We start from the raw sequence: 63,972 nt of genomic DNA, 5'->3' as shown, positions 1-63,972 counted from the left end.
CCATGATGTAATGGGCAGGCCTGTCCCCCGGCCAGTGGTGGCTGGTGCCCATTTGTAGGGTGGAAGGCAGGGAGCCCAACAGTAGGTGGCGCCAGAGGCAAATGATTGAGTCAGAGACAATTCATTCCAATTTTGTCCCTATTCTCCGTCCTGGTCAGGGCTGGAGTCAGGTGCAGATCAGCACGAAGGTAATAAGTCACCGATGCCAGCGAAGTTAACTCTTCATTCAAGTAAACCGAAATACAGCTCAGGCCTAGAAGTCTCAGCAACCCTTTCTGGTTGGTCTTGCGCTGATGACACAGTTGTGAGGACTGAAGGTCCCTGCCTTCCCACCCCTCTCTAAGGCTCCTCCTCTCCAGGGTTTTCCCTATGCAGTCTCAAACTGTGTCTGCGCACAAGTAGTCTCTTCTCTGCTCTTTTCATTTCTCTGTGCGTCCTCAGAGACCAGGGAGGAGGAGTGATGATCGCAGCAGGAGGGGGAGATTCCCTGGACTCTTCAGCCGCCTCTTGATCTCACCCTTCTGCAGCCTCTGCTTTCACTTCAGAGTCTGAACTGCACTCTGCCACAGACTCTTCCTGCTCACTAAACCCTGTTGCCTCTTCAGCTTCTGATGCCTTCCAGTCTTCTCTGCCTTCTCCCTCTGACAACTGATTGTTGTCCCTCCACCACTCCCTAGGCTCTGAGCCTTCTTCTCTTGGGGGTTCCGTTGGGGGTTCCCCAGCTGGCGCCTCCTTCCCCTCCTTTGGATCCAGCCAGTACATGACAGCCCTGCTGGGTTCCTCAAGGGCAACGCTGGGACTAAGGAGGAGGAACGTGGCAGGCAATTCTACACTGCAGGCAGGCAAGGGGGGGCAGGTTGAGTTTGGCAGGGTGTTGTCCCATTTGCTCTAATGGACTGGCCTTGTTCTCCCAGAGGTCCGGCTAGTCAATGGGCGCAGCCGCTGCCAAGGACGCGTGGAGATCTTCTACAACAACACCTGGGGCACGGTGTGTGACGACGACTGGGACATCGTGGATGCCAACGTGGTCTGCCGCCAGCTGGGCTGCGGCCATGCCATTGCCATGCCGGCCACCCTCTCCTTCGGCCAGGGGCGTGGGCCCATCTTCCTAGACAACGTGGACTGCAAAGGCAGAGAGGCAGCCCTCAGCGAGTGCAGCAGCCATGGCTGGGGCATCCACAACTGTTACCACTATGAGGACGTGGCTGTCACCTGTAATGGTACAAAGGTTTGGGTCTGTCTGGTGGCGGTAGCAGGAGGGAGAGGGGTGAAGCAGGCTTATTTACTGCATTTATATCCCACCTTTTCCCCCTCCCCAGAGCTCAAGGTGGGGCACATGGTTCTCCCATCCTCATTTAATCCTCACAACAACCCTGTGAGGTAGGTTAGGCTACAGGAAGTCAGCGACTGGCCAGAGGTCACCCAGTGAGCTTCATGGCCAAGTGTGGGCTTTTAACCCTGGTCTCTTAGGTCTTTGCCTGACACTCTAACCACTGCACCGCACTGTCCTGCAGGGGACACCACTAAGGAACCCTGTGTATCTTAAACAGGGTGGAGGATAGGCTGGATAGAAACATAAAAAGTTATGACGGTAATAAAATTGCATGGGGATTAAATGATATTTCTAAAGAGAAAATGATGATGATGATGATGATGATGATGATGATGATGATTATTAATATACTGCCCTATACTCAGAGGTCTCAGGGTAGGTCACATAAAAAGATCACAGTATATAAAATAAAAATAAAAGCAATAATCCAATAATACCCCCTCCCATAAAGAGCAACATTTTAAAAGGGTATGGGATGTTGATCAGGTCAACCAAAGGCTTGGTTAAAAAGGGACGTTTTTGCCTGGTGCCTAAAGGTGTAGAATGAAGGATCCCACATTTGTTTGACTGCTGTTTTGATTTCTTACCTCCCCCCCACCATGAGGTTGCAGGGTGGGTTACAGTAATTTAAAAATACAATATTAAGATCAGTTACAAAATAGAGTGGTCCTATATATTTGTACAAACACCCCAATCTCTGAATGCTGAAAGACTTCCAGGTTCAGTTTCCTTGGAATGAATGTCAGTGGAGACTGTGGTGTCTTTAGGATATATGGTTTTATTTACAGATATATACCACCTGAGCATAGGATGGAGGGGCTCACACTCCTTCTCTCCAGGGTCTTTCCCATGCAGTCTCAGGCTGGGTCTGCACACAACCACCCTCTGCTCTGCCCATTTACCGTATTTTTCGCTCTATAAGACGCCCCAGACCACAAGACGCACCTAGTTTTTGGAGGAGGAAAACAAGAAAAAAAATACTCTGAATCCCAGAAGCCAGAACAGCAAGAGGTATCGCTGCACAGTGAAAGCAGCAATCCCTCTTGCTGTTCTGGCTTGTGTGATAGCTGCTCAGCCTGCATTCGCTCCATAAGACGCACACACATTTCCCCTTACTTTTTAGAAGGGAAAAAGTGAGTCTTATAGAGCAAAAAATATGGTAATTTCTCTGTGTGTTCTAGGAGGCCAGCAGGAGGGGAGCAGTAGGAGGTTGAGAATCCCTGGCCTCTGCTTCTGCCTTGGAGTCTGAACTGTGCTCTTCCACAGCTCTTCCTGTTCACTAAACCCTGTTGCCTCTTCAGCTTCTGACACCACCTCCTCCCAGTCTCCTTCTCCTTCTCACCATCCCACCTCCAATCTTCTGGCTCTGAGCCTTCCTCCCTTGGGGGTTCCCCAGCTGGTTTCTCCCACCATTCCTCTGCATCCAGCCAGCCCATGACATTTGGACATCATTTAAATGATATGAAAGCCCGCCTCTAAGTTGTTTACATAAAATCTTAATCAGAAAATAGTGATGAAATCAACATACTTTAAAGACAAGCAGACGTTTGTTAAAAGTGAAATATAGATAAAATCAACAGTTTTATAGGGGAAAAAAACAAATGTACCTAATAAAATTACAGGTGTGCCTGAATAAAAACATTTTTAGCTGGTATCAGAAACAATAAAATGAAGGAGCCCATTGTAACCCACCCTGAGACCTGTTAGTGAAAGGCAGGAAATACTAATAAATATTACTACTACTACTACTACTTCTAATAGGCAGTCAAATGTCATCAAGCACAATGGATTTATCTAAGAAATTAATTGAACAAGTTGGCTGGCCCTGCTTAAAAGGTTGGAGGTATACATGTTTGCATGCATAGCAGAGGGCAAGCAGATACTGTTGATGGAGATGATTGACTGATGTTCATCCTTCTGTTGGGTTGTTTGTTTTTGCAGAGCTATTGCCCACCCAAGCATCCAGAGGACCAATCAGCAAAGCAGCCACCGCCTCGTTGCAAAATGGGGAAAGTGAGTGCTTTTTGGATTCACATGAGGAGCTGTCCTCGGCTAGCACGATTCGCAATAGCAACACGATACATGTACATAGTGTTGCTGTTATTCATATCTTAACTTACAATAAAAATGTAAAGGTCTCATCAAGCTGCAGTTCTTATGACTGCCAACAGGTGGCGCTGCAAACGGCAGTGTGATGAGAGGCTGTTGCTGCTACTGGTTGCCTTCCTCATCCCTGGTTACCAGGTGCTGCAACTGCAGGAGAGGCAATGAAGGAGAGAAACTATTTGTCCCCTTTCTCCTGCTGTAGCAGCTGATGCCGCGGCTACCAGTAATGGGGAAACAAAGGAGAGATAGTCCCCATCCCCTTGCTCCCTGCAAGGCCCTTTCCACCTGGCCTAGGGGGCAGGACCCACATGTACCAGCCCTACTGAAGAGGCTCCTTGTGAGGCCAGAGGAACATCACCCGGCTAATGTTTTATTGATTTATTGATTTAATATGCTGTAAACCGCTTTGAGATTTTTATTAAAAGCAGTAAAAGGTAAAGGTAAAGGGACCCTTGACCATTAGGTCCAGTCGTGACCGACTCTGGGGTTGCGGTGCTCATCTCGCTTTATTGGCCGAGGAAGCCAGTGTACGGTTTCCGGGTCATGTGGCCAGCATGACTAAGTCGCTTCTGGCAAACCATAGCAGCACACGGAAACACTGTTTATCTTCCCGCCGGAGTGGTACCTATTTATCTACTTGCACTGATGTGCTTTCGAACTGCTAGGTTGGCAGGAGCAGGGACCGAGCAACAGGCGCTCACCCCGTTGCGGGGATTTGATCGGCAAGTCCTAGGCTCTGTGGTTTAACCCACAGCGCCACCCGCATCCCTATTAAAAGTGGTATAGAAATTAAAATAAAATGAAAAACACCTGCACTGTGCCACTACTAAAATGCAGGTTCCTTTCTTGGGCTCCCCTTAGTGGAGGTGGGCTGGATGACCCCCGGGGTCCCTTCCAAGTCTACAATTTGTACCCTGACTCTCCCTATCCCTCTTCCAGGCGATGGGAGCATCCGGCTGGTGAGTGGTGCCAACTCTTGCCAGGGCCGGGTGGAGATATTCTACAAAGGGAACTGGGGCACGGTGTGTGACGACGACTGGGGGCTGAGCGATGCGGCCGTGGTGTGCAAGCAGGTGGGCTGCGGGCACGCCGTAGACTACAGGACCAATGCCTACTTCGGCTACGGCACGGGGCGCATCCTCCTCGACAACGTGAACTGCGACGGGAGCGAGCCGCACCTCTCAGCCTGCTACAGCCTGGGCTGGGGCATCCATAACTGTGGTCACCACGAGGATGCTGGTGTCATCTGCTCAGGTGAGTGGACCCCTCAGGGCTTGGGGCAGCCGGGCAGGCGAAGTGGGCAGCCGCCCTGTGTGGGAAGTGCTGTAGTCTAGTGGTTAGAACATCTGCTTGTAGGCAGGAGGCCGCAGATCCAGTCCCCAGCAGCATCCCCAGGTAGGGCTGGGGGGGGGGGGAAGGAATCCTGCCTGAAACCGTGGGGAGCTGCCAGTCAGTGTAGACAATACTGAGTTGGATGTATCTATAGTTTAACTCCATGTGAGGCAGCTTCCTGTGAACGCCTAGCAAGGCAATACAATACCAGGGTGGATAAAAATCAATGATGTTTTTTAAAAAATATATAAAAAATTGATTTTTTAAAATTTAAATCAGATTTTTAAAAATTTAAATCAGATTTTTTAAAATTTAAATCGGATTTTTAAAAATTTAAATCAGATTTTTTAAAATTTAAATTGGATTTTTTAAAATTTAAATCGTATTTTTAAAATAAAATGCTTTTGGATGAAAAATCTTTCCAAATATAGTTTTCTACATAACTTACTTTATGGTCCAAAGGCTATTCATCAGGAAATAAGGATTTGTTTTAAGTTTTTCATGTGTGCTAAAACTCAGTCTAAGGTTTTTTATTTTTTAAAAAAAAACCCCGTTTAACCACATCAGTTAACAAACATGGATACATATGCTATAATGTTATTGTTTTAGTTAAATAAATTGTTTAAATTGTTATTAAGGAAATGATTATTTTTCTCCTTCCAATAAAGTACAGCAGAAAAGTTGTCCAAATGTAAACAGTTAACTTATTAAACCTCACAATAATTTTATAATTATCTATGTTTTTCTAATAGTATAACCAAATCAGTAATTTTTGATATAACTGTAAAAACTACTCTGAAAATTTATTATTCCAAAAATGAAACCTTCATCTGGTTGTAAATATTAAGATTATACCAGCAAGAATGAGTCTTTCTGTTAAAAAAAGATTTAAATCAAGTCTTACTGACTAGTGATTTAAATCGTGATTTAAATTGATTTGATTTAAATCAAATCCACCCTGTGCAGAACCTTGGAGAGCGCCAAGATTTGCTCCCATAGAGTTGGAAAGGGCCACAAGTGTCACCTAGTGCCAGCCCCCTACAAGGCAGGAATCTTTTTGCCCAATGTGGGCGTGGCGCTCGAAGACACAACCTGGAGATATAGAGTCTCATGCTCTACTAGCAAGATCTAGGGATGGAACGAGGCCTTTCATTTTCCCAGAGACCAGGAAACTCATCCTAGGACCCACCCCTTTCCCGAGGGGAGGAAGGCCTTAAAAGGGCAATCCTGTCGATCAGAGCCTGACACCCTGGCTCCTGGCTCCTTGTTAAACCACTCTATCAAGCCCTCTTCCCAGGGAACTCTGGGAATTGTCATTCCCTGAGGGGACTATGGGACCTCCTAACAACTCTCAGCACATTTAAGGAACCACAGTGCCGTGGACTGGCTGGATGCAAAGGAGTTGGAGGGGAGGCACCAGCCAGGGAACCCCCAAGGGAACCCCCGGGGGGAGAAGGCTCAGAGCCAGGGAAGTGGTGGTGGAACAACAATGCGTGGAGAGAGGAAGAAGAGGCGAGGAGGATGTGTCGGAAGCTGAAGAAGCAACAGGGTTTAGTGAGCAGCAAGAGGCTAGGGCAGAGAGCTGTACAGAATCTGAGGCAGGAGAGGAGGGAGATCAAGAGACAGAGTGGAGGCAGGCCGCTGAAGAATCCAGGGAGTCTCCCCCTCCTGCTGTGAACAGCTCCTCTTTCCCCTGGTCTCCCAGAACATGCGGAGTGAAAAGGGCAGAGCAATGAGAGACTAGACGAAGGAGCCTAAGATTGCTTGGGAAAGACCTGGCAGAGGAGGAATCTTAGGGAGTGGTGGGAAGGCAGGGGACCTTCAGTGTTTGCAACTGCCTCACTGGGGCAAGACCTACTGGGAAGAGCTGCTGGAAATTCTAGGCCTGCACCATTTGGGTTTCTTGAATAAAACATTAAATTCACTGACTTGCTTTGATTGATGACCTATTGTTGTCTCTTTCTAGGTCTCGGGATGACCACGACCACAGCTGCCACCACCTCAGTGGCTCCCAACTATGAACAGACATTCACTGATACAGTCACAGGTAAGGGAGAAGCTGCTGTTGCTAAACCCACCCACCACAAAACCCCAACGGGGACAGTTTATGTTTCCATGATTTCAAAGATATAGGAGCACACTCGTGTTATCTGCACACCTGGGACAATGCTGGTTGTGATCATAGATTGGTGGTGGAGAACTTTTGGCCTGTGGGGGCCTAGTTAGATCCACCAGGCTTCAGATCCTAACCCCACCCCTGTCATAGATGCACAAGCCAGTTCTGCACTCCAACCCCAATCTGGTGCAATGGGAAGAGAACCATATTTGACCCATTGTTACTGGGGAAGGGTCAAACCTGAAATGAAACTTTCCACTACGCAGAAATATACAGTAGTGTTATAGGTCTGGAGGGTCAGTCTGGATGATACCTGTGGGGCCCTTCTAGGCCTGTGATCCTGTACCTAGTGAAGTTTAGAGTCTATTAGAAAAGGCTGTTGAACCAGTCAGACAAGTTTCTTTGTAAGATAATGGCCTGAGCCTAGCCAGTTGAGTACTGCCATGCACATGTCCAAAGAGGCTGCTCTGTTGCCATAGAGACAAATGGGTGGGCCTTTCCCCACCTCACCTGCCTGAATGCAACCTCCTCCTAGGATGGAGAACAGCAGGCCAAGGGGGACTTTATGTGGGGGTCAGGGAGAAAGTTTTTGACTGCTGCTGGAAGCTGGAGATACAGAGACATGCCTTGATCTGCTGGACCCAAAACTGTGAGTTTGGGGCTTCCCTGGAATTGAATGAGGAAGCAAGATCTGGTGGGGTGTTGATGCTACGAGCCCTTCCATCCTTTGCTCAGACTGTATATATATGTAAATAAAACAATATACCCTAAAGACACCACCATCTCCTCTGACCTTCATTCCCAGGAAACCAAACCCTAGGCAAGTGCAGGCACCCCGGAGTCTCTCACCGCTTGGAAATTGGGGTCCTGAAAGCTGCAGATCAAATCTCTATTAAAGGACCAGCAGGAGAGGTGCAGTTAAAAACATAGTCCCAGAAGCTGAGGCCAAAACACAGTGTTGCCTTCCTGCCTCGTGGCTTGCCCATCTGTGTCCAAAGGCAACTGGTGAGATATAATTGGAGGCTGGATGTTGCTGTGATGACAGGATATGTCTTTTTGCAGTCACAGATGGTCGAGATCAGCCTTCTCCTGAGACTGAGATGATGGTGACCTCAGCCCTTCTCCTGCTAGAAAGAAGAAGTAAGTGTTTGCCCTTTGTCGATGGGAATAAAGCTTCATCAGAGATGTAAAAATCTGCAAAGATAAAGTTATAATAATCTAAGATGTTGGAGAGAAAGTAAGGTGTTTTCTTTTCTTTTTAAGCTGTAATGCTTTGAGATAAGGATTTGCTGTATAAATAATTTGAACTGGATATACAAGAAGGGGAGGTATGAGGTCGGGGAAATATGTTATGAGAAAATAAGTTGTGAAATTTATGTGTTTTTAATGTTTTTATGTTTGCTTTTTTCTTTTTGTTTGTAAAAAATTGGAAACTCTAATAAATATTAAAAAAAAAAACTGCAAAGAAGAGATTGAGAGAGCTGGAGGCTGAGGGGGACGCCTCACTGATGGGAAGGTGTTTATTTCAGACAATGTGAAAACAGACCCAGGAGCAGGAAGGATGAAGCCCTGGTGTTTCCTCTCTCATCCCATAACATCCACTTTGTGTCCATTTAAGCGACCAGGAACCTGAGCTCTCCTGGTGTTGTTGCACTATGATTCCCATCAGCCCCAGCAAGTGTGGCCAGCAGACAAGGATGATGGGAGTTGTAGTTCAGCAATACATTTAGAGCCACAGCCCCACCCCCAATGGCAGGTTTCTATAGTCCAGCTTTCCCTGTTTAGGCAGCCCCTATTTCCCAGTCCTTGGTAAACCACTGCTCCTGTTTCCACCTCCATACACTATGCTGGTGTGAGTTGCTAGCGCTGAACTTCCTCCAAGTCCCAGTCCCTATTCTCTGCATCTCTGAAAGGGTGGGAGGAGGAGGCAGGTGCATGTTGTCTGTAGAAGTTTGTGCATGGGCACTGAGGCCCCTTGCTTAGAATCATAGTCATAGAATTGTAGAGTTGGAAGTGGGGCTTGAGAGTCATCTAGTCCAGCCCCCTGTAATGCAGGAATATGCAGCTCTCCCATACAGGCATCAAACTTGCAACCTTGGCATTATTTGCACCACTCCCTAACCAACTCAGCTACCCAGCAACTATTGATACAGGCCGTTTCTAAAACAACAGAATTCATGAGGGTCAAGGCCTCTTGCCGGTACTCTTGCCACTCTCTGAAAATGTGAAACAGGGGAGAGAGAAAAACCAGGAGCTGGAATGTCCACAAGGTCCCAAATCAAAGGAAAAGTGGACGTGGGGGATGAGTTGCATAGAGTTGTAGAGTTGCAAGGGATCCCGAGGGCCATCTGGTCCAATTCCCTTGCAATGCAGGGATCTCCTCTAATGTCTCCCTGACAGATGGCCACCCAACCTCTGCTTAAAAACCTCCAAGGAAGGAGAGTCCACTACCTTCCAGAAGTCACTCCGGCCTTTTCTCCCCTTCCGCTTTCTGACCAGCAGGTGGTGGCATACGACTAGCAAACGGGAACAGCAGTTGCCAAGGGCGGGTGGAAGTCCTGTACGGGGACTCCTGGGGGACGGTCTGCGATGACGACTGGGACTTCCCCAACGCCCAGGTGGTCTGCCGGCAGGTGGGCTGCGGCTCAGCGGTGGTGGCCACCGTGCTGGGCTACTTTGGCTACGGCACTGGACCCATCCTCCTGGACAACGTGGACTGCGCCGGCACGGAGACTGACCTGTCCGACTGCTTCAACCTGGGGTGGGGGCAGCACAACTGCGGGCACCACGAAGACGCCGGCGTCATATGCAGAGGTGAGAGGGACGGGGGAAAGGAGGGGTTGTGGTTTCATCGTAGGGTTGGAAGCCCCCCATCCAAAGGGTGATCTAGTGCAACCCCCTGCTGTGCAGGAATCACAGCTAATGAATCCCGGACAGGCAACTCTCCAAAACCTCCAGTGGATCAGAGAATTTTGGGAGAGAGAAATAACCTGGTGTTATAAAATGTAAACAGTGCAGGTTCCCCTGGGATGCCCCCAAGCTGACAGTCTTTTGCAGGAGGGAGTTCTGTGTTTATCTTTATTCTGCGTGATTAAAGGGGACCAAAGTTCTTTTGTCACCCCAGCACAACAAATCCACATAAAACACACACACACACAGCAGACTTTTTTGTGGTGTGGAAAATGACTGAGAAATAATGCATTGAAAAGTGTGGGATGAATAAATGATTAACAGCAAGACATGTAAACGGCTCACGAGGGAATCAGGACAAATGCTCCTTGTCACAGGCGCCACTTTGTAAAAATTAAAATAAAAATGCATGGTAGGAAGTTGGACTAGAATAGATGGCCCTTCCAACTTTCCAATTCTCTATGAAGTCAGTGTTTTTGTTTCTAAATAAACTTTCAAGGTTGGGTATTTTATTGTCTTGTTCCACCATTCCTCCCAGGTGCTCGAAGTGGCACGCATACTTCCTGCCCTATTTTATTCTCACAACAACCCTGTGAGGTGGATTAGGCTGAGAGGCTGTGACTGACTCCAAGGTCACTCAGTGAGCTTCCTGGCTAAGTGGGGTCTCCCAGGTCCTAGTACAGGTCCCTGAACCCCAGTCTCCCAGGTCCTAGTGCAACTCTAACCACTGCACTGCACTTCCCAGTGCCTTTCTGTGGGATGTGTGTGGGGTGCGTGTCTCTATGCTGTTAAATGTACCCCTTGCTTTTTCCCTGGTCCCAGGTGCAGAAGAATCTGGAGATCTCTTCCAAGAAGACCCTTTTGCCACCACCACATCAACCACCACACGTCCCAAGGATGGTATGTGGGGCACAGGGCCTCTGGCTCCCCGCTTGCTGACTCTCAGCTGAAATTCCTGGTGTTTGGCAGGAACAGGGCAAGAGGCTGCTCTGGGTGGCTGCCTAGGGCAAGATTTCTCAGGGGGCAGCACTATGGTAACAGAAGAGGGGTTGTCTTTTCTGAGCACTGCCTTCCATGTGGCAGCCCTTCAGGTATTTGAAGATGGGTATCATATCTCCCTCTCAGTCTTCTCTTCCTCAGACTAAACATACCCAACTCCCTCAAACATTCCTCACAAGGCTTGGTTACCAGACCCTTCATCATCTTGGTCTCCCTCTCTGCCTGCCTTCTAGCTTGTCTATGTCTTTGCGTGACGAGTTCCCGCCCCCCACCAGGATAAATAAAGACACGAGACACCATGGTTTAAGGTTAAATGGGCGAATTAGGCCACAACTTTATTGAATTCAGGAATGAGAGGCATTGGCTTAGGCATTGGTCCTAACGACTATCCGGCTCCAGCCCATTTGCTGGAGACACAGGGAAGGGTTAACACTATATTGGGGGAGTCTCCCGCCGAGGCACGTCAACTAGGAGCTCCCCCAGGTCACCGCTCGGGGGCGAGGCTTCGGACAGGGCCACGCCCCCCAGAGTCCTTTATCGGACCACCCTTCATTCTCTGGGGGGAGGTGATGGCGTTCCCCCACCCACCCTCTTAACCCCTTCTTACCAATGCCTACCGCCACACGAGCAATCGCTCGCTGCCAATACTCTCATGCCTGAAACCAATCCCTTACCCCCTTTGTTATATCAGTAAGCCAAATATCATTTCCCGCATCCGAAAGATGCATGCCATCAAACCAGTAGAGACCCTTCATCATCTTGGTCTCCCTCTCTGCCTGCCTTCTAGCTTGTCTATGTCTTTCTTGAACTGTGGTGCCCAGAACTGGTCCCAGGACTCCAGGTGGGATCTGACCAAGGCAGAATAGAGCAGGATTATGACATCCCATGATCTAGACATTATATGTCAGCTGATGCAGCCTGGAATCACATTAGATGCTTTTGCTGCTGTATCGCACTGTTAACTCATGTTCAGCCTGGGGTCTGCTATGACCCCTGGACCCTTTTTGCATGTATTACTGGTAAGCCAGGTGCCCCCCCCCCCAATCTTATATTTGTGCATCTCATTATTCCTGCCAAAGTGCAGAACCTTACATTTGTCCCCGATGAAATTCATTTTGTTAGTTTTGGCACAGTTCTCCAATCAGCTAAGGACATCCTGATTCCTGATTCTGTGTTGTGCAGTATTAGCTTAAAAAACCCCCACAGTATTGTGATGGATGAGGTGCCTTTGCTTGATCAAACAGAACAGTGGCCCACAAAAGTTGAACCCCCCAGGCCTGAAAAGGACACAGGTATTCCCTTGCTTAGCTTTACACATACATAGATATTAAGTCACATTCTCAGAGGGAAAGTGTGCCTGTGTTATTTGAGCTGAATGCCTGATTCAGCAGGAATAAGAGGGTACCTGCTCTCTATCGGGCTCGCTTGAGGCTGAGTTTTCCCTGCACAAGCATTCTTGACACGTCCTTAATACAGTCTGAATAAGCAGATTCTCCTAATATCCTTAATGCACTCCGAGTAACAGGAACCAGAAGATTCCCCTTACGGTAGGTGGGGGAACAGATTTGCATAAAGATGCCAGAGAAATTGTTCACAGCCAGAGCAGTGAACGGTCTAGAGGTGCGGTGGACAGACTCCTCTTTGGAGGAACTCTGAGCTTGTGCAGAGCGCATTATTATTATTTCAAAAAAAATTATTCATTTTATAACACAATAAACAACACAAACAGGAAAGCAAGCAATACAAAAAGACTCTTGTTTTATTCTTATTTTTTCTAAACATTGTTAGGTGGGCTTCCCCAAGTCCCCCTATCTGATTTTCATTTTACCTCATCTTTAGCAGTTTACATATATCATAATTTCTAACCATATTTTTTTCACAGTTACTTTAACCATAAAAATCTCCACATTTTATCACTTGCAAATAATACTATTTTAAAATACACTATCTTCTACTTCTAACCCTACAGCCTAAATCCACTTCCAAAGCTATACTAAGATTTAAATATTAACATATTTTTTCAAATATTCCTTAAACTTCTTCCAATCTTCTTCCACCGTCTCTTCTCTCTGGTCTCCCGGTCAGTTTGGCAAGTTCCATATAGTCCATCATCTTCATCTGCCATTCCTCTATAGTTGGTAAATCTTGTTTCTTCCAATTCTTCGCTAGCAATATTCTCGCAGCTGTTGTGGCATGCAGGGGAAAAAAGTAACATTGTGCAAAGCGCATTATTGTCTCATCTGAGGAGCAACAGGGGAAACTGGGTGGTGGCCGGTGGCACAGCCATTGAGTTGGTGGGGCACAGATTTGGTTTTTTTTTTTTGGGGGGGGGGAGCTTCACTTAAGCCTCGTGATACCCACCCCCCTCTGTTTCCCACATTGCAGGCTTCCTTCGTCTGGTCAACGGGAGCCACCGCTGCGAAGGGCGGGTGGAGATGTTCTACCTGTCTCAGTGGGGGACGGTGTGCGACGACGCTTGGGACCTCAAGGATGTGAAGGTGGTGTGTAGGCAACTGGGCTGTGGGGGGGCCTTGGCCGCCTGGGGGGAGGCCCGCTACGGCCAAGGGACCGGCTACATCTTCCTCGACAACCTCAAGTGCAAAGGCGACGAGAGCTCCCTGCTGCGCTGCTCCCACATCCGCTGGAACGTGCACAACTGCGACCACTCAGAAGACGCGGGAGCTCTCTGCAGGCTCCTGTGATGAGCCGGAAGGTACGGCCTGATCCAGGCAAAGGCTGGCATGCGCTTCCCCTGTTCCCAAGGAGGCTTGCATGCAGCTTATCTGCTGGGGTTGATGGGTAGGGGGTGCTACCTTGAGAGAGCTGGCCAAGAACTGGACGAGGAGACGTCTGGGTCCAAAGGGTCAGTGGCAGGGTGTGTGGGTCTGCTTGGGGGAATCCTGCTCCTCCTCCTTGACCTCGGGTTCCAGGTCTAAGCAGGGGTGGACCCTGACAGTCAACTCTTGCCTGTATTGCAGCGCCACCAGAGCTGCGAGTGAGTCCACGTGGATCAGGTGACCTGCCTGGTTGCTAAGCAACACCTCCGTTTCAATAGGGACAGAATTAACCCTTAAGGTACAAACGGAATGACCTGTGCCTCTGCACTCCCAACACAATCGGCTATAGGATTTCTGGGCTGTGCAATTAAATTGGACTTGTCAAAGAAATAACTTGTATTAAGTTATTTATTTGAAAAGTCAAACATAAGTGCATTAAATAAGTAAGTAAGTAAGTAAGTAAGTAAGTAAGTAAGTAAGTAAGTAAGTAAATAAATAAAAGATTAATGCAGAAACAGGGTGGGATGGATTTATGAGTGAACCTAAGGCTGGGAATGGATGGATTAAAATGAAAAACAACAACAACAACAAAATTGATTTCAGTTAGGTGCTGTTCAGCAGAAATATGCCAACAAGCTAGAACTTCTCGGAAAGCAGCATCCCTATTTTAGAATACAGCGACTCTCAACTCATGCTGGGGTTATGCTCTGGGGATAATGCATAAAGCCAAAATCGTGTATTGTGTTTTCAATGGCAGGTGGGGTTTCCAAAGTCCTTTCCCCCAGATGCCCTCCCCATTTCCAACCCCCCCTTTATTTATTTTTTTTTGGGGGGCAAGTGCATAAAGCTGAATGCGTGCAAGTTAAATGCGCCTAAGTTGTGAGTTGCCTGTGGCCATTTCATCTGAAGAGCCTTTGCAGAAATGTAAAATGAAGCTACCTATTTAAAAATAAAGTGGATTCCCAAGCATTTGCAAAGGAACCATCAGGCCCTGTCAGACAGGCAGGACCAGCCACAGGTATGGGGTTGGAGGCGGCGGAGGCGGATGCCTTTGAGTCTGGCTACCTTCCCGCTCTCCGTTTTAAACAATAAGCTTGTTTCGGGAGCGGTCCCTGCCTCATCTCAAATTAACTGGGCAAAATGGGCCCTTCCTCTTTCAGATGGGTGTCGCCAGACCTCGCAAGGACAGCGCTCCAGCTGTGGGAGCCTCAGCTTCCTCCGACGGTGGCTGAAACCTTCTCGTTCCAATGGTGCCTTTGTGTGTGCCTGTGTACACGTGTGTAAATCTCTGTATAAAAACTGGTGTACGTACTGCACATAGAGAACACCCTCTACCCCACTGCTGCAGCCAGGAAGGCTGCTTTTCGCTCGTCGCCTCAGTCAGGGGGTGGGGGACCCTTTTCATCCCGAGGGCCACATTCCCTCATGGAGTAGTCTGCTGGGGGCCAGGTACTGGTGGCGGGGCAGGGCACAGACAAAAAGGGGGGGAGGATGACACAAAGGACAGGATTCTTTCCTTTGGCTAGCAGGCTGTGTTCCAATGGTGGACAAAACCTGCCAGAGGTTTCTACACCTTTGCATGTACATTTCTCCATCATCCAGCGAAGCAAGTGGTCAGTTCATGGCTTAAGGACACATTGCAGCCAGGACAAAGCACCTGAGGAGGACGCAGAGCAGGCCTGAGGCGCTGCGGAGAGATGTAGCGGGAGTCCCAGACCACACTCACAACACCATCCATTGAAAGCACTCTTGGACACCTCTTCAAAGAGTCATGGCTTCCCCCAAAGAATTCTGAGAGATGGAGTTCATTCAGGGTGCTGGAAGTTGTTAGAAGACCCTTATTGTTCTCAGACCCTCCAAGGGTCCCTATTTCCCAGGGCAGTCTTAGATTAACAGAAGCCATCCCAGAATGATCCCGGAATGTCCCACTTTTTCTCAGGACGTCCCTATTTTCATCAGAGGAATGTTGGAGGGTATGCGCATTAATGAGTCATGGTTCCCAAAGTGGTTTAACGGTCAATCCTTCTTCATGGGGAACTCTGGGAATTGTATCTCTGTGAGGAAAAAGGGGGCCACCTAATAATTCCCAGCACCCTGAACAAACAACAGCTCCCAGAATTCTTGGGGGAAGCCATGACTCTTTGAGGTAGCATCATAATGTTCTCTGTGAAGGGAATTGGAGGGTACCCTGTCAATTCTCTGCATGCTTAACCAGCTACAAACTTCCCCCAAAGAAAACTGGGAGCTGTAGTTTGTTAAGGGTGCTGGGAGTCGTCAGGAGACTGCTAACGCCCTCACAGAGATACATACCCCAGAACTCCCTTTGAAGAACATTTTTATTAATTTTCCAATAAAAAAATCCAGTTAACATCCAGTTAACATCTCCAATCATAATCCAATTAAAATAAAAATACCTATTATTTTTTATTGAAGAGGGGTTGATTGTTAAGCCACTATGGGCAGGGCTGGCCCAAGACATTTTGTCACCTGAGGCAAACCACCAAATGGCACCCAATTCCCTGCCAGGGGAGGAGGGGAAGAAGGGGTGAGTCAAGATCTACATCAGGAACAAGGGGGGGGGCGGGGCGGGATAAAGATCTATATCCGTATCTTCTGCCCCTGTGGATCCTGCCGCCTGAGGCGGTTGCTTACCTGGTCTCATGGGAGGGCTGGCCCTTACTATGGGAATTGTAGCACTGTGAGGGGAATAGGCACCTCTTTAACAAACTACATCTCCCAGGATTTGATGGAGTTGAAACCATTTTATCGGGAATAATCTCTAACACGCATTCAGAATGAATAGAAGAAGGGAAAACACCAGAAATTTGTCTTTGCAACAGCAAAGGAAAGTAGATGCTGGAGACTGAACCTGAGAACTTCTGCATGCGAAGCAAGGGCTCTACCATGGAGCCCCAGCATTGCAGGGGGTTGGACTAGATGACCCTTAAGGTCCCTTCCAACGTGACAATTCTGCGATTCCCCTGAAATGAAGAAAGGGTTAAAGCCCCTTTGCAGTTTTGGGTGCTCCGAATCTATGGAGGGAGAGAAAAGAAACATGCCTGTAAGCTCTGTTTTCCTCCTCTTAATTCTTATTTAGAATATCTAAGGCTAAGCAGACACATATCCTCCTTCCAGGGAGCAGCACGCAGGCTCAGCGGTGGAATTACCATTCCATTCAGTTTATGAAACACCTCCCAGGCGAGTCTCAATGTGACTTGCAAACCAGCCATGAAAGCAACGGAAAACGGTTTTTTTAAGCAGTACAAACAAATAACTAAAGAGAGGTCTTAAAAAGCCACATGCCTAAGGCAGAGAGCTTTCCATCCATCCGGATTGTTTCTGGAAAGCGCAGATAGAGGGCGCCAATGAGAATTCTGTTCCACAGAAGCAGGGGCCGCCACGTTGAAGGCCCTGCTGCAGCGCAGGCTTTTGAGATCTTTGACCCACGCTGGGTGTGTAAGGGATAAGGCGGACCCTCAAGTCACCAGGTCCTGAAACAGTGTAGGAACATATATGTCAGTACCTTGAAGTCGGCCCCATGGCAGACTGGCAACCAATGCGAATTCTGAAAGCAAGGTGTTATAAACAGGCGGGAATTTGCCCCCCGCAAGCGATCTATAGCCCTCCTCTTCTGCAGCCCCTGGATCAACCTGAGTAATCCATGGTTACACAGAAGCAAGCCCCTTTCAGGTACCCAAGACTTACTGCCAGGTAAGTGGGCACAGGACTACAGCCGTATTCATTAAAAAATAAAAAAAATCCTCCTTAACGTTTGGTGCTGGGTTCTCCACTCCCCTCCTCCTCCCAACCCACATATAAGAAAGCATTTCCATTGTGTGTAGAACTTAATTGCTTTTCAGTCACCCAATGCAAGCAAAGTCTGTGGCAAGAAATGGCCGCCTTAGCAATAGGTAAACTGAGCCAAAGGGGGGGGGGAGGAGAGAAAGGGGGATTGTTGCTCATAGTGCAGGATTGGCTCAGAATAAGGAGCTAAGTGAAAAGCAAAGCCCCCAGCCATGTAAATATATGTAATTTGGGTGGGGCGGGAACACGGGAAGGGGAAAAAAGGGGAGAAAGTGTTTGTATAATTCTTTTGTTAATATTTTAGTGTGCATATTCCAGGATGTCATTTTTTTTCTTATATGTTCTTTTTGAATAAATAAAAGCCCTTTCAAAACTCTCTCTTGCTCGGTTTCTCTCTGTTTAAAGGCACAGTGTGTGTTCACGTTAGCGTTATTTTAGGTTTCATCATGTCTGTATCACATCTGGGACGCGGGTGGCGCGGTGGGTTAAACCATAGGGCCTAGGACTTGCTCATCAGAAGGTCGGCAGTTCAAATCCCCGTGATGGGGTGAGCTTCCATTGCTCGATCCCTGCTCCTGCCAACCTAGCAGTTTGAAAGCACGCCAAAGTAGATAAATAGGTACCACTCCAGCGGGAAGGTAAACGGAGTTTCTGTGTGCTGCTCTGGTTCGCCAGAAGTGGCTTAGTCATGCTGGCCACATGACCCGGAAGCTGTACGCCGGCTCCCTCGGCCAATAAAGCGAGATGAGCGCCGCAACCCCGGAGTCGGCCACAACTGGACCTAATGGTCAGGGGTCCCTTTACCTTTTACTATCATATCTTTCTTTCCAAGGAGTTCAAAATGGCATCCATGTTTCTCCCTCACCCCACAACAACTTTGTGAGGTAGGCTTCAAGGCAGTAACTGGCCCAGGGTCAGCCAGGGAGCTCCATGGACTCTACCAGGTTAGAACCTGGTCTGGCACTCTAGTCTGACACACTAATCACTGCACCACACTGGGTCTCTCAGCACAGAGCACGGGGGAGTTGCAGTCCTCCCGCCCACATTTCAGAGCTATTTGGTTATTGATTTATTTAATTTATTCATTTGTATCCCATTTTTTTCTCCAAGGAGCTCAAGGTGACAAACATGGTTTGCCCGTCCTTATTCCATCCCCACAACAACAACCCTGTGGCAGATAGAAGACTTATTCATGCAGCGCATAGTTGAACTTTGGAACTCCCTCCCACAGGAGGCAGTGATGGCTGCCATCTTGGATGGCTTTAAGAGAATTAGACAGATTCTTGGAGGAGAGGGCTTACGAGGGGAGGGCTTAGCTCATACCCTCCAGCATTTCTCCAATAAAAATAGGGACGTCCTATTTAATAATAATAATAATAATAATAATAATAATAATAATAATAATAATAATGTTAGTAGTTATACCCTGCCCATCTGACTGGGTTGCCCACGCCACTCTGGGCACCTTCCAACATATATAAAAACCTAATAAAACATGAAATATTAAAAAATCTTCCTTATACAGGGCTGCCTTCAGATGTCTTCTAAAGGTTGTATAGTTACTTATCTCTTTGGCTCAGGGGTCACTTAACTCCATGCCCTCCAACAATTCTCTGATGAAAATAGAGACATCCTAAGGAAAAGTGGGACATTCCAGGATCAAATCAGAAACTGGGGTGGCTTCTGTTAATCTGGGACTGTCCAGGAAAATTGGGACCCTTGGAGGCTCTGAGGGCAATAGGGGTCTTTTAATAACTCCCAGCACACTGAATGAACTGCACCTCCCAGAATTCTTTAGGGGAAGCCATGACTCTTTGGAGGGATGTGGGTGGCGCTGTGGGTTAAACCACAAAACCTAGGACTTGCCAATCAGAAGGTCGGCGGTTCGAATCCCCGCATCGGGGTGAGCTCCCGTTGCTTGGTCCCTGCTCCTGCCAACCTAGCAGTTTGAAAGCACGTCAAAGTGCAAGTAGATAAATAGGTACCGCTCCGGTGGGGAGGTAAACGGCGTTTCCGTGTGCTGCTCTGGTTCGCCAGAAGCTGCTTAGTCATTCTGGCCACATGACCCGGAAGCTGTACGCTGGCTGCCTCGGCCAATAAAGCGAGATGAGCACCGCAACCCCAGAGTCGGCCACGACTGGACCTAATGGTCAGGGGTCCCTTTACCTTTACGACTCTTTGGAGTGGTGTTAGAGTGTGCCCTCCTCAAGTAATTTTCTCTAGATGCAGGTAATGTCCGAAGGAAAAGCGGGACATTCCAGGATCAAATCAGAAACCGGGATGGCTTCTGTAAATCCAGGGCTGCCCCTGGAAAATAGGGACACTTGGAGGGTCTGTTATCTGCCGCCCCATATTTTATTCAAGTTGGCATCCCTGCTGAGGGGCATCTGCCACCTGAAGCAGCAACCTCACCTACCTTATGGTTGGGCCGGCTCTGTCCCCTGCCCAGCTACCCTCTACCCCAGGCACCCCCAAATTCAACCCTCCAGATGTTTTGGGACTACAACTCCCATCATCCCTAGCTAACAGGACCAGTGGTCAGGGATGATGGGCATTGTAGTCCCAAAACATCTGGAGGGCAGAGTTTGGGGATGTCTGCTCTCCCCTCAGCAGAAGCCAGGGACATCCCTGATGGAACCTTCTGTGCCCACCTTAATCAGCCCCTTTTATGCAGACAGCTCAGATCTGCCTGGATCAATAGCATCGAACGGTTCCTGCTTCATCATCTCTTAGGAGGAAACGGTGGCCCAGAAGACAGAGAGGGAGATGAATATTTCCCGAAGTCTGAAGCAGAACCGGAGGTTATTTTCGGGCTGGATTTACAGCCTGTCCAGAGCAAGGCACAGGCAGGCAAGAGGGAGGGGGGCTTAGACGAGGACAAAACGATCTATCCTCCCAGGAGAAGTGGCAACGCAGCCAGGAAAAATTGGGAATGGGGAGGGGGGTCTGCAGTTGGGGGCAGAAGGCTCTCTGGAGCCTTATTTTAGGCCATGTTGGTTTTATATGCTCAGGGAGCAGGACACAAATCACTGCTCACCACCACTGGGAGCTAGTTGACACCACCCTCAAAAATTCATGGACAAGACCTGGCAAACACTCATATTCATGTAATTCCACCCCCCCCCCGACACTGCTTAAGATTCTCCTCCATCTCCTGCATGGGGCAGTCATTTACTGTCTCCATGTTCCTGAAGCATGCAGTAGAAAATTTTTAATTTTGTTGATAAAGAAACACGATTTAAATGCAGGTTAGAAAAGGAGTGAAATTTGTGCGCAGGGTGTTTCAACCCAGAGACTGGCTGACAGACTGCCTCCTTTCCTGCGGGGGGTTAAGATCAACAGTAGGTATCTCCACTTTCAGAAGTTATGGGGTGCTGGCGTACCAGAAAAGAGCCTCCTCTGTGGCCACCCCAAGTTGTAGAATTCCCTCCCCACAGATGGTGTCTTTAGCACTTTCATTACACAGCTTTTGTCTCTCGCTCTAACCACTACACCAACAAACCCTCCAAGTGTCCCTGTTTTCTAGGGACATCCCCAGATTTACAGAAGACGCCCCAGTTTCTGATTTGATCTTGGAATGTCCCACTTTTCCTTAGGACGTCTCTATTTACATAGGAGATATGTTGGAGGGTAGGGAGTTATCCGATCCCCGATCCATCTGAAGGCAGCCCTGTATTGGGAAGTTTTCTTAATGTTGAATGTTTTCTTATGTTGGAAGCTGGCCAGAGTGGCTGGGACAACCCAGTCAGATGGGTGGAGTATAAATAGGAATAATAATAACAGCAATACTAATAATAGAATAAAGGTAAAGGGACCCCTGACCATTAGGTCCAGTCGTGACCGACTCTGGGGTTGCGGTGCTCATCTCGCTTTATTGGCCGAGGTACAGCTTCCAGGTCATATGGCCAGCATGACTAAGCCACTTCTGGCGAACCAGAGCAGTGCACGGAAATGCCATTTACCTTCCCGTTGGAGCAGTACCTATTTACCGTATTTTTTGCACCATAACACTCACTTTTTTCCTCCTTGAAAGTAAGGGGAAATGTCTGTGCGTGTTATGGAGGGAATGCCTGCGGGTGGCGGAGGGGATCTGCTGCAGTCGTGAGCAGAGGATCCATGGTTCCCCTTCCTTCCCTCCTCCGTGGCTCGCTTTGAAACAGCAAAGCGGGAGAAGAGCCGCTGAGTGGCGAGGACAGAGGGACAGAGAGCCTGCTTGCTTTAAAGTCCCTCTCTCCTCCCCACTCAGCTCGCTACATAGCAGCAAAGTTTTTCAGCTCGCTAAGCCGGGGATGAGCAGGGAGGAGGAAGAAAAGCAGAGCCTGCTTGCTTTAAAGGAGCAAAGTGGGAGAGGAGAGGAGCCTTTTCCCTTTATACCCCTCTTCTGCATTATTAGCAGCATCCTTCTCCACCCACCCCACGCATGCTCCTTGTCCCTTGAGTGCTTTTCCTTCCCTCCCCACTTAAAACGTGGTTACAAAGCACAGATCCACATGGATCCTCAGGATTTTTGCACTGGGTCACCCCAAATTCACCATCAGATCACATGTCTGTGGCCACAGCATGAACCACAAAAATCATATATCCACTGTTTCGTTTAGAATATTTTTTTTCTTGTTTTCCTCCTCTAAAAACTACGTGCGTGTTATGGTCGGGTGCGTGTTATAGAGCGAAAAATACGGTATCTACTTGCACTTTGACATGCTTTCGAACTGCTAGGTTGGCAGAAGCAGGGACCCAGCAACGGGAGCTCACCCCGTCACGGGGATTCGAAGCGCCGACCTTCTGATTGGCAAGTCCTAGGCTCTGTGGTTTAACCCACAGCGTCACCTGCGTCCCAATAATAGAATAGGGCGTCCCTATTTTCATTGGAGAAATGTTGGAGGGTATGCACCAAATCCTGGCTCCATGGTGATCATCACTGCCTCCTTTTGTAGCTGGTGCTCATCACTGCCTCCTGTGGAAGGGAGTTCCATAGTTTAACTATGAGCTATGTGGCCTGACATGAGATCTTAGGGTGAAGGGTGGGTAAATAATAATAATAATAATAATAATAATAATAATAATAATAATAATAATGGATGTAGGACTTTGCCCATGGCTGTCTTGCTAGCTGCAGCTGGTGCCCCTGAGCCTCCTCCTTCTCTCCTCTCCTTGCATTCCTGCCGCAGAGCTGTTAGTAACACAGGCCTGCTATTTTAAGGAGCTGCAGAGTCACTGGAGCAATCAGCACCTCAGGTTTCCGAAGCATAGCTGGCTCCATCGCTGCCGCTTCTCAGAAGCCAAGAGCCTTTTTGGCATGTGGCCATGGCGAAGTCTCTCGCATGGAGAATCCTGCGCACTGGGAGCGGAGCTCTCTGAAAGCTTTTGAAAGCCACCTGGACCTGTCTGGCCCAGCTTGCGGGGCTGGGCAAAATGTTACCTGCCCCGCCCTGTTCCATGCATAGAGCTCTGACCTGATTGGCGATGGGAACAGTGTCTTCCACTTACGCCTGTGGTTGTCAGGTCTGGAGCATCCCAGGCCTTGAGGTTTCAGAGCCCAAACCTAAGACCTAGCAGTGGGTCCTGGTGATGCCATTGAATCTATGCAATAATATGCAGAGACGAAGGTTTATTGGGAGAGAGGAAGAGGGTGGCCTGAGAGTCTATGCGCCAAGGTCCAGCGCCGAGGGCCTTCTGGCGGTTCCCTCACTACGAGAAGCCAAGTTACAGGGAACCAAGCAGAGGGCCTTCTCGGTAGTGGCACCCACCCTGTGGAACGCCCTCCCATCAGATGTCAAAGAGTAAAATAACTTCCAAACTTTTAGAAGACATCTGAAGGCAGCCCTCTTTAGGGAAGCTTTTAATGTTTAATAAGTTATTGTATTTTAGTGTTCCGTTGGAAGCCGCCCAGAGTGGCTGGGGAAACCCAGCCAGATGGGCGGGGTATAAATAAATTATTATTATTATTATTATTATTATTATTATTATTATTATTATTATTATTATTATTATTATTAGTGGCCTGAGAGTCTATGCAATAATTTGCAGAGATGGAAGTTAATGGGGAGGGTGCATGTGTGGAAGCAAGCTGCATGTGCAATCTTCTTTAAAAGTTTCTTTTTTTCAAAAAGGAGCTCTTGCCCAACTGGAAATTCAAGCACTCTCCCTGTTACCTGGGCTGGCTAGATCAACCAGGACAATTCAGGCCATCTCTACAGGGTCTGGCAACCCTAACCACACCAGTGGGCAGCAGGGATGGTACTTGACAAGTCATGTGACACATACTCAGTTCCATCTTCCAGTACTTTTCTGCCATGCCCCGTATTCTGCCCCTCCCCGTCAACATCTGCCACCTGAGGCACCTGCCTCACTGCCTAATGCTTGAGCCAGGCCAGCATGTGGAGCATCTCAGAACCTGCTTGCAGCCATTAGGCAAGCAATGTTATAGCCGAACCTTGAGCATGGGCAGAGTACATTTATCCCACAGGGCTGCTGCTAATGGTCATATATTTAGAGTGAGGCCAACAGGCTTTCAGGGCAGAGGGTATGCTTCCTTTGGGTGTTCTTCAGCCTCAGTGTCACTTGTTTTACAAATTATTATTATTATTATTTAAAAAAACAGTGAGTGATGAGCATCCTTAGCTATGGTGTTGCCAGCCAAATGCCAGAGCTGCCTCCACATTTTGTGCTCTAACTTTCTTCAGAAATGTCAAGGTAGTACACACACACACACACACACACACACACACTTGTTTTAACTGTGTTTATATCTGATTTTATTATATTGTCAATCAGTATCTGTACATGTGAGAGAATGTTCCTTAAAGTTTTTACACTGACGGTATGACTTCCAGTACATCACTGAACTGGGACTTTTCTCCATCTCTGGTGAGAACGCCCACAAGATTGCTTTCTTCTGTAATAAAATTCAACAGGAGATATAAAATATTATTAAAGCACATATTAACATTACTCTCCAGTTATCCCTCCTAAATAGGTGGGCAAAAACTATGGAGATGTTTTGCCAAAAGGAACTTTTGACATGGATGCTGGTGGCTGCCAAGATCTCTATGGCACAACCATGGAAATCATTTAAAAAAATCTGAATATATCCTTATGCTATAAAAATCTTGGGAATTAAGTTATCCCCCCTCCATACATTAGGGACAGGAAGACCCGGATAATTTCTACTCAGTATAGTGGGATTTTAATTCCTACAGTTTTGTTTCAGATTTACAGGTATGTTACCCCCCCACACCATCTAAAGAAATATGGTTATCATTAGTTTTGATTAGGAGTTAGAATTTAGTATGCTTAGGTTTTGTATGCCCTGCCTTCAGTTCGACATATTATTGAATTTCTGTTATTGTATACTTGTCTCTGCAGTTGAAAACTATATAAAAAAAGATTTTTTAAAAAAGAAAAGAACATAAGCAAAAATAATAAATAATAAAACATTTTTATTTTATTTTATTTTAGACTATTTCATTTTTGAAATTAGCTAGGTGGTTTACAACAAATATATGTAAAACCATACAGTAGAAACGTATAAAAAAGATGAAAATAGTCATCAGTTAACCATTATGAAAAGATGTATTCTTAATTGCCTGCATAGGCCTGGCAGAATAGAAAAGTTTTCAGCAGGTGTTTAAAAGTTAAAACAGAATAATCATAATGACAATTTTTAATTTCTGCCCTCCTCGGCTATAAAATAAAATAAAATTGGCTTGAGTGTCCTCAACTCAGTGCAAGAGGACAGAATAGCACAGCCCCCAACCTAGGAAGCAGAATTAGCAATTCTGTGCGCACCACGAACTTAGCTAAACGATGGTTCCCAAGGTATAATTTGTTAATTTTCTGTTTATATGTACTCAGTTGATACATCTTGCACTTCCATAAACGTCCACACTGAGAGCACCTTGCAGGCACTGAAAATCATATCAGCCAATTAAAACAATGCCTCTTGAAAGAACACAAAACAAAACCTAATGAGCAAAATGGCAATTAAACTCATGAAACAATTATGCCATAAAACAGTGGCGTTCGACTAGCACAATATTAAAAACCACAGGCCTGTAAACATGAAACGCCTGCTTCAATAGATGGCTTTTCTAAGGTTGTCTAAATCGGGGGGGGGGGGGACAAGACAGAAAGTTGTGTGGCGTTTCTGAGGACTCACCTTTTCCAGCCCAAGGGCCACATTAGCATCTGGAGAAACCTCCTGGGGGCCACATGCCGGTGGTGGGCGGGGCCAGATGGAAATGTGGGCGGAGCAATGCATGTAAACATTACCTTTGCACAGGAAGCTAGTTTCTACATGCACTCTTATCCTTCATCTGAGCCTGCAAAATGCATAATTGGAATTTAAGGACCTGTTCCAGTTAGATCCAAACACTTAAGGAGGGGGCAAAGTGTGGGGTGTGGCGTTTGGAGGCTCCCTAGGGACCAGACTGAGAGACCTGGAAGGTTCCATTTCATACCCTGGGCCTCAGGTTCCCTCCCTCTGGCAAAAGCTTTCTTGAACTGTGGTCCACATCATCAGAGCAGAAGCAGATTTTGGTAATAAAGGTGCCTTGAGTGAGGACAAAATTTGGCACCCACCCATATTCCCCCTCCTTATTTTCAAAAAAAAATTCCTTTGGTACAGCTGTGTCAGGGCAGATGTCAGGAGGAGGTCAGAAATGACTCACACGGTGTCAGCGAAGTTAGCTCTCTTTATTTTAAAAAAAATGTTCAGGAGGCCAGGCCTAGTAAGCAGCTCTCCCCAGTGGATCTTGCACAGATGAGGCAGTTGGGAGGACTGAAGGTCCCTGCCTTCCCGCAGCTCCCTGAGTCTCCTCCTCCCCCAGGTCCTTCCCAATCGATCTGAGATTACGACGCCTTGTCTGTTTTTGCACTGTCTTCTTCTTACCCCTTCTGGTTCTAAGAGCCAGAGCCAGAAACATCTGGAGGCTCAAATAACTGTCATAGTGAGCTGCTGTCGGTTCTGTCACCACCTTCAGGCCAGCCTGCAAAAGGCCCTGCACTACAGTGGTATCTCGGGTTACATACGCTTCAGGTTACATAGGCTTCAGGTTACAGACTCTGCTAACTCAGAAATAGTGCTTCAGGTTAAGAACTTTGCTTCAGGATGAGAACAGATATCGTGCTCTGGTGGCGCGGCGGCAGCAGGAGGCCCCATTAGCTAAAGTGGTGCTTCAGGTTAAGAACAGTTTCAGGTTAAGAACGGACCTCTGGAACGAATTAAGTACTTAACCCGAGGTACCACTGTACACAGAAAATTTCTGCTGGGCAGCACGATGAGGATACAATGGAGGCAGGAAAGTATGCCTTCTTTCCTGCCTTCACTGCCACTAGGTAGGCCCAATGTTGAGCCCTCACCAGTGTTCGATTGCATTCGACTGGAGTTTTCCTCCACTCGTGTCGGAGCCATCCCCCAGTTTGTTTCCTCACCCTAAATTTTGGGCCACGCCAGTGGGCCAATAGGGCTCCACGAAGCAGGAGAGGGAGCTCAGCTGCAATCGTGTCGGTGTCCTGAGCCATTCAGATGTTCCAGAGGTTGGTCGGGGCTTTGACAGGAGCACCATTCATATCAGCTAGAAAATCCCCCAAAACCATCTGGAAACTTATCAGCCTCTGAAGGGAGACCATCCTAATATGCCCCCCACCTCTGTGGGGGGGGGGGGGAGTGCTGAAAGCCTGAATCTCCACAGAAGGTGATCTGAACATGGCAAGGGACTGGTGTCACTATCCTCCACTTTCAGATCACCCTCTTCCTGCCCAGTTGAGGAAACAAGGTCCGGAGTGTGGTCTGCCACATGTGTTGGGCCGATGACATGTTGGGGCAGCCCCAGGGTCACCATGACAGCCCCTGAGCCAATTGCCTCAGCATGGATGTTGAAGTCTCCAGAACCAACATTATGGGAGTCCACAACATCGCCTCCAAAACCAGCTCTGTCAGCTCAGGGCAGGGAGACTGCTGGGCAGCAAGGCGGGTGGTAAATGAACAAAATATCTAATCTGTCCCAATTGCCCAGTGCCAGGAACACACATTCTAGATCCCCCCTCAAACTGGAGAGAGCCTAGAGAAATTCTATAGGTTACAACAGCTGCCCTTCCCCTCCTCTCGAGTCTGCCCTGATGCTGTACTGAATACCCAGGTGGGCTCAGCTGGATGAGACCAAGACCACTCTGCTCACCCAACCCAGGTCTCAGTGATACAATTCATATCGGCCTTCTCATCCACAATCAGATCATGGATGAGGGAGGCCTGACTCTGAGCCGACCTGGCATTCAGCCACAAACCTGAGGGCTGGCTGGTAGGACCGCTGCGACTTCTCAGGTTGGAGGAGGGGCTGGCACATGGCACAGTCACTAACTGCCTGTGTCAAGTGCCCCTTACCCAGGCTGACCCATCCCTCACCCCATAACTCCCCCTGCCCAGAGCCACTGTGATTGGGGTCACCCCTGATCTCCCGAGCTCCTCTCTTCCCAGGCACATCCCACGTCTCCTAATCTAAAAAACAACAACACACACAAGTTAAAAATCAGTTAATAATAATCTGAAACAGACCAAACAACTAGGGCAACAGCAGTAGAAACCTCCAATAACGCCCCCCCAACAATACCCCAACCCAAAATCAAGGAAGGCTTTTTAAAAAATAAAACCAAGACAGTCCCAGCAAGGGAAGCCCAGGGCTTGCAAAAGCCACAGGGCAAATAGGGCGGTAGGTTGGCATTCTTGCTGTGGGTCTGGATTATCCTGACCCTCTCGGTGTCGACTCAGGGCTTCTCCGCTCTTTGCTGAGTCATTCTGCGGAATCTTTTTTCCCTCTCCTCCAGACTGCAGCACTGAGCTGCTGGCTCCCGATGAAAACTAATGTGTCAGTTAATTGTTCTTTATGGCCCCGGTGCTTTCTGGCTTCATCCACACCGGATCCATCTGCAGAACAAGCGGCTTGTGAGGAGGGGGGGGGGTTTGCAAGGAGCAGAAACAATTCCAGAGAGAAAGAGAGAGAGATGCAAGGGAGAAGAGATTGCAGCACCAGGGAGGGATTCCTCTCTCTCCGCCTCCCCCTTCCTGCTTCTCCCACACCCTGCTCTCAGCAAGCCAGCAGGCCGGAGATGAAATGCAGCAGGAAATCTGGGCCAAAGAGAAATGGTTAGATCAAATCTGCTCAATTCCTGCTGTGGCAGCGTGGTGCCTTGTTCTCAACAGGAAGTCCATCTCCTCTGTGTCTGAGCACAGCTAGGGGTGCATTCTGGAGCTCTGCAGCGTTCAGGTGTGGGGCGGCAACTGACCCAGCAGAGAGCAGCAGATAATGGGGGCAGGAGCAGACCAGCCCCAGCATCAGCACCTGGGACAGCATCCTGCCTGGGTCTTAAGCTTTTGCCACAGGGTGGGCAACACTGCCATGTACACGTAGGTTACAGATTCTCAGCTTTTTAAAAGGATATTCTTTTCCACAACAGCATGCTGCTTATTCACAGAGCAGCAGAAGCAACTCCCATTTATGCCTGGTGTCCTTGTGGGGAAGAGTCATAGCTCAGTGACAGAGCATCTGAAGGTCCCAGGTTCAATCCTTCCTGCACAACATCTTTGGTCAGGGCTGATAATCTGATGTCAAACAGATAAGCAACTTTTTGACTTTTAGAAGACATTTGAAGGCAGCCCTGTAAAGTTTATTTTTATATATATATATATATATATATATATATATATATATATATAGTCTGATATTTTATTGCATTGCTGGAAGGAGCCCAGAATAGCTGGGGCAACCCAGTCAGATGGGTGGCATATAAACAATATCATCATCATCATCATCAGTGGCGTAGCGTGGGGGGTGCAGGGGGGGCCGGCCACACCGGGCGCAACATCTGGGGGCGCGCACACTCGCACTCACAGCTCTCTGCCCCTACCTGGCTCCATGGGTTAGCGGGCGCAAATTACTTGCCTTGCCCCGGGTGCTGACAACCCACGCTACGCCACTGATCATCATCATATCCCCTGCCTGAAACACTGGGAAGCTGCTGCCAGTCTGTTCATGTTGAGCTAAATGGACCAATGATTTAAGTATAAAGCTGTGTTCTCACGGTTCTGCCATTTAAGAAAGATGCAAAAGGACACATCCTCTCTTGTTAAAATCAAGGCCGGCAAAATGTTTCTGGTTTCTTCTCACCAATATATCAGGCAGCAGAAGCACCTGTGAAGCATGGAATGGTCATGAACATAAGAAGCCCAGAGCATAAGAAGAGCCCATGCTGGATGAGGCCAACGCCCCCCCCCCCCAGTCCAGCATCCTGTTCTCACAGTGGCCAACCAGATGCCTCTTCTGGAAAACCCAACTTGCAGGACCTGAGCACAAGAGCCTGCTCCCCTCCTGAGATTGCCCCAGAGTGAATGTGTTCCTCAGCAGATGGAAATGTTTCCCACCCCTGTTCATGGGCCTTGGGGCTTGTGATGGGAGATCCCTCAACTGGAGAGGGCAAGGATAAAGCATAGAACCAGGGATGGTCTGGGATGGGCATTGGCTCTGCAGGGTTTCAGACAGGGGGCATTAAGGACAGACCCTACCGGGAGATGCTATTGAGGGGTTGAAACTACTGTCACTGCAAAATGGCCATTTCTCTCTCTCTCTCTCCATGTCACATCCTGTCAATGCTTCCTTAGGCTGGGAAGAGCTGCTTGCCTTTGATTTACTCTGCAAGCCATGCAGACTTCCCTCAGCCACTCCTGATTGGCTGCCGATCTCTACGAGTGCTTCTGGGGCCACTACACAATGCACCTCCACACCCCTGACCTCAGCCATCTCTCCTTCTCTTGCACTGCAGCAAATGCAGAGAGAGAGGGAGAGACAGCTGGCTTGCATTGCAGTCCTCAATTAGTATGACTTGCAAAGCAGACTGGCGATTCCACTGCAGTCTCGGGGGTTGCAAACAAGGCTTTCCAAAGCACACACACCAGGATTGCTCTGCTGCTGCTGCTGCTGCTGCTGCTTGTTGCTGCTTGCTACTGCTGCCAGGATGCAGCAAGGCCCCAGCCAGCAGCCCCAGAAGATGGACGTTTTACATGCACAACACAGAAAAGGACGGTGGTGGGTCCCCAGTCCTGCAGAGCCTGCAATCTCTTGCAGGTGAGAGACCTGTTTTCGACTTCCAGGGTGACCCAGGGCCTCCTCCAAAGGTCTTTTGTGCAGGGATGCAGATCTCCTGCACCCCCCTCACATTTTACCCCTCCTTTTTTTTTGCTTTGCTTCCAAGATGTTGGATCTGCTGCAGAGCTCAGTACCTCCCAGTACCACCACCACCATTTCTTCTTCTTCTCTTCCTCCTCCCTTCCCTCTGCTTCTGCTGCTTTGCTCACAAAGCAATATATTGAGCTAGTGTGGCATAGTGGTTAGAGTGTCAGACTAGGACCTGGTAGAGACCAGGGTTCAAATCCCCCCTCAGTCATTAAGCTCATAGGGTGACTGGGTCACTCAGTGCAGACTACCTCGCAAGGTTGTTCTGGGGATTAAATTAAGAGGGGGCCACCTTGAGTTACTTGGAGAAAAAGGGGGGAGATGATAGATAGATAGATAGATAGATAGATAGATAGATAGATAGATAATGGGGCTGCCATCTCTGCTCACCTACCCTTTCTACTCCTGGTGTCATGCAAATCCAAGATTACATGATGCAGCACAACAAATGCTCCAATGGTGGCTGTATGATGACATGTTTATGTATATCTTGGTTAGAGGATCACACTAGTGTAGGGAAATGTCTTGGACCTGAGGGGCCAGTTCTCCCCATCCTCACCCCACAGGCCAAATTTGACAGGTCGATGAGGCCACACACCTATCAGTCATTGGACATCACTGTAACACCACCCACTGTCCCGCCCACCTGTCAAAGTTAGCTGGGGGGGGGGGAGAAGGGGTCTGCCTCACCAGTGCATTTCCCAAGGGGAACGCATTGCTGATGCAACACACAGCAGGATTGAACCCCCTCACCAACCTGCAGTTTCACACAGTGACTTCAGTCGGTTGACAATGGGTGTGGTTGGAAATGGCCTCATGGGCCAAATTGGACCTGCTGGCAGGCCAGAATTTGCCTGTGGGCTGGAGGTTCCTCACACCTGGTCCAGGATTCAAAGCCCCACTTAGAGCTGAAGTTCATTGGGTGTCCAGTCATGGTCATATAGGTCTGCTCTGTTCTTCTCCCTTCCATCACATGCTGTTCCATCCATTGTACCCAATGAAATCCACCAGTAAAATACACATTCTGCATGCATCTTTTAGGAAAAACATTTGTTTTTGTATGCACATTCTATGCACTGAAAATGCGTTGCTAAATGTGGAGGGGTGCATCATCCAGCTGGGAGCTTTCTGTCCTTTTGTCTGTCTTGTGAATGCCATGCTGCTCTAAATCCTCTGCAGGCTTTTATTTTGACTTCCCTTAAGTGCCCTGTTTCACTCTCAGTTCAGCGATCGTCCCCTGGGGTTTGGCAGGGCTGAGTTTCTAGGGTGATGGCAGTAGGGGCGTGTCTTGAAGGTAGGTGGGCTGACAATCTCCCACCCGGTCTGTCTGGTCTCCACCTGCGATCCTGTCACCCCAGCAGCTGGCCGATTGCTGGCTGCCTCTGCACCTCCTCCTCCTCGATCATCTAATTGGGACACCGCTTTGTCACTGTTCAGTCATCTGCACAGGAGACCCAGGTGGAGACTGATGCCCAGCCTGTTCGACACTGCATTCCCGCCGTGTGCCGTGATGGTGCAGGAGGACAATTCGGAGTGCCTTTCTGACACGGGGTTGACAATTTATTTAAAGAGTTTATATACCGCTTAATTTATGTCACGTCTCAGTGGCTTACAAAGATAAGATACAAACAGCAGCCAAAACTTATGGAATTGAACATCAATGCTTGCTGGAATTAGGGGGGGGGGGAATCAGGAAGTTCCAGATGTCCAACAAGGAGGGGGCTGTCAGACCACGACTGGAAGGGAGTTCTGTAAAATTGGGCCAACAGTATTGTTACACACCACCCAATCACTGAGCCAGGGCTTCCCAAACTTGGGTCTCCAGCTGTTGTTGGACTACACCTCCCATCATCACTAGCTAGCCGAACCAGTGGTCAGGGGTGATGGGAACTGTAGTCCAAAAACCCTTGGCGACCCAAGTTTGGGAAACCCTGCTCTGAGCAGTGAGGAACTCCAGGATGTACTTACCTTGAAATGAAGGTTAGTGGAGACTGTGGTGTCTTTAGGATATATGGAGGGGTTCACAGCATTAACACCTCCATAGATCTTGCTTCCCCTTTAGGTTTCCAGAGGAGCCCCTACGTCCAGCACGAAGCAAGCATTTCTCTGTGTCTCCGGCTTCTAGCCTGCTTCCAGCCCCCCCCCATTCAGGCTATTGTTCTTCTGTCTAGGATCACATGGCCACCAGGTGATTATCCAAGTGAGGGACATTAACTTGGGTCGCTTTGAAAATGGACAACTGTGTAAAGAAGCATTAAAACTGCTCGTAAAAAGTATATCCTGTGTCTCAAAATACAGGTATAAAAGGTCTGAATCTCCAGAGATCTTACAAAAACCATGGCTTATGAGCAACTGTAGTGGCATGGGGGGGCATACACTTCACCAAATAATGGACCCTTATAGGACCACAATGATGTATTATGGTATTATGAAACAAGGAACTCGCCTTTCCTGCAAAGCCTTTGCGTGTAGATGTTCTTACTGCAGCCCTGGAAGACTCCACATGTCTGTTGCATGGACTTATGGCTGAATCCTGCACCTTAATTAAGGTGCCAGACCTCCAGGGTTTGAATTTCCAGGTGGGCAGGGAGGGCGCCACTACCAAGAAGGCCCTTCTTGGCAGATCTCAGCATATTCCTTTTCACCAGACAGCTGTGGCCCAATTTCCCAGATATTAGATTATTTCCAGTGTGGATTTTGATGGCAGTGCAGTCCATGCATGCCTTTCTTAAAAGTGGTGCAGGCACTTAGCAGGAGTGTGATCTCTCTTGTTCAGAAATAATCTTTCCAGTTCCTGAATATTTTGAGCTCCATCCAATTCAGTTCTTTGAAGGCTGCTTGCAGGGTGCTCCCTCCAGTGCTAAAGCACAAGGTTTGTCATCGCTTGACTATAGGGCTTTTTGCAAGGGTGGGGGAGAACTTAATTTCTGGAAAGGCTTGGAGGCGTGTGAGGAGAGTTCTTATTCTCGAAGAGGTTCTGCCTTTTGTCCACCTCATGCATGTGCATGAGACTTCACATTTCTTTCTTATATTTTCGCTGTGCAGGGGTAGGGGGTTTCTATGAAGCAGCATTAGTGGATCTGGAATGAGATCTCTTCCTCTTGTCCCTGTCTTCTTCTTGAAAAATGTCATGTAGGAAAGCAGCTATTTTAATAATCATATATAAGAGGGGCACAATGGTGTCAGGCTTGCACAGGAGGACTCAACACTGCAACATTTTGTTGTTGGTTCCATATACAGCTAATTCCACCATCTAAATCATTATTTTATATTCTTGTATATTGATCTGTAACTCTAGAAGATCCACTTGTCTTTCTCTTTCACTTGAGACTTGTTCTGCCAGCCGATGGGTTTTTGCTTGTACTGTACTTATATACCATATCTGGGTATTTGGGGAGATAGGACATTGGCTATACTGTATTATCTGTCTCTGAATGCAAGTTGCTGGGAATCACAAGTGTGGAGAGTGCTGTTGCAATTTGGTCCTGCTTACAGGTTGGGTAAGACTAGGATCACATCCACACCATGCATTTAAACTGCATGGCTTCCCCCTAAGAATCCTGGAAACTGTAGATTGTAATGGGTGCTGGGAATTGCAGCTTTGTGAGGGGCAAACTATACTTCTGGGATCCTCTCTACAGGTGCTTTTAAATATGATTTCCATACATCGGATGTATAAAAATACATGCCAGGTATGGAAAACAGGGTTTGGATTGGATGAGGCTTTGTCTTCAGAAATGGACTTTGTCCTATTACTTCTCTTTTCTTCTTTCCGCTGAAATGTCTGTATTATGATTTATCAGTGATCCCGTGTTGGGAAGATATTTGCAGAGGGTGGGTTTTCTTGGGGCGGGGATATGTTGTTCTTTTTGTTCTTGTATATTTGAAAACTTAATAAATATAATTGAAATAATGATTTCCATGTGTTTTGAGTATGCGATATGGATGTGACTTAAGGCAGGAGAGATTGGTGTTTGAATGATACCCAATGAGTTACTTTGGGTGGACATTCTGTATCAGCCTAACTTGTCACAGTGGGCTATTGTGAGGACAAAACAGAGCTTCATTGGAAGCAGAGGGAAGGTTATAATGAATTTAAAATAATTAGGTTACTGTGACCAGTATTTTGTATTATAATCAATTTAATATGATTTGATTTAATTCGGATACTAACGACATGTTTAATATTTGCATCGACATGATAAATACATGAACTGCACTGATCTAAGTTATATGTTATACACAAACACACACACACATTGTGTGTCTGTATATATATGAACACAAAACTGTATGAATGTGTAGGTATATGTATATATACCTACAAATATGTATATATACGTATAAAGACAATATAGATATTTATATACGTATAAATACAATTTTTCGTACTAATAGCGTAATAAAGCACGCGTTGCTTTATGGGAAATGGAGGCTCCCTCTCAGAGGGTTTTCCCTCAGACTCAAAGCGTGCTTTAACACCCCCGGACAGAGCAAACTACAACTCCCATGGTGCCCTTCGCGCAGGCGGTGGGATGGTCTTTGTGAGGCGGTGGGGGTGTGAGCGAGGAGGGAAAGAGAAAAGCGCGGCGGTTTGGCGCCTCTTTCTTTTCCTTTAGAAGGCAAAGGAAAAAAGGGCGGGCGGGAGGAGCGCGCGGCTCCAATAGGGGCTGTGGTGGGGAGAGGGGGAGGCGGGGTCTAGGATCCCTCAGAGGAGGGGAGACGGGAGAGGAGAAATAGGGGCGCATGCGCACGCCGCCCGGGTGCAGCCGCCGCAGCTACTACAGCCCGCTGTTGTTGCCGTGCGAGAGAGCGAGAGCAGTAGCGGCGCGAGCGTGAGGGGGGAAAGAAGCGAAAGTCCGTCTCGCGCTCAGGGAACAGCGGCGGGAGCAGCAGCAGCAAGCAGCTTAACCGCCTGCTTGCCTGCTTCGCGCGCGCCCAGCGTTCGGCCGGCCCTGATTGGCGCGCGCGCCTGCCTCTCGTTCCATTGCCACCCTTCCTTCTTTCCTCTCTCTCTCTCTCCCGTTTTGTTTTTGCGTTTCTCTCTCACCTTCAGCGCGCGGTCGGGATAAACGAGAGATAGCTTTGCTGCCATTATTACTACTGTTATTTTGATAAAAGTCCAAGCCAAGAATTAAAAAGAAGAAGAAAGATGGTGGACCGCGAGCAGCTGGTGCAGAAAGCCCGGCTGGCTGAGCAAGCCGAGAGATACGACGACATGGCGGCTGCCATGAAGAACGTGAGTCTCTCCTCCTCCCTCCTCCTCCCGGTTTCCTCCGCTGCTGCTGCTGCTGCCGCCGCGGCCGCCACCGCAGAAGGGCCTTCCCTCCTCCTTTCCCCCTTTCCCCTCCCTCCCGTCTGCCTCCTTTGTTGCGGGGTGTGTGTGCCACCCTTTTTTATTGAGAGGAGGGGGGATTGAGATTTTTTTCCCCCTCTGGGGGATATTTCTGGGAGATATTCTTAAAAGGGGGATTCCCAGCTCTCCACCCCAATTTTCCTTTTAATTATTTTTTGAGTGGAGGGGAGTAGGATGTGTCTACTGGTTAGTATTCTTCATTTAGTGGGTCAGATTATTTACCCCTCCTTAAAGTGCATAAATACATTAAATCAAAATGTTAACGTATTGATTATTATTGTGCATTAAAATAAATTATGTTAATCAACGTGTAGAATATATTGCTTCTGGTGGATATTATTGGAGATGCAGGGGGAAGTGAGAGAATTTGCAACCTTTCCCCAGATTCCTTCACTGACTGAAGGAGGATAATGTGCCTTTCTTTCTTTTGACACAGGGAGGGGGTATTTCTGATAGGGTGAGATAATTTTGTCTTCCTCACACCATATATTCATTTATTGGATGGGGAGAGCAGTGGTGGCAATTGACAGGGTTTTTCATTATTAAGAGAAATGGGAGAAATGGACTCGTATTAATTTATTGGGAGGGTGTGATCAACATACTGGGGGGGAAAGAAAGCTGGGGGAGAGAGAGAGAGAAATGGACATGTTCTCTGAGGAGAGTGTATGCTATGTATTATTTCTTGCACAGAAAATTTGTTTATTTTTGAGTAGGGGACCAATGCACTTATTTAATCTTCATGCTTCAAAAGCATAAATGCTTTGATTTGTTGTGGTGGGTGGTAAGCAGGGGTCTCTTTTTCTCTGTCTTGAGGGTGGGAGAAATAATTCATACAAAGGGGAGAATGTTTCCACAGGAAACCCCCCCCCCATTTTAGAATGTAATTTAGATTTTCATTCTGCTCCATCTCAAATGAAATGATGGCTAGAGGAAATGCCATTGATGAATTCTCTTCATTTGGAAAGGGGGGGGGCAGGTGCTGCAACTGGCTCTCTGTGGAGGCATTACTCTGTGTGTGTGTACACACACACACACACACACACACACACACACACATGTCCTTCTTGTCCATCCCTTTCCTTGCCCCATACAGAAAATGCTTTGGGGAGTGAGTAAGGAGGTTTCTTCTCTTGTCCCTCCCATTCTCCACTCCACCTTGCAAGCATTTCCCCTGGGAGGTAGAAATGGCCTTGCAGAGCCAAGCCCTGAACTCTTCTCCTGCTCCACCATGCCTAGGGCAAAGAGATTTGCTCTCTTCCCCAATGTACTCAAAGGATAATTCCCCTCCTTGGGGCCAGTGTCATCTTCAACCATCACCACTGGACCTCACACATTCACACCCATAGATATCCATCCATACATGCAGCCTGGCTTGTTGCTATTACCTGCTATTATCATATTTTGGCAGGGAAATGCAGCTTCAAAGGGTGCCTTAAACAATAAAAGTAGCATTCCTGGAACAGATGCCCTTCCCTGAGTAAGTGTAATGGGAAGGGAACATGATGCTCCCCCCCCCGGGAGATGCCCCTCCCTAAAGTTGCATTTCCCCCCTTTTTACAGGGATGCTCTTTCCTGTCCTTTTCCATGTCAGTCTGTCCCTGAAAATGCTTGGCCACCCTATGCATCCTCTCTTACCATCTTACACTTTGCTTGGTCCCTGCTTCCCCAGATTTCTCATTTATCCCTTAGGGCACAGTGCCCCCCATTGAAATGTCCAGGTACCATTTTGACCCCCTTGGGTGGCTTTTCCCCCCCAAATGCTGCTCTGGGCTTAAGGTGCACTCAAATCCCCTCTTCCCCCGGAGCACCTTCAGTGTTTCAGAGGCACCTTACACACCAAAAGGCATGTGCTTCTATTTCAGGTCTGATGGGGGGTTTTGCTTTGTAAGAATAGGCGCCATCCTCTTTGGACGAAGTAAAGAGGATGTCCTCTTTTCTGCCTTATCATTGGGCCTAGTTAAAAATGGTTTCTCTTCTGCTTTGAGGGAGAAAAGTGGGGTGGTGGCGATGACAGTGCAATTTATATATGGGTTTCCTCTTGTTTCACCCTGTTGGAGAAAAAAGTGAAGGACAGAGTGTAACCTGTGCTGTGTCCTCTGCCCCCTTTTTATCTCTCCCTCCCTTGTGCTTGGGCGGTGCCTTTCCCATGAATTCATCTGCTGTGCCCTCCCTACCCCCCCCAACCAACCCCACCCACAATCACCTACCATACCCTCTCTTAATCTGCCTCATGACAGGGCAAGGAACATTGCAAAGAGCTGGCCTTAAGATTACATTTTTGGGGGGGATGTAAATGATCTGCAAGTCTTCCACCCCATCTAACACACTTTTGCAGGGTGGTATGGTATTACAGGGAGAAAGCTCGAATCAGATATGTAGGTTAACTAGTAGGCAAATCTTTCCCTAGGGTTATTTCTCTCTCCCCTCACCCCGTCCACTATTATACATTATTCTCTCAGGTGAGAGAAAGGCGTGCAATACGGAAAGACCGGTGACTTCAATCTCTAGCAATCTTAGTATTTATCTAGGTTAGCTTTTCAAAAAGGAGGTTAAGATAGGATGGCGTGCTGTTAATTTCTATGTTTTAAAACGACAGCTGTAAATGGAACAGTTCTTAAATTGTGCAAGTAGGGTATTTTTTAAAAAAAAATACAGGTGGCCTCTTTGAGTGTTCAATAAGTAAAAGGGGGAAAAAAAGAGAGAAATCTTTGATGTGATCTTGCAAACAAAGCGATCGTAGGAGGCAGTATCAAGTCATTCCAGAAGATTCTGCATTTGTCATATTGCAGAGAGGCTAGACTGGGTGGAGAGAGGGAGGGAGGGGTTGCTTTAAAGAGGAGAACGGTTCTTTATATTTGTCTTGTTAGTCAGGTCTGAGCCTTTAAGAGAAGCCAGCGTGGCCTCTGTCTCTGATGAATAGTGAATACTGATCCAGAATTGTCGCAGTCTTGCCTGGGATGCTGCTCTCTCTCCCTGATTGCACCATTTTGTTGTAACCGTTCGTTTGTCAAGCATGTGAAACTGCTGAAGCTTAGCTAGGAGCAGAAGAAGATGCAGCTAGCAGCATAATTAGGGTGGGGAATCAGCCTAGTGGCACTGTAGTACTGTGTTAATATTTGAGCATCCCTCTCTGCAGGACGATTTGATGTCAGTCAGTGCTTACAGAGTAATCTCACTGAATGCAAGTGTTAAAACTGTATTTTAAGATCTGTGCATTTCATTTTATGACTACCTGAAGACTGATACTTTCAGCAACCCTTTATTTCTGTTGCTTTATTGCTGTAATTGCCTTAAATGTAACTTAGCAAATAAATCAGTGTAAAGAAGTAGAAATGCTAATCTCTTCTAAAACAGTAGCCTGGGATGTTACAGCACTTCGAGTCCAGCTGTTTTAGTATCTGGGCTGGGTTTTTTTTTTTGGAAATCTTTGCTCACTGCTTCCTCCTAGGGCCAACACAAAGATCTGGCCTGCTGTACTCGGAAAAGAAAATTTAAAGCCCATCTTAATGGACCGGGGCTGAATTAACGCCTGATATTTTTCTCCATCTCCTTTTGCCACTGTGCAACACTATTTCCCTCTACCCCACTTCCAGCTGTGTGGGAGACTTATGACCTCGCACTCATTTCCGTAGCAACTCAATGATGTCACGCGTAAGAGTAGAAGCTGCAGTGCACCCAGGTGGTAGCAGAGAGTGTACAAATGGCATTTGTCCAAGGTAATGCAGAAATGTAGTGATTGAATTTGGATTGACACCACTCCTGTTGGAATGGACAGTGGATTTTAGGTCCTCATTCACTTCTGCTTTTGCAACTAATGCACTTAATTGTCTTTATTGCCATCTATACCGTAGTTAGCCATTCACTTTTTTGCAGTAGGCATTCATTATTAGGTCTCTTCTAACATCTCCCCAAAATTGCTTCTCCACTGCTACAGGTAAATGCACCCACAGCCTAATAGTTAGTCTGAGCCTTTAGACCAGGCATAGGCAAACTCTGACCCTCCAGATGTTTGGAACTACAATTCCCACCATCCCTAGCTCAGAGGACAAGTGGTCAGGGATGATGGGAATTGTAGTCCCAAACATCTGGTGGGCCAGAGTTTGCCTATGCCTGCTTTAGACTGTATCCTGATTGTAGTTTGTGGTTACTTTCTAAGACAACTTGTCAGCATGGACAACTATGGCTTATTGAAGACAGTGCACAAAATGGTGCTGCTGGTGTGTGTCCTCTTTTACCTGAATGTAAGAAGAGCCATGTTGGACCAGACCAAAGCCCATCTAAGCCAATGCTGTGGTTCCTACAGTGGTCAACTAACGGCACTTCTTTCACTGCTGAATGTCCAGCAGTGGGCATTCAGGTGCATGCTGCCTCTGTTCCCTGAAGGTAGCATAGTGTGTGCCAGTGTGGTGTAGTGGTTAAGAGCGGTAGTCTCATAATCTGGGGAACTGGGTTCGATTCCCCGCTCCTCCACATGCAGCTGCTGGGTGACCTTGGGCCAGTCACACTTCTTTGAAGTCTCTCAGCCCCACTCACCTCACAGAGTGTTTGTTGTGGGGGAGGAAGGGAAAGGAGAATGTTAGCCGCTTTGAGACTCCTGAAGGGGAGTGAAAGGCGGGATATCAAATCCAAACTCTTCTTCTTCTTCTTCATACAGTGATCAGGACTGGTAGCTCTCAATAGCTTTATCTCCCATTAATTTGCTGAAGCATTAATTTGCTGGGCAGTGTGTATGTACTGTCCGGATGGAAGAGTTCAGAAGCATGACCCCTTCTTCAAGACTTTGCTGCATCTGCTGGCTGGACAAATATTAAGGCAGTTGGGGTAGTATGAAGGCAACTCGCTGCCACAAATTGTTCTCTGCTAAAATGGAAGGACCACAGCATACATTCTCCTGCCCAGACAGTGCCATTGGCAGAATTTCCTTAAGCTAGCAGTTTGCACACTTGCTAGTCTAAAAGATACGAGGGCCTGCATTTAAGGTTAATACAGTTTAGTTTGTCCCTTAGCACACATGGCAAGTGCTGGTTAAAAGTACCTCTTCAGCCTTGCCTTTGACGCTTGAGATGGGTTTATTTGGGACCCACCTTATTTCTGCGATTGCAAGTTGCTTTAAACTGTTATTAGCATTCTGTGTTTTAATGGTTGCAACCCACCCTGGGGCCTTAGGTAGAGGGGGGTGGGGAATAAATCATTGTCGTCGTTAAAGGTTGGGGGCCTGCCATTGCTTGCAAAATTCCCTGTGTGTAGGATTCTGATTTGCTTTGAGTATAAAAGGTGATAGCTGTTTTACAACTGGAGTGAAAGGGTGGTTTGTGCAAGAGCCTTTAAACTGAGAAGGTTGCCCCCCCACCACCACAAGAAAAATCCCCCAAGTTTTAGAATCTAAAATTTAGAGGCGTGATATGTTGAAAGCATGTTTGATGTGGATGCATCAGCAGTTCTGCTTTAGGATCGACTCCCATGGCCTGCCATACAGCTGCCTATTGCAGGATGCCTAGGTCAATATCCATTAGTTGTAATGGAGATAAAGCCTCGCCCCACCCTGACTCCTTGCAGTCCCTCTAGAGCTGGAAGTCTTCCCAGCTCCTAGTTAATAAGAACTGCACCATGCCTAGGTGTGACATCTAGCTTTGATGTGCTCTAGCTGGATAATTTATGGAATTTATTCAGATTTCGTTCAAAAATGCAGGGTAAATTAAAGACCAGGGGCCTTAATTTTTTTAGTATCTCTGCCTCTGAAATAAGGAAATGCAGTCACTGCTAGCTTTGCAGGGTTGGTTTTGTGTTTTTTTGGTATGCAATCTCCCCTTGAAATTAAATGTCAGTGTCCTTTAAACCAGTGTTCCACAAAGTGGTGGTCCACGGACTGGTGCTGGTCTGCAAGGCATTGGGCTGCTGGTCCAGGGCAGCTCCACCACAACCCAGATTGGGTGGCATGTTTCAGGAACCAAATATGGTACCAGTCCCTGGGGAATGGGTGGGTGTTGCTGGTCCACCACAGTGGATAGTTTGAAAACCATTGCTTTATACCACAATGAGATAAAATCTTAACAGGTTTCATTGACCTCAATACTAGTACCACATCTTGATTGAGCCTCCTACGTTCAAAGCTGTTATTTCAGTGTATTAGTTGCTTGCTTCACCAAGTGTATAAAGATTTATAAAGATTTAAAACCTTAAAAGCCTATTTTAAAATCAGAACCATTGCAGTGCAGTAAAAGCCATACAAAAATTATTACTATTATTTATTGATTTTTTTATATCGCCCTATATACCCTAGGACAAATCCCTAGAACAAGCCCAGTAAAACAGCACCTGAAATGTTGCCGTAAATCTTAACCAATATTAGTGGCTAGTCATATCACCTAAAGGTGCTGCCCTATTTCCAGCGTTTGGGAGAAAGTGCTAACAAGCGATACTCATCCTTTGGGATGAGAAGTACGAGGAAACCTTTTTCGCAAATGTTTCTCTGTGGCCAAGTGTCCAAAATGTAATAATAGCATTAGGGCAAAGTGTGATGTTACAAGTGACCTTTAATGCACCCGGACGCCGAGAGCGCTGCAGCTCTACAAAGATAGATCAGAAAGCTGCCCTTTGCGGCTACCAGTCCGTTAGGTCAGGAAGCAAAACGCCACGGGGAGTGGCCAGCCTTGGCCGCCAGCCAGTTTTTCATTCTTGCCAGAATGGGATCGTCCATGAAGATGAAAGTTCTCTGAGATGGAAAACCTTCAGAACTTACTTTCTGTGTTGAGAAGTCACTTGAGACCCTGGGTAGTATAGGATCACTTCCCTCTTCAGAGTAACCAGTAAGTAGATTGCGTGGATGAAGCAGTGATTGTGAACAAGAAGCAGGCCTCTTTCTTTGTCTTCTACCCTGCCCAAAGATGCCATTATTATTATTATTATTATTATTATTATTATTATTATTCCAAGTTGGGATTCAGGACAGCTTGCAACATTTAAAAACATGATAAAATGCAAAGTAATAACTAACTAGCTAAAAGCAATAATTAGAATACATCAGAGACAAGCAATTTGCTCTGACAGCAGCCCCTAGTGGTCAGCCCTGTCTGCTTCTCAGTTTCCAAAGGCCTGTCTGAGCTGGAAGGTTTTAGTCTGCCAGCGGAAGGATAGCAAAGAGGGAGCCAGTCTGACTTCTCTTGGGAGGGAATTCCACAATACCAAGAGCAGCCACAGAAAAGGCTCTTTCCTGTGTCACCCCTAACCATGCCTCTGATGTTGATGGGACCGAGAGAAGGTTCCCAGAAGGAAGAAGGTGAGAGAGAGAGAAAGAAAGAGAGAAGGTGAGATCCGACCTGAGGATCTCAGCACCTGGGCAGGTTTATATAGGGAGGCCTTTTAGGTCATCTGTTGCTGGGTAATTTGAGGGAAAGGATTTTGTGTAGATGAAGAGGGGGGGAAATAGTTGCAAAGTCAGCTTGACTTTATGTGGTTTCTAAAAATGGCAGTGGGTTAGTTATTTAAAGCAGGAAGATGGCAGATTTGGGTTTTTGAGGAATGAAGGAAACCAACAGCACCAGTGACTGGCCTGGTCTAGCGACACATTTTATCCACTTGGTAGCATTGTTCCTTTTTAACGTTTTATGCTTTAGCTTTGCTGAAATGCTCCGTTGTCCTGCAGGCATCTTTAATGTTTTCATAGTTTGCGTGACATTCTGTAGGCTGCACTGTCCTGTCTAACCTACTGATGGCACTCTGTTGAAGTGAATGCTGAACAAAGATGGTATTTAGCTTCCCTCCAGCTATGTAGCCCTGGTTCTGCAGATCACAAAGCTTTCTGGCCTTTGGTGTCTTGATACTTCAGTAATTGGTCATACCTCTAGACCAGGATGTCCCCAAATCTCAATACCAAGTAGGCCGCAAGAGTACTTCAACATAGAACCTATGGGCCTCGGGCTGTGAGGGGAGGAGTAAGGCCAAAATTGAATGCACCAGGCATTTGGAAGGCAGGGTCCTAGAGTCCTCCCACTTTCTCCCCAAAGCTGGGAAAGTGCTAACTAGACTTTGGGAAGGAGGTGGGAGGACTCTAGGACCCTGTCAAGAGTCCTCCTGCCTTCTTCCCAAAGCCCTGCGCCAAATGTTTCTGAGGGCTGCCCAAAAAGGCATCGAGGGCCACATGTGGCCCCTGGGCTGCTTGTTAGACCACCCTGCTTTAGACAGCAGCCTCACTTGTGTGCCCCTTTCAGCCAGGTATATTGAAAGGAACCCCTGGCCCTCCAGATGTTGCAGAGCTACAGTTTGCATCATCCCTGGACATTGACCATGCTTGCTGGACTGGGGGGAGTTTCAGTTCAGCAACATCTGTAGCACCAAAGTTTCCCCCCACCTGCTTTAACCCCTAGCTGTGTGTGCAGCTTTAAAGCATGGCTAAGCTTAACAGTGGTTTAAAGTGACATGTCTACTGGGCCCTTACATTGGGTGGGCCAGAAGAACAGCAGCAGACTGTGCTGAAAGGGGAAGCACTGGTCAGCTCCTAGTTAGGTAGAATGCAATATCCTAAATTGATTCCATAGTACAGTGGTACCTCGCAAGACGAATGCCTCGCAAGACAAAAAACTCGCTAGACGAAAGGTTTTTCCGTTTTCGATTTGCCTCGCAAGACGAATTTCCCTATGGGCTTGCTTCGCAAGACGAAAACGTCTCGCGACTTTGTTTCCTTTGTCTAAAAACAAAGACATGTTTTGTTTATAAAGTTAATTTATTTTCCCTTCAATTTTTGAACTGCTCTTTACAGTATGTGTGACTTTAAAGAGCAGTTAATAAGCTGTTGTTGTACCAAATTTGGCTTTGTTTGGACTTTTTTTGACCATAGGAACGCATTAATTGATTTTCAATGCATTCCTATGAGATTTCGTGATTCGCAAGACGAAAAATTCGCTAGACGACAAAACTTGCGGAACGAATTAATTTCGTCTTGCGGGGCACCACTGTGTGAGATAGCATTTGCCTTTTTACCTGCTATATTCTCACCCTGTCTGCACATGGTTCTATTGGGTGGCTATTGATTGCTCATTCTTTGTTCCTGTTCTACACTCTGAACCTTTCAGTGAACCAGAGGAGAAAGAGACATTCCTAGTACGTTAACTTTGTTATTAGCAAGAGCATGAGATGCTTCTGCAAACTAATGAACAAGCTTGAGAGAGCTGATTGTCTGCTTCAAATTTCAGAGTGACATTTCCCCTCCCTCCCCCCTGCAATGGACTATCAAACCCCTAGAAATGGTTTTCAGAACTGCCTAAGTTTTATTGGGCATATGTATAGCAATCTTTCGCCTGGAAGTGTGGGAAAGGACGTACCAAAATACACAAGCTTTGAGCCTCATGTTGAAAACACACAAGCATTGAGAATTGTTGAGAATTCCTGACATTAGAATATCTGAGTGGCACAGAAATCTGCTCAGTCCCATATTGTTAGCATCTAGTGTGTCGGCTCAGTTAAACCTCTTGTGAATATAAAATCTTGGATGTATCTTACTGAATAATTCACTTTTTTAAAAAAAAAGGGTTCAGGGCATTCTAAACTGTAGGCCCATTTAAGTGTGTGCTGGATGCATACATAAATGGCATCTGTGGAATAAAATGGAAGCTTCTGTTTGAAGTGGCATCAGTGTTAGAAATCAGCCAGGTGTGTTTTGCAGCAGGCGTCGTTCCACTTGCGACCACATGGAGATCTCTGGATGCCAGATTGGCAACTGATATCTCCATCTGGCTGGCCCCTCCAGCTTTCTTAAGCAGGTAAGCAGAAGAGCTCATTTATTGCATTTATATCCCACCTTTTTCTCCAAGAAGTACATGGTTCACTCCTCTTCTCTGTTAATCCCGACAACGACCCTTTGAGGTAGGTTAGGAGGCTGTGAGTGACTCTAAGGTCACCCAGTGGGGATTTGAACCCTGATCTCCCAGGTCCTAGTCTGACACTCATCACTATAGCACACTGGCTTCCTAGAGTCCTTCTGCTACTGGCAGCTCTATAAATTAAGTAGCTAAATAAATAAATATGGGGAAAGCAAAGTGTCACTTAGAGAAGGCTCTGAAATCTTTCCCTTGAATTGGTTTTATTCTGGATTGTTGTATTTGATATTTTAATGTGCTGTAAACCGCATTGAGGTCTTGTCTTTAAAATACAGAGTGTTAATGAAATGAATAGCAATAGCAACAACAAATTTCACTGGGGGGAAATGGCTAGGCATTCTGCAGTGGCGACCATAACCTAGGTTTAAGGTGCCATTTGGCGGTTAGCTTATATATCTCTAGTTTCCAACACTGAGTGCAATCGGTTGGTTTTAGAACTGACTTCTGTGTTCTGGCTGCGATGTTGCTCACCCCTTAAAAGTGGAGGCATGACCCACTTGGGATAAAGTCTTAATTTCGCAAACAGCTGACTCTGAGGCAGCTGCGCTGGTACTGTTGGGCGGGGCTCCCTCAGGACTGGCAGGAGGACAAAGGGATGTAGGGGGCTGTGTTGCTGTGTTGCTTGAACACCTGAAGCCTGCCTGATCACCGAGGCACCGCTTGGCTTTAGCTAATGATCCAGGTCATAAATGTGCAGAGCCAGGCTATTAAGCGGAAATGTGTAGGCTTAAAATTATTATAGGCCATTGAACTTGGAGACTTTTACAGGCAGATTCCCTTCCCTTCTCCATAGTAACAGCACAGCTTAGTTTAAAGCTTGAACAGAATATACTGCTGCATCTCTCCCCCCCCCCCATATCAAAAAATAATTGTTCCTCTCCTTCACCCCATCTGCCTCCCTCCCCTTTGGTTTCAGATAGCACATGGGCAGAAGAGTCTAAAAAGCCCGGGACACAAATTTTCACAGCCCTCTAATGGCTATGGTACCCCATATTACCAGAAGTACAATGTTAACTCTGGAAGCATATACTTGATTCTGACCAAACTAAACCTCCTAAGCTAGCACTAGCCAGTGTGGTGTATTGATCAAGAGTGTTGGATTAGAGGCTAGAAGACCAGGGTTCAAGTGCTTTAGTTGGCCTTGAAGCTCGATGGGTGACCTTGGACTAGGCACTGCCTCTCGGCCTAACCTACCTCTCAGGGTTGTTGTGCGGATAAACTGGGGACGAGGACAACTGTGTACACTGCCTTGAGCTACTTGGTGGGATATAAATACTTCTGCATCTTTTTTCTTGCACCAGAGTCACAATGAGAGCATATACTTGATTCTGACCAAACTAAACCTCCTAAGCTAGCACTAGCCAGTGTGGTGTATTGATCAGAGTGTTGGATTAGGGGCTAGAAGACCAGGGTTCAAATGCTTTATTTGGCCTTGAAGCTCTCTGGGTGACCTTGGGCCAGGCACTGCCTCTTGGCCTAACCTACCTCTCAGGGTTGTTGTGCAGATAAACTGGGGATGAGGACAACTGTGTACACTGCCTTGAGCTACTTGGTGGGATATGAATACTTCTGCATCTTTTTTCTTGCACCAGAGTCACAGTGAGAGCTGAGCTACACTTCTTGGGAGTATTCAGCCACAAGTAAAAATAAAAAGGAAGAATAAAGCTGTCCTTCAGCAATGACCACCAGTCTTGTAAAGACTGCAAAAGTTTCTAGTAAAGGTTTTACTGTCCTGCAGTGGTGGGGATGTCCTGTAGCAGCCTGGTGCATTTCTATGCTGGAGGAGGTTTATCTTTTTGATAGTGCCCCCCCTTTATATATTGCACACAGAAGCGGTCAGTCTGGCCTCCCATCAGGTCGCTTTCCTGAGTGCAATTCCGGGTTTGGCTACCTGGCAAGTGGATAAATACAAGGTTGTCTTAGGCAGCAAGCAGATGCTGCCTGATGGGTAATGCGAAAATGTCAGCAAAAAAGCCAGATTTAGTCAAGCTTTTAACTATGCAATACTGTTGCTATGGAGAACGACTTGCTGGGCTGTTGTAGTCTTGAGTAAACACTTCCTCCTTCATTCGCGTGACAGAACCAGTTGCTTGAATGAGCGCTGTGTCATAAACTGGTTGTGTGATCTCCAGCTTGTGTGTGTGATAAAAGATGGTCTAGGCCAGGCATGGCCAAACTTGGGTCTCCAGCTGTTTTGGGACTACAAATCCCATCATCCCTAGCTAACAGGACCAGTGATCAGGGGTGATGGGAGCTAGTGATGGGAAGCAAATAACTTAAGAGGTATTGTTTTAAAGAAAAAGTGACAGGAGTTTTAGTGCAGAACAGTGTATTCTTCTCAGGCTGAAAGTTCCACACCAATCTTGTTAACCATGGGATGCTGACCAATCGTGAGACACCTTTGTACTGTTGGTGATCGTTTTGATGTTGCCAATAGGCAGATAGTCCTTGTAGGAATGGTGGAATTGGGGCATTCATTTGGACATGGGGGCGGGGGAGGTTCCTCCTCAAGAATGTCCCAAATAGACGAATGGTAATAAAAACAAAGGGATGCGGGTGGTGCTGTGGGATAAACCACAGAGCCTAGGACTTGCCGATCAGAAGGTCGGCGGTTCGAATCCCCGCAACGGGGTGAGCTCCCATTGCTCAGTCCCTGCTCCTGCCAACTTAGCAGTTTGGAAGCACGCCAAAGTGCAAGTAGATAAATAGGTACTGCTCCTGCGGGAAGGTAAACGGCGTTTCCGTGCGCTCTGGTTCGCCAGAAGTTTAGTTTGCTGCAATTACTTTTTTACATCTAAGAGTCCAGAGGATATTGAAATACTCTGGTGTTGAGTATTTCAATTCACTGCCAACTTCAATTTTGTTTTCCTCAAATCTCAGAATACTCTTTCTGCTGCCAGTGTTTCTGGAAAATTAGGCCTCTAACCCTTTAGCAGTTCCCAAATTAACGCTCTCAGTGTGAGGTCATATAGAATTCTGGGTTGGGTAGGGTAGATCGGATGCCATTAAATGCCATGGTATGGGTTCCTAGAGCAGTGAATCAAGGTCTAAGTTTGGATAACTGACTAACTTCAGAATGAAGTCTCAGAGGATGGGACTTCTGTCAGTTAAGTGATAGAGATGCGTGTGTGTGTGTGTGTGTGTGTGTGTGTGTGTAATTTGCAGGTTTAGAAGAGGGTTCCTGTTCTGATCTGCATTAAATTCAGCTTCACCTCTTCCATTTGCAAAGGCAAAACACTTCATTCTTCCCAAGCGATAAACACGTGTATGTCATGATTCATTTTTCCTTGGTTCTGAACTTTCGAAATTGAGACAAGGCATTTCTCTGTTCAGGCAAGCTTCGAGATATTTTATTTAATGTACTCACTAAGTCAAATTCACATGCTCATTAGTTAATGGTCAAATATCTAAGAAGTGTTCGGTCATATATTCATTATCCACTAGTTGCATTTGTGGTTTAGTGGATTAGAGTCAGATTTAGTTGGGGTGACTTTGATTCAGTTAACTGCTTCACTACAAAATTCATTAGATGACTCTGCTTGATGCAGCCTCTCTTGGAATTAATTGGATAAATTGGGGTATCCTTCATCCCATCCACCAAAAGAGAATGGTGAAGACCATGAGATGTTTACTTGCCCTTTCGGTGATATTTGTCATGAAAAGTAGCAGTGAAAGTAAGAGCCATTGCCCAAATCATGCTATGCATGAAGCAATTTTTGACCTGCATATCTCAAGAGGGCAGAGAGGGAATTTTGTCTTGAGAAACTCAAGAGGTAGTAGACAGTAGTTGTGCTCAATGGACAAGCACTTGTCTCAGTATGGCAACCAATGTGAGGGACCAGCCCTTGGCTTAGGAAAGAACATATCTTCGAGATTTCTGAATCGGGAATGGGCTTTGATTTAAGCAACCGAGATCTGCATTTGCGATCTTGTAGGACAATGCAACACTAATTAGCACGGGAATTGTCACTTCATACGAATAGGTTACAATTGTTCTAATTGATTGGAATTTTGTCATTCAGGGAGAGAACTATTAAAATTACTCATCCCCTCTGATGGAATCAGTTGGCATGCTCGGGTCTGACTCATTCCTGCGCCTACTCATAAGTTCTTCAGATGTTGGTTTTCTGTCATGAGTGCATTTCTGCCCCTTTGAACAAAGATAGTAACTGTGCCAGAGGCCCTCAGTGTTTTCTAGGAATGGTGATCTTGAGGTGGAACAGGAACTCCCAAAAGCACGCTGTCTTTTCTCCTAACAACACTTGATTGTAAGAATGTGCTTGCGGCAAGCTGCAAGAGCCTTGAAACATGGTCATATCCAGTGTGGGGGAATCATGTGCTATAGGAACTCAGGTTAGAATAACAAAAGCAAAATGACTACAGGAAATATTAATTGCTGTTAATTGCCACCCTCTGACTGTGTGCTTGTACTCCTTTGAGCTCTGCTTCTCTGATCACGTGAGACTTCAGCTTTGCCGTTGCATCATTCTGTTGCCAGTGAATTAACACTCACCTGCTTTTATACAACTATCTCTTTGTATAACATAATGCAGAGGAACGGCCTTCTCAAATTGACAGATGTAGCACAGCAGGCCGTAATAATAAGTCTTGCCTATGGTGCCAGCCCCTAGGTGCATGGATGCGAAACCTAATGAAGCGAAAGGCTGTAAAGATGGTAGGATCATAGAATTGTAGAGTTGGAAGGGACCTCAATAGTCATCTAGTCCAACCCCCTGCAGTGCAGGAATCTCAGCTAAAGCATCCATGACAGATGACCCTCCAACCTCTGCTTAAAAGCCTCCCATGAAGGAGAGTCCACCACCTCCTGAGGGAGCCCATTCCGCTTTCAGACAGCTCTTACTGCAGAAAGTTCTAACCGATGTTTAGTCAGAATCTCCTTTCTTGTAACTTTAGTCCTACCCTCCGGAGCAGGACTAAAGAAGCTTGCTCCATCTTCCACGTGGCAGCCCCTTAAGATATTGGAAGATGACTGCCATATTTCCTCTCAGTCTCCTCTTTAGCAGGCTGAACACACCCAACTCCTTCAAGCGCTCCTCATAAGGCTTGGTTTTCAGTGGGTGCAAGTTATTGGTACCCACTAATGAACTTAAAATGCAAAAGCCCCCTCTTTATATTGTGGACCAGTTAACTCCATAATTATTGGGTCGCCTGCTTTGGGTGTGCATGTAGTTCCTCCCTGCGCTCTCTCTGTGTGTGTCATTGTTTTGTTACTATGTTTTGATTTTATAATGAAATGATTTTAGAGTGTTGTATCATTTTAATGTTGTTAGCCGCTCTGAGCCCGGCTTTGGCTGGGGAGAGCGGGATATAAATAAATTATTATTATTATTATTATTATTATTATTATTATTATTTATTTTAACGTATTTTTTTGTTTTTGTATTGTAAATTGCCTTGGGGTCCTCTGATGAAGAGGGGTATAGAAATTTAATATAATAATAATAGGGTGTGTGTGTGTGTGTGTGTGTGTGTGTGTGTGTGTGTAAAAGGCAGCAAAGCTGAGTTTTTATCATTCAGCGCATTGTTAAAAGGATGGAGCTCTCTCCCGCAGGTGGCATGGATGGCTTCCAAAGAGGGTTGGACGGATTCATGGAGGAGAAGGCCTTTGATGACGTCTAGCCATGATGAAGGCTGTGCCCTGCCTCCGCAGTGGGAGGCATCAGTGCTTCTGAAGGGCAGTTGCTGGAAACCACAGGAGGGGAGAGAGCTCTTGTGCTCAGATCCTGCTTGTGGGTTTCCTACAGGCATCTGGTCAGCCACTGTGAGAACAGGATGCAGGCATTGACGGGCCCCGAGCTTGATCCAGAAGGCTTTTCTTACATTCTTACTTTCTCCAGCATAAATGCCCAGACCATGGGTCAGCAAACTAAGGCCCACGGACCGGATCATGCCCAGTTGCCTTCTGGATCCGGCCCACGGATGCTCTGGGAATCACCATGTGGATCTCCAGCACGTGCATTCTTTCCCTCTCCCTGTGTGGTGGCGGCGCCTCCTTCCATAGATTATCAACTGCAAAGGTTGCAGTTATTACATTTGCTTTGCCTACTTTAAAACGGTTCATTCAAAACTTTTTGCAGAATGTGAGTGAACTTAATGTCCTGCCAAAGTCTTGAGGCTTTCCCAAAAACAAAGGCCATCAAGAAACTTTGCATGAAGCACTTGTACAGGTGGAGAGAACTTTTGTAGTTCTGGTGGAGGTGAATTGACTATAACTGTACTCTGGCTACTTACACTAAAACTCCCAAGGCTGATCCCTCCTTGATTTGTCTGGATGCAGGCAGTTGTAACTTTAATAGTTCCTGAAATTAGAGCAGAAATCCCTTTGAAAGGGGGCTGGTAACTGTATCTCTATGACAGGCTTAGCATCAGGCCATCATGTTGGGCTCTTGAGAGATACTCAGTTACACAGAGTAGGATGCCAGGCTTGGCTGTTTCTCATCCGGTCCTTAAAGCTTTAGTATGTTCAGTACAGTCATACCTCAGGTTACGAACGCTGCGGGTTGCATGTTTTCGGGTTGCGGACCACACCGAACCCGGAAGTACTGGAACAGGTTACTTCCGGGTTTTGGTGCATGTGCAGAAGCACAAAATGACGTCGCGCGCATGCACAGAAGCGCCAAATTGCGTCACGCTGCGGGTTGCGAACGTGCCTCCCACACGGATCACGTTCGCAACCCGAGGTATGACTGTATTATGGTTTGAAAGTAAACGGCTGATTGGAAAAGCTACTTGTCTGGTATATTTTTTATCCTGACTCAACCAAAAAGCGCCAGAGGTCCCCTTACTTTGTGGGACTTTATTTGCCAGTGAACATGCAGAGCATCAGAGACATCCCAGTCATGCAGTTGCCTGCCTGATGCAGAATAGCATAGTTATTATTTTTGGAGAAAACAGAGGTGCGTGTTAATTTCTCGATGGGTTTATCTTCCGCTACCCAGAGTGTTCTTCTACCAGGCAGAGGTCACTGGTGTTCCTGGACCTTCAAAGGGAGTTGAGTTCTGATGTGAAGCTAAGCTGCAACCAGTTTTTTACCTAACGTGGGACTCAAACTCACAACCCTGAGGTTAAGAGGCTCATGCTCTACCAATTGCGTGTTGGCTGCCCAAATCTTGGGCGCATGTTCTCCCCTCTTCCACTCTGGTATGGCCACAAGGAGGATATTGGAAACATTTGCTTCCATTATCTATTTGCCATGCCTTATAAGTTCATCTGAACCAGAAACTGGTTAGCCTTAAGTCTGGTTTAGGGAGCCATGAACTGCAGCTTGAAGTTGGTTTGTTTCCTTAGACTGTAGTTAAGGCTAACTATTGGGCTAAGACATAGCAATAAACCACAGTTACTTTAAAACTGGAAGTGGGAAAGCTTCCCAATTTTCATGCTGGAGGGAAAGTAGGGGGGGGGGGAGAGTTTGTGGTTTGTTCACAAAATGCAGAGCCAACGTTCAGTGTTTTATCTGAGCAATGCCATTCTCGCCTGGCTCTGATTATAATACAGTGGTACCTTGGTTGTCAGAACTTAAATCTGTTCCGGGAGTCCGTTCAACTCCCAGAACCGTTCAAAAGCCAATTGACTGCAGAAGCTTCCTGCCCTCAGTTGGAAGCCGCATCGGACGTCCAGCTTCCAAAAAGCGTTCGCAAACTGGAACACTTCCGGGTTTGCGGCATTCAGGAGCTGATTTGTTCGGGATCCAAGGTACCACTGTAGATCAGGCTCCCACAACCATCATGACTAGTAACTTGCTAGCCCAATGCCTCTGAATAGCAGTTGCTTGGAATTATGACATCTATTTGGCCACTGAGAGAACAGGAAGTTTTGGCCTGATCTAGCGGGGCTGGACATTCTGATGCCATATGGCTGTAGCAACTTATATTCCTGCATGATTTCCCTCTCCCCCCCCCAATAACTTCTGCATCAGGGGCACCCAACATTTTGTTTAGCTTGTAGCTGGGTGTTCCAGCAAAGCGCAAGGAAGGGGGTTGGCGCTAGGATGCATTTGGCGTAGCTGATAGTATTAAGAGCACCTTTATGCTCATGGAGAACTTCAGAAGTACAATTTCTATGTAGACCTATCCTTTTACTATGAGGAAAAGGCACATGTAATCGAAGCTGTTTGTGGCTGATGAAAGCGATACCTTGAAATCAGTGTCCAAATTCTCCAGGTGCGTTTTGCAGTAGGTCCAACTGGCGTGGGTCCAATTGTGACTACGTGGAGATTTCTGGGCACCAGCTTGGCGATCACAGTTTTAAAAACCTCTGCCTGTGTTCATATAGCTAATACCATTTCCATTTCTACTTCTTGCATACCGGGACAAGTGAATAGTTGTAAGAGCAAGCTACAGTCCTGCAATGTAGTTGAGATCATAGAATCACAGCGCTGGAAGGGACCCCAAGGGTCATTTAGTCCAACCCCCTGACAAATAGACATTCTGTTGTGGCAAGCGTAACCTAGGTTTAAGGTGCCATTGGGTGCCTGGCTTGAAATCCATCAGCCTCTTGAATGAAATTTCATTGGCAGTAGCCTATGAATCGGAAGTCGCCACTGCTGCCGTCTACAGATTTGATGCCATCTGCATCCTGGCCCCTTTGTTAGGAGACAGAAGTGACACAAGTCTTTCCTTGGGCTTACAGCATTGTTAGGCAGAATGCCTTCAGGAAAGGCTCCACTGAAGTTGGCTTGTGTTCTCTAGCAACAATAGTGTGTCTAAATAGTGTGGGCAAGAATGGCTGCTGCAGAGAGATCGAAAGGGGTAGCTTTTGAAGATGCAGACAGGTGCAGCATCCACAAGTCAAATCCTTGCAAAGCAGCGGAGCTTCTTACTTAGAAGATGCTGCCCTTGCCTGTGCTGCCCTTGCCTGCAGGGAGGTTGCAGCTTGCTCAGTATGCATTTTTGGGTCCCGGAAACCCAAAGAGCCAGTGTGGTGTAGTGGTTAAAAGCGGTGGACTCGTAATCTGGTGAACTGGGTTCGCTTCCCTGCTCCTCCACATGCAGCTGCTGGGTGACCTTGGGCCAGTCACACTTCTCTGAAATCTCTCAGCCTCACTCACTTCACAGAGTGTTTGTTGTGGGGGAGGAAGGGAAAGGAGATTGTTAGCCACTTTGAGACTCCTTTGGGTAGTGATAAAGCGGGATATCAAATCCAAACTCCTCTTCTTCTAAACTCAGCACAAAGTCACAAGGTTGCTGCCTGCCTTCCAAAGATCTGGATTTGGCGGCAACAACCAAACCATGTGTGCTTCCGCCTGTCTTCACATTCCTGTTTTGTTGGTTAGACATTTACCTTCGTTCCAGTGCTCTCCCTATATAAAATGAAATCCAGTGGATTAATGTGCACAGTCATTGCTTCTGTACTGTTGGCCAAGATTCCCTTAACACAGTTTTTCCAGTGGCTGTCTTGCAGTTATGGGCAGAGAAAGGAGGCCGGGGTGGTGGTGGTCAGAATGCTCAAGCACACAGTCTGTTGTGAAGCTTTGACACTGGCTTATGAAATACGGCCGGTGTGAGAAAATGAACAGATTTAATTTCACCTATGTGAATGAGCGCAAGGTTGCCTTCCGAGGGCTTGTGGAGCAGATGATGAATGGCTTGTCTACTCCTAGATAATAGGAATTTCAAGACAGTGCATGTACCTATTAAGGTGGTAGGCGGTGGAAGAAAACTTGAAGCCTTTTCCACGTGAAGTGGCAATCTGAATTTCACACTTGAATGCCGCCTCCATGCCACTTTGTGGATCTAACACTGACCCTACTGCTTGCGGAGACAAGCCACGATTTTGCCTAGGAGAATATGGTAGCTAGAACAGTGAGAGGTACATGTGGTGTGCATCTCTCTTCAGCTGCACCATGAAAACTTTGGGACAGGCTATAGGAGGTTGGGCTCTTGCCCTTTCATAGGTTACCGATAGGGTGGGGTTACCTTGATCATTTGTACTTTGTGACATCTCAAACCTGCTGTCAGCTGTAGAACCCGGCAACCTCCATTACCAGGGAGTCAGTTACCTGTATGGCGAGAGCCATTATTTCCTGTGGGTATTAGATGTAAGTTTTATTAGGAACATGGTTAGGGCCTGCTAGAACAGACCAAAGGCCCTAATAGTCCAGCATCCTGTTCTCACAGTGGTCAGTGGGGAAACCGAAGCACAAGCGCCCTCTCCCCTCCAGTGGTTTCCAGCAGAATTTTCGCCTCCAGCTGTGGAGGCAGAGAGGATAACCATGGTGGCCTTATAGCCACCAATAGCTCTTTGCTCCATGAATTTGTATAATCCTCTTTTAAATCCATCCAAGTTGGTGGCCCATCCCTGCTTCTTGTGGCTGCAAGTTCCACAATTTAACTCTGCGCTGTGCAAAGAAGCGCTTTCTTTTGTCCCCCTGAGTCTTCCAACATTGAGCTTCATCGGATCTCCATGAGTTCTTCTAGTGTTGGGTAGGAGAGCGAGAAAAACTTTCCTCTATCCACTTTCTCCATGCCGTGATTCTATACCCTTCTACCATGTCACCTCATATTTGCTTTTTCTCTGAACGGCTAAACCATTACAAGAACCACCACTATGAATACAACTGGAAAACAGCCACACTTCGTAATAACCTGAAGGCAGCACAAATTATCCCTTCATAAATTGAACATGCTGTGATTTAAACATGTAATTGTATTCTATTATATACATACTTAATAGCTGCTGGTTATGTTACTTATTATTATTTTGATACATTTTAGATTAACTTGCTTTTAATGGTTGGTTTCTCCCCCCTACCCCAGTCTTTTTAATGAACGTTTTATATTTTTTGTAAATCTCTTGGAAGTTAAGGATGATCAAGCATTCTATGAATCCTGTTCAATAAATAAAATGCAATTACGAAACAAATCTCTGCGGCCCAGTTGCTGCTGTCCAGCTTTAAGGAGCTGGAGATTTAAGTTCCTGCTTCAAGCTAAGAACAAAACTTATTCAGATTTTGCAGTTGTTTCCAGGGAGGCCATTGTGGCACACATTCTCAAGTAATCTAGATGGTACCCAGAGCAAGCCGCTAGCTGGAGGTGCTACCACTAATAGCCTGTGCCTTGGACTTGCTTCTGGAATATGGCCGTGACCTTCTGCGTTGTCCCTGAAGACCAGGAGACCGTGGATCTTTCAGGGGTATCCAAAGTGGGAAAGACAGCTTCATGTAAAACTCGGCACACCTAAAATGTCCTTTTCCAGGCTGCAGAGTTGCCCACGTTTTGCTTTTTGACCAGGTTAACTGCCAAGAGGCGATGTCCCCTTGAAGCATGGCTTTAAGACTGTCTAATTAAAATAAAACCCAACGAGCTCTAAATAGCTTTCTGCAGTGCTGTCTGAACCAAATTATCGCAAAGGTTTAATTGCTTCGTGGCCCGAAATAGAGCGATGCTGTGTGCAGAATTACTGGAGGGGCAGAGTGACATTCTTAAATATGATCTTCCATTTATTTGCCTTGTCACCACTGAGATCCTATCTCCGTGTTCTTGCTGGAGGCTGCAGCCTGCTGCCTGCCTCTGCTGATGTCTGCGCCTGATTGCGAGAGGAAGTACATGCAACCTTGACTCAGTACTGCCAAGTTATCTCTGCGCTCTGCAGTGCCCACTAAACGCGCCTTCTGTGAGCGACCTGAGATTCCTGAAGGCGCTGGAGGGATGGCAGCCTAGTGTGCAGGCAGGTGAATTTCCGGAAGGGCTCTTGCAGGGTTTTTGTTGCATTAATGAAGGGTGCAGGCATTTTACTCTGGGAGCTGCCTGTTGCAGCACGAGCACCATTGCTTAGGTGAAATAATTGTTTCGGGCATCTTGCTGCTTAAGCTCCAGCAAGCTGCAGATGATGAATTCCACTCCCCGTCCCTCGCTTTAACTGGGGTCAAGAAAGCGTTTTTGACTGCAACGTAGTCAACACAGGATCCTTCTAGCGTAGGATCTGGCAGCCTGAACATCTCAAATGTTGGCTTCTTTTTTTAATAAAAGAACAAACAACAGCATTCCTCGAACTATGCTATGGAGGGCAACTTAAAAATCAGTGGGAAGAGACCTCAGTGGCTTCACTGTCCCCTCAAATTCCAACATTCATCCTATCTCGAACACACCCATCTCTCAACCTATTTGCCTATCCTTGTGCCTGCTTGCTGGCTTCTTTCCTGTATCTCCAACCCCCTCCCATACTTACCATGGCTGTTTTTTTGTTTCTGTTTTTAAAAAAAATTTCAGCAACCTACTTTCAAGCCTGGGTCCTATAGTTCTGGACTGCCTGTGTGTCCCTTCAAGGACCCCCCATTAAAACATTTTATGGATCAGTTAACTTTCATCCTCTATTTCCCCCTTTCCCATATCTTGGGTCTACAGGTATTGACTCAGTTGGTGAGAGTGTGGTGTAGTTAACACCAAGGTGGCAGGTTCAATCCCCGTACACGGCCTCTGCATTGCAGGGGTTGGACTTGATGATCCTCAGGGTCCTTTCCAACTCTACAGTTCTATGATTCAATTGCTTGGCTAGGTTTGTTAGCTGATCATTGTTTCTGATGGCTTTTGTTTCTTCTTGATCCCTCGAAACAAAAATGTGATTCTTCTGTGACCAGCAAGGCAGGGTTTGTTAGGGGAAGAGCAGTAGGCAGCTGGGGCGTACGTTGATGGCAGTCCTTGTCCTCCGCCAACCCATAATGCAAATGCCGTGTCCCAGCACAAGACAGCAGCCAGACATTGTTTTGAAATGAGTGCTGCCTGCAGCCTCATGCTACCGGCAGCTCTTTAAAACGTGTGCCGCCTTATTCACATAAAGGAGTGTGCTGGAAGTCTTCCCTCCTAACCCTAAAATTAAATTTGGTTGCCCTTCAGAAGGCTGTATTTGTAGTGTCCTCTATCCTCCAAATGCTCTAGGTTATGGTCACGATGTAGTGTTCTGTACCAGGGCTGGGCGATACCTGGTTTTCAACACTGCAATATATCCCCAGCTAAACATCGCCATATACTGATTCAGTGGTACCTCGGGTTACATATGCTTCAGGTTACAGACTCTGCTAACCCAGAAATAGTACCTTGGGTTAAGAACTTTGCTTCGGGATGAGAACAGAAATCATGCTCCGGCAGCGCGGCAGCAGCGGGAGGCCCCATTAGCTAAAGTGGTGCTTTAGGTTAAGAACGGACCTCTGGAACGAATTAAGTACTTAACCCGAGGTACCACTGTATATCATGATGTCTGAAATAAGGATCAAGCTCTGTAGAGGCATTGGCTGGCTTCATGGTTTTTGCTACATCACGATTTTTGCATAGCACCCCTCCCCCCCATGATTCACAATATATTGCCAGGTCAAAAATAATGAAACTGATATCACAATATGGGCTTCAAACTGGTTTTGGATGATATATTGCCCAGCCCTATTCTGTATTTCTTTTTTTATGGAGGGATGGACGAGGAATATAAAAGACTGCAAATGCAGAAATCCTCAAGTCAGGCAGGTAAACTTAATAGCTACTAGTGTGGCTTCCTGCTTTTTAAAAACTTCCAGTTGGAGTCAGCTGTTGCTTGTGTATCCGAGTACCTGACAGATGTTCCCTAGATCTCTTGAAATCTTTTTGACCCCCTAATTCCTTCCTAATTCCTCTCTTCCCTCCCCTTCAGTTCCATCCTGTTCTGTTAAAGATGGGGCAGCAACCTAGGTATGGCACATTTAAGATGTCATCTGCTGCTGGGGGGAGCCGGTGAAAGATTTTTCCGTAGAGCAGGAGCGAGCTTTGGAAAGCGGCAGGTTCAAGTGTGGGGACCAAAGGCTAACTGGGCCTGTTTGTTGTGTCCTCCCTTCTCTGGTGCAGGTGACGGAGCTGAACGAGCCCCTGTCCAACGAAGAGAGGAACCTGCTGTCGGTGGCCTACAAGAACGTGGTGGGGGCCCGGCGCTCCTCCTGGAGAGTCATCAGCAGCATCGAGCAGAAGACCTCGGCCGACGGCAACGAGAAGAAGATCGAGATGGTGCGGGCCTACCGCGAGAAGATCGAGAAGGAGCTGGAGGCCGTGTGCCAGGACGTGCTCAGCCTGCTCGACAACTACCTGATCAAGAACTGCAGCGAGACCCAGTACGAGAGCAAAGTCTTCTACCTGAAGATGAAAGGGGACTATTACCGCTACCTGGCCGAGGTGGCCACGGGGGAGAAGAGGGCGACGGTGGTGGAGTCCTCCGAGAAGGCCTACAGCGAAGCCCACGAGATCAGCAAGGAACACATGCAGCCCACTCACCCCATCCGCCTGGGCTTGGCGCTTAACTACTCTGTTTTCTACTACGAGATCCAGAACGCCCCCGAGCAGGCGTGCCACCTGGCCAAGACGGCCTTCGACGACGCCATCGCCGAGCTGGACACCCTCAACGAGGACTCCTACAAGGACTCAACGCTCATCATGCAGCTCCTGCGCGATAACCTAACGCTCTGGACAAGCGACCAGCAGGACGACGACGGTGGCGAAGGCAACAACTAGGACCCCGCCCCCCCTCCGGATGGACTGGCAGCCGCACGCTGATGCTACTACTGCAGTCTTTAATTTTGTTTTCCCACGAGGTGTGGGGGGGAGGGGGTCGGGTGGGGGAGGGGGACAAAAAAACAAAACAAAACACAAAAAGGAGGGGCGACCTTCCAGGGAGGCTCCCCCCGCAACCTGTCTTTGATTGCCTCTTTTGACACTTTTGCCAAAACACAACTTAGCGGGAAAGGTCAGGCTTGGCTGTGCTTGGGTGGAATGGAGTAACTCGATTGTGGCAGCCTCACAATGGCGAATGGACTGTTCTGTAGACTTATTAATTCAAGGGGGAGCTGTCTTTTAAGTTATCTTAATCGCTAGGCGTACGTGGAAGTTGACGATGACTAACTTGGATGGAATGGCCCTCTCTTTCGTTGTTGGGGTTTAATTTTGTGTGTGTATGTGTGTGTGTGTGTGTGTGTGTGTGCGCGTGTGTTTGTTTGAGAGAAGCAGTTCTGTGATTCCAGTAAGGTTTCCCATCCATCTGTCCCCCGAGTTAACATGTCCCCTGCCTTTTCCGTTGTCGAGGTGCATCTGTGTGTGTCTCCTCTCTGATACCTGCCCCGACCTTTTGGAACGCTCATTACAGCATAATTTCAAAGCGGGAGGAAAGTCCTAGGCTTCAAACCCGCAAGAGCCCATCTAGTCAGGATGCTTGAGACAGCTTTCAGTATTATTGCTAAATTGCAGTTCTAACAGTGTTTTCTACATGACAGCCATATTTTTTGACACCGAGCCATTGAGTGTAAACCTTTTTTTGCTTGCTTTTTCTGGCTTGCCATCTCCCTTGCAACCTTAACACCTGCAGATGGGCTTCACCCACCCGACTCGGTTTCCCCAGTTGCCCAAAGGCCACCTGAAGAACATCCATCTGTTGGCCATTCTGTTGGATGCTTTGTAAGCAACTATACAGTATAAAGTCCCAAGAGGCCGCCCCCAGCAAGAAGCGTTCATAATATAATTGGTCAAAGGAGGAGCTGCTGAACTGTAATGTAATTTGACTAACTCAGGTCTGTATGTCTCATACTGTACCTGGTATATTCCAAGACCATGCTGACTTCTTCCTTTTTTTAAAAAAAAGGAAGAAGGCGAAGGTGTCATGGCCCCTTCTGCAGGAATCATGCTGCCGTAGTGATTATTACCTGATTCCCACCCCCTTCAGTTCCAGAAGATTATGGCAGATCTCTGGCTTCCCTTTTACTAAAGCCGGGTCTCTGATCTGTGGGAAGCCTGTGGTACGAAGTGAAATGATGTGGAATTGTAGTAATTTCATAAAGGTGAGAGCTTGCTTGCCAGTGTTTGTTTTTTAAAAAACACCCCCCCCCCAAAAAAAAACACCTTAGGCACTCTAGAACATGTAGAGAATCTGTTCACATACAGGTCTTGATTCCTTGAAGGAAGAAAAAAATAGAAAATTATGGTAGCTAATCAAGTCGTTTTCTGTCATTTTTCTACCCACCCACCCTTTTTTTGAAAAGAGAGAAAACAGATTGATGGTTTTCCTTCTCTGGTTGCCTGCTTTTGTTCATCAGGGGCTGCATAGAAGGAGAATGGCCCTTAATGGGGCCTTCCCCCGTGCAACACCATTTGTCTTCCCCTTGTGGAGATGAATGACTCCATTTGACACAGTGCCGTGTGTTTTTTTGTGCTCACGTGGTTTGATGCTTTGGGCAGTGGGGGGTGAGCTGCTTTGGTGGCCTGCGAGTCCCAAAGGCTGTCTGGGTTTAAAAGCGAATCGACAACAGGCAAAACGCTAGCAAGTCCAGCATTAAAGTGTCCAAGCAGCTGCATTAAAAAAAAACAAAAAACTTTCGTTGCATCGTGAGAGTTTGCACTCGGTGACTTTTCCGTTATTATTTTTATTCTTTTGAGCCACCTCGGGGAAAGAGCCACGCCAAATTCCCATGGCTTATCTTACGTTCTGTGGGATTGAAGTAGAGGAGGGAGAGGCTTGCAACCTGGGTAAACGGACGGGAACCTTTTAGGAAATGTCGCAAGACTACTTTGGAGGCCATGTTTAGGCTTCTGTTTGGTTTGCAATCATGTAGTGTGAGCAATGTGTCTCCCTGGCTTTGAATTGGAAGTGATTTACTGGAATTACAAAACCTTTTCTTGATGATGATGATGATGATTTTTATTTTTTATTTTTGCTCTGGCTGCTTTAGGAAAACTTTATGCAGGGGGGAAAAGATCGCACAAGAGGGCTAAAACCTACGGAGTCGCGGGTGGGGTGGGGACTTGCGAGCAGCTTGAATGGTTTCTTTTGATTTGTTTTGTTTTGTTTTGTTAAGGAAATGCACTTGCCTATATGATAACTGTCTCTCCAGTGAAATGAATAACTGCTCCATTATTCTATTGATACAATATTGTGCATGCTGGTGTTGTATTTCTATAAAGTAGCTTGAAATTTATTAACTTATACTGTAGATGTTATGTATTCCTATGACAAATAGTCTTCAACAATTTTTTAAAGTTTTTTAATTTATTTTTTTTCCCCTCCTATTTTTTTTCCCTTCCTTTTTTGGGGGTAAAAGTTTGCTCTACCAAATAGTGATCGTAACGAAACTGATCTGTTATGGATGTTGCTATAGTGACATGCAATTATATATGATTTTTTTTTTAAAAAAAGGAAAGCAAAAGAAAACACCAGTGTTAGCTTAATCTTAATGTCTGGTGTTCGTCATGGTGAAATTATAACTATTACAGTGTAGGGGAAAAATGACTATGTTCTTCGAATGAGCCTTTGTTTGTGCTTTTCTGTCATGTTATGCAGTGAACTCTTTTTAAGGTCTAATCAGTGATTATTTTTCCAACTCCGTGTTTCTGTAAGGAATTATTTCACACACGGACCATTCTTAGCAGTTTTCCTCAGTGATGGAATATCATGAATGTGAGTCATTATGTAGCCGTCGTACATTGAGCAAATAAACTTACAGATCTGATGTCAGTGCTATTTGGTCTTTGTGTTGGAATCTGCTTTATTCTTGGCAGCTGTGAATGGGCGTGTGTCTGGGAATCTGTCTGGCTGCAGCGAGATCCCGTCGAGTGCAGAATACGCTCTGTATGCAGGATCTCGTAAGCTGCAGCCCAGCCTTGGAAATCTGTATGAAGGGCCCCCGGGGTCCATTGTAGTGAAATGGTAGTGAGTAGGAGCCCCACCATTCTTAATATGTTCTTCTTGATTATGGAACCCAGCTTGGCAGTATTCTGTTCCTAAAGTACCTCTGACATGTGGTGGTGCAACCTGCTCTCCTTGAAAGCCTACCAAGGTGCTTTGGCAACTTAGTTTGAATTAGAATTCAGTTGTTCCTTGGTTCTTGAACAGATTCATTCCGGGAGTCCAGAACTGTTTGAAAACCAAGGAGCGTCCTGCAGCCAATCGGAAGCCGCGCCGGACGTTCGGCTTCCGAAAATCGTTCGGAAACCGAAACACTAACTCCCTGTTTTTGATTGTTCGGGAGCCGGAACATAGGATTTCCAAGGCATTCAGCAACCAAGGTACGACTGTATCCATGTCCCTAGCTATGGACTGAAAGCTTCGTCTTAAATATATTACTGTTTATTGCATTTATATCCCATCTTTTTCTCTAAGGAGCTCAAAGCATATGGTTCTCCCACTCCC

At 46.9% G+C, this 63,972-nt stretch overlaps 2 protein-coding genes across 2 annotated transcripts; both read left to right on the top strand.

Moving 5' to 3' along the window:
* The first annotated feature begins 1,051 nt into the window (after positions 1-1,051).
* Positions 1,052-15,937, top strand: SSC4D (scavenger receptor cysteine rich family member with 4 domains). The gene is made up of 9 exons (XM_083479340.1): positions 1,052-1,220; positions 3,275-3,346; positions 4,379-4,693; positions 6,738-6,818; positions 7,950-8,027; positions 9,390-9,701; positions 10,620-10,697; positions 13,182-13,509; positions 14,734-15,937. Exons 1-8 carry the CDS (start codon positions 1,064-1,066, stop codon positions 13,496-13,498), a joined length of 1,410 nt encoding a protein of 469 aa, XP_083335466.1. The 5' UTR covers positions 1,052-1,063; the 3' UTR covers positions 13,499-13,509; positions 14,734-15,937.
* A 19,207-nt stretch (positions 15,938-35,144) lies between these two features.
* Positions 35,145-63,292, top strand: YWHAG (tyrosine 3-monooxygenase/tryptophan 5-monooxygenase activation protein gamma). Its single transcript, XM_083479458.1, has 2 exons — positions 35,145-35,839; positions 59,655-63,292. Exons 1-2 carry the CDS (start codon positions 35,753-35,755, stop codon positions 60,309-60,311), a joined length of 744 nt encoding a protein of 247 aa, XP_083335584.1. The 5' UTR covers positions 35,145-35,752; the 3' UTR covers positions 60,312-63,292.
* Positions 63,293-63,972: the final 680 nt, after the last annotated feature.

Source organism: Podarcis liolepis, assembly GCF_965112155.1.
Source record: "Podarcis liolepis genome assembly, chromosome: 16".
NCBI classification, from domain to species: Eukaryota; Metazoa; Chordata; class Lepidosauria; order Squamata; family Lacertidae; genus Podarcis; species Podarcis liolepis.
The sequence above is the reverse complement of the archived record's forward strand: the minus strand, read 5'-3'. Positions and strand labels throughout refer to the sequence as shown.

Coding starts and splice junctions, on each gene's coding strand:
- SSC4D (XM_083479340.1), top strand. CDS start 1,064: ATGCCGGCCACCCTCTCCTTCGGCCAGGGGCGTGGGCCCATCTTCCTA. Junction 4,694..6,737: donor TGCTGGTGTCATCTGCTCAG/GTGAGTGGACCC, acceptor GTCTCTTTCTAG/GTCTCGGGATGACCACGACC. Junction 10,698..13,181: donor CACCACACGTCCCAAGGATG/GTATGTGGGGCA, acceptor CCCACATTGCAG/GCTTCCTTCGTCTGGTCAAC.
- YWHAG (XM_083479458.1), top strand. CDS start 35,753: ATGGTGGACCGCGAGCAGCTGGTGCAGAAAGCCCGGCTGGCTGAGCAA. Junction 35,840..59,654: donor TGGCGGCTGCCATGAAGAAC/GTGAGTCTCTCC, acceptor TCTCTGGTGCAG/GTGACGGAGCTGAACGAGCC.